The sequence below is a fragment of the Sinohyriopsis cumingii genome, chromosome 19, assembly GCF_028554795.1.
Source record: "Sinohyriopsis cumingii isolate HCF-2022 chromosome 19, ASM2855479v2, whole genome shotgun sequence".
In the NCBI taxonomy this organism is placed as follows: domain Eukaryota; kingdom Metazoa; phylum Mollusca; class Bivalvia; order Unionida; family Unionidae; genus Sinohyriopsis; species Sinohyriopsis cumingii.
In genome coordinates, this window is record NC_142979.1 from 62,598,992 (window position 1) to 62,659,939 (window position 60,948).

The 60,948-nt window shown below is 35.8% G+C and overlaps 1 protein-coding gene across 1 annotated transcript; it reads right to left on the reverse strand.

The window, feature by feature from the left end:
* Nucleotides 1-30,274: 30,274 nt before the first annotated feature.
* LOC149775824 (ATP-binding cassette sub-family C member 3-like) lies at nucleotides 30,275-60,409 on the reverse strand. Its single transcript, XM_089943522.1, has 22 exons — nucleotides 60,401-60,409; nucleotides 59,874-60,194; nucleotides 59,194-59,331; nucleotides 58,688-58,834; nucleotides 57,967-58,051; nucleotides 56,809-56,875; nucleotides 56,163-56,289; nucleotides 55,147-55,323; nucleotides 54,485-54,652; nucleotides 53,294-53,474; nucleotides 52,805-52,895; nucleotides 52,362-52,458; nucleotides 48,220-48,454; nucleotides 45,288-45,598; nucleotides 42,736-42,935; nucleotides 40,638-40,761; nucleotides 40,176-40,277; nucleotides 37,883-38,029; nucleotides 37,223-37,381; nucleotides 36,745-36,911; nucleotides 35,864-36,058; nucleotides 30,275-32,548 (listed from the first exon to the last, which is right to left on the reverse strand). Exons 1-22 carry the CDS (start codon nucleotides 60,407-60,409, stop codon nucleotides 32,437-32,439), a joined length of 3,360 nt encoding a protein of 1,119 aa, XP_089799648.1. The 3' UTR covers nucleotides 30,275-32,436.
* Nucleotides 60,410-60,948: the final 539 nt, after the last annotated feature.

The window sequence follows — 60,948 nt, forward strand, 5'->3', positions numbered from 1 at the left end:
ATCCCTGATAGCGACAATACCTTCCTAAGTAAATGTATATATTATGTTAGTTCTAACACGCGGAGTTAACTTTGCTGGTGGTTGGACTTCGTGTTGTTGGGCTACTGGTAGATAGGGTTGAATACGACCAGCAATAATGTCTCAAGTGCTTTTTGTGTTGCTTTGGTTGCTGTAACAATTGTTGGATTGGTTCGATAACAAGTTTAAATAACTGTTCTGCACCTTCTGTAAATTCCACTTGAGCCACCTGACGCAGCTGTAACCGCTGTTTGACAGAATCACGGACGGGGAAATATTTCGTAAAGTTCCAAATCACTGTCACATCACTGATGCGTATAGAGAAGCTGCACACAGTGCATACAATTGCATTTATGAATTAAATCGTCAAACGAAAATTCCTTTAGTGCTTCATAACCGGTTTGAGTATGATGTTCATTAATAATGAAAGCAGTAGCATCAATGACAACGGAACAAATAAGTGTTTCTCCAATCAATATGGAAACATATATACAATATATGATTGTTAAGTCCGAACAATTACAATGTATTGATTGAATTAACACTAGACAAATTAGCAGTTTAGCGGCAGAAAACGTCCATTGCACTAGTCGGTATTGTACCAGTTGCGCATGTTAACTCGAAAAGGTGTGTATCCCTACCAATACATGAGCGCTTGGGTCATGTTTACTGAAACTCAATTACCACATATCGAAACCTTTTATTCATCATTGTCGCGTGAAGGTAGTTTAGTATTAGTATTATTAGTATTATGAACATGCAAATTGGAAATGCATCCCTATTGTATTGCCCAAAACATGGGTGGCTATCACGATTTGCATTTGTGCACTAATGTGTTTCACTAGCTGATGTATTGGTACTGATGTGTTGCATTAGCAGATGTATTAGTGGTACTTCGTGACACTGCTATGCTAGTGTGCAAGCTCTATCCCGCACATAAGATTTACATAACCAAGATTGGAATGCATTTTAATAGGAAAAGAAATCGAGTTGAACTTGTTGATTCATATGCAGCTTTCCATGGAATGCTCACTTCGTCGTGAAATATCAATGACAAGTCATCGAAATGCGCGCTTAAACAGTCCAATCATAGACATAGATGGATATCGTCCGTCTGCTCCAAACAGTTACCGCATGCATCTTGATACATATGATCTTTCTTCTTGTCCACTTTTTCTTCTTGGCTCTTCATTAGGCATGTATCATGCTGAATGTGACTGGGATGATCGTTTTGACATCCATACCAATCTTTCCTGGCCAACCCTGTAATGGTTTCTGCCAGGTCTTTAGCACAACAGGACACTAAATAAATGTTCCTCTTGTTCTGGCCATCTGGACATGACCATCACCTCTTTGTCATTGCGTTGTGGGTGGATGGTTCTGATTCCACCATATCCTATCATTCCATATCCAGTGATTCTTCACCATTCAAAGAGGGAAAAGAGTGTTCCATAGCTTTTAATAGTCTAGAATGACTTCTCTCAAACTGTTGATTTCTATATTATTATTAAATTCGGCATCCAAGATGACGTTCAATTTCTTCTCCAGTGTCTTTGCAAACTGAAGTTCCACACAGGGTCTTGCCATCGCGACTGACTTCCATCTTAGTAACATCAAAGTGTAGAAAGTTGAAAGGATTTATTTTGATGGGGGGTTCCGTTGAAGACTGAATTCTCGACAATACCAGTGATTAAATGCTTGGGTAACTGTCCTTGGAACAGATGATCTATCATGGATCACTGCTAGCGGAAATGGTGAAGGTTTTCACTTCCACACGTAGTAACGGATACTTGGCGGTCGTTCTGCTCAAAGGATCTGATGTCGTTTCCCACTTTAGGTAACACTTCCACGCGTAGCACGTAGAGTCTGGCTTCCTCGATTATGGTTTGTAATCGGTAAACTTATCAGCATCAGGCATCAAATGGAAAGCGACACTGTTTCGATTCAGTCTTAGATGGACATACACTCCGTTCAGCAAATACATGTCTTGCAAAAACATGTCCAAATGCAAGCGATTCATAAGTTCTAAACTGTTGTCGGGTCGTGTGATGTTGCTTCTACGGTCTTTAAATCCCCCATTAGCATCCGCTAATGTGTTGAACTCGTCCTTTTCGTCAGGTTTCCATACCACACAATCATCCAGATGAGTGTTCTCGGTTTCTTGTCCGTACGTCAAGAGATTTTCCAGGTACGTTCGATAACGGTAGGTATCCATGCTGCTTCTGATCAGTTTGTTATTAAAGTACAAATCCACTTCACTGAACAGGGAATGCATGAAATTTGTGACGGAGGCTACTTTATCGGTGTCCTCTGGAATGGAATTGTCTACCGTTTCGATCATTCTGACTTTCAAGTACAAGTAACTGCTATTCAGATCGATATAATTGTCGGGCTGTCCTTTTATTTCTAACTCGAATGGCGCTGAATCCGTCAAAGAGGAGATGGGATGAAAATCTTTCCATTGGGATTCTTGCATCGTCTTAATGGTGGGTGGCATGGCAAACAGATCCAGTTGCAACTTAGTACATGCGCAAGACTCACGGGGCATCATTTTCTTTCTCTGTGATTTAATAATAAAAAATGTCGAATTCTCCGACGGTTCTTCTATTATTATTTTTTTGGTCTTTCTAGTTCTGTGGGTATGAACTCATCTGGAAGGGTGTTTTTGTCGCCTATTTCGGAATTGTACTTGCTGTGGCGACAAGGGAAGCAGGGATGCTTCTCGATTGGCTGTTATTAAAAATTACAACTGTGATGATGTGGACGATCATGGTCAACCACCGCTGTTTGTTGTGTTATCTCCGCACGGGTGCTAAATAACTGTGTAGATTATTACGAGGAGATATCTGATGATAATAGATATATTGATGTAGAATTAAGGCAGTTTAAGAAATTAATCAGACTACAACCGAATAAAATCCAGTGTGAAATAATGCGTAAAATGATTTCAGAAACTTCTGTGAACGATTTTCGGCAAGTGTGGAGACCAAATGATTTAAAAGTGACAAGTAGGAAGATCGTTCGCGATACACTTCAACAGCGATTATTTCAGTTGCATAAAGAGAAGTTTTTAGATCTACGTGTACCATTGTGTTATAGACCAGCTGATACACGACGACAGAAAATCGACGTTGATATACCAGGACAGACTGAGAAACAGAATCTCGTATTAAATGATGTTTTCGCAGTTGATGTCAGTGTTATTGAGGATGCGCTGAGCGCTGATAAATACCCGTGGACACTGGGATACGCAATGACAATTCATTCATCTCAAGGGTTAAACATCTCTGATACTCGAGTTTGGATTATCGATGATCGCGTCGAGTGGTCAAACTTAGTTTATCTCGCAGTGTCTCGAGTCAGTAGAATATCTCAACTGCGGATAATTATCATAGACACTACAGAAACCATCCATGATGTTATTGATAGCGATATAGTAAGAAAAAATTAGCTGGTTATAAACAAAGTGAGAAAAAAAACGCGACTTTGATATCGATGTTGAATTTGTCATAGCGCTAAAACAGCAGCAGAGTAATCATTGTGCAAGTTGTAATTGTATAATGTTGTGGCGATATTCAAGGAATGATCTAAGACAATTTACCGTGGATAGAAAAGATAGTAGTCTTGGTCATACGCGCAAAAATGTGATGCTGACCTGTCTTGAATGTAATCGGCGTAGAGGTGCTAGTTAAGTGATCGCGGTGGTAATTGTGTGTCTTCAGGAATTACTTGTAATTGTTCACATGTAAATCCACGTTGAGGAGCAGTTGAATCTAGTCTGTAGATTGCGGGTCTACCCGTGGATTTTACCACGCTGAAAATTGTATGTGTCGTAATACTCCAGACAGGACCAGTCGCTCTCTTTTCACCACCGTCAAGTTCACTGGGTTCATATACATATCTTAGTAACATTACCTAATAACTGGTTGTTTTGAAGAATAACGTCGTTGTTTTGGTATATGTAGTTTTGTGATTGCGCTAATAGGTTTCATGGCAGTTGTTCGAGTAATTTCATTATTTAATGCAGCTACAACACTTGGTAATCTTGCAACTTACTCGAAGATCTTTTGTCTTGAATTATTTCCTTCGCGTATTGATATCCAAATAACCGCTCAGCAAGCGTTCGATTGAAATCGTTCAACAATTGCTTGATCGCGATGAATTGCAGTGTGTCCTCGTCGTATTTTGACTTTATTTCGCTTAATCTACGATGATACTGCGCCCTGAAATTCTTTGCCAGTATCAACTTATAACAGCTGTGGCCATTGCAAGGGTCCACGTAGATAGATTCGTTCAAACGCAGAAGCTACTTCAGTTGCTGTCTTTGTTGATACCGGCTCTGTTTCTTTATATCTACTAGCAACATCAACGACAGTTAACTCATATTTGTACGTTAATCGACGTCTTTCAATTTTGATAGTATCATGTGTTAAAAATAGAATATCAATCCGATGAACTTCATTAGGAACGCTACCATCAAAATGTGCATACTGAATTGTTTTAGGCGGTGATAGTTAAATTTGCCATATTTACTGTACAGCTAACCATTTTTCAGCAGCAACACGTGTAACATTTGCTGCGTTGGTGAGCTTACTAATCGCTGCTCTACCCCTCTATCGACTCCATTATAACAATAATCGGTTGATTAATTACCAGCTCATAATGCTAGTTTACCTTTCATTGCAGATCTCACCAAGCAATTAGCTAATGATTCTTTGAAAGATTTATTTTTTATGGAATTTAGCGCATGAATCAATTTTACATCTGCGATATATAGATGACCTCGATGGGTTTATTAATAATTTATACGATGATGTGATGCTGGACAAACAGTCTAATCCAGCTAGAATATTCTCGCGCGGAAGATATAAAAACACAAATGTGGTTTATGTTACTCAGCGATATACACAAATACCAAAAGTAATTAGAGATAACTGCAATATTCTTGCTGTGTTTAATGGTGTTGATACACATAAATTTAGAAATAGATTTAGTCAGGCTCAGTCAACCACTCATGGATTTATAACAATAAACTTACATGACCCACGATCGCGTTATCGTATAGGTCTTGATAAAATTTTTGGATAGCAGCAGAGAGGGTGCGACCTCGATAAGGCGTCAACGTAGTAAAATTCACGTATTGTTTTTTCGAAAACAACGACGCGAAAAAAAAGTAACAAAATAGCTAACTCGTCAGATGGACATCCCAAAGTTAGAAGCCTAGGTTTCACGTTATCATCATTTTTGTTTCGTTTTTGTATAAGCCTTAGTTTATCAAAATAACGCTTATAAAATGAGGTCGGTTAACCCTCTCTGCTGCTTGCTCACTTGAGCATAAGTTTCATACGTCAAGGTTCACCCGTACGGAAGTCGTACGAGACACCAAATTGCAGCTCAGCAACTAATGTTTGCATAAATTTTCAATATTTTTCAAGATCTTTTGCAAGAATTAGAATCGACCGTGCTTAAGTAGCTCACTCATACATACTTAAGAGGGAACCGGTGACGATCGAACTGAGTGGATAACTTGTCAACAAACCATTTACGGTAAAACAGTTTCTAATTGATTGTTTCTATATCCAATCTACACGCGATCGTTACTACAATGTTTAGCATACGAAAGAGGTTTTTGATACAGTAAACGTGTCTTGCATTTTATCTTTTTTAAGGAAGTAAACATTTATTTTAAAATATAGTGTTTGTGCTATTTGTTTGATTATTTTCTTCCCAACACATGCGCTGTACCTTTATGTATCTAAGTATTGAATGCGATACACCATTTACTTTGCCCGTTCATGGGGAACTTTCAAATATTACCATCCCCATCTCATTAGCTTTTATCGGTTGGTCTTATTATCGCTAGTCGATAATGAACAAAGTATTGAAATAGGAAAGGAATTTTGCCAGACTAAACAATAGCAGTTTCAGACAACTACAAAATGTATAAAATTGTAAACGAATTTATCGGCTCCTTTGTACAATTTACCACCGAAATGTAAAATAAGTTATCGGCTTTTTTACAATTGACCTCTGAAGTCCAGTACGTGAAAATGAGCAAGCGGAGCCAGCATCTTTTCATAGATGCACATCTGAAGTGAGGCGAAACTATACTTTATGAGCCAAAATACACCCATAAATCATAGAACAAAAATAACGGAATTAAAAGTATTGTAACAATACCAAATATATACAAGGTCTTTTTTAACTAGCCAGCATAACCAGTATGAAAACTGTGAAATTCATTTTCTTTAAAAATCAAATCCTATGCAAAATACGAAGCTGTAGAGCGCCACGATGCGCACTTATACAACACCATTAAAGACTTACACATTATCCATCTGCTTGTCTGTCGTACATAACTGAAATACATGACACGCAAAATATGATTTCTAACTAGCATGTCTAGTCCCGTCTTATATAACAAACGTATTTCAGTGATACACATTGGAATATTCTATCAAAATACAAAGACACATCATCCGCCAGAATTTTAAGTTATGTATCTATGGGATGCCAACACAGAAGCAACATTTAGAATCATGAATAGGCAATATCCATAAAGGTTTCAAGATACGACAAATCCACATATTAGCACAGACTCATAGGACATAAAAATCAATAGGTCCGTTCTAGATATGTAGCTCACTGATAAAACACATGGGCATACTAAGGAAAGACCTATAAGCAATTTCCACTAGGTTTATCCTTTATAGCACAGGTGTATATTTGATAAACACACACCGATATACAGAGTATTAAAATAGTTATAGAAAAAAATTATTCAGTAGGCTCGTCTTATGTTATACAATTATGTGACTGATACACACTAATAATGCCTAGAAAAGAACTAATGTTAACATACATCAGTATGCCCATCTGATCAATACGTATCAAAATTCCACTTATAAAGTGCAAGTAATAAATATGCATATCATATATCAGTAGGCACATCCATGAGTAAAATACACAAACACCACAAATAAACACTCAAAGCAAAATTCATCAACACGTCTAATATTTATTATACTTGTTTCTGACTGATAGCTATACAAGAGCATTGGAAATAAAGACATGTAAACGAAATCCATCACTAGGCCCCACTAAACTAGAATCGGCTTTTGCTTTAGCTACCAAGATGGCATGCACTGAACTCATTTTATCTTGATCATTGTTCATCATGACTATGATTCTATAGAGAGTATGGCGTTGATCCATGGATAACATTTTACAATCCACACACAGCTCTGAAAACGTTAGAGCCTAATATCAATGCAATGTTGCCAGCTTGCTCCTCAAGGCATGAAATATACTTCAAACTGGAAGACTATGTGGCTAAAAAGGTTCTGATGAATGGAAAGTTAATTTTTCATCTACTCTAAAATAGAAGCAAGAGTCCCTTGAAGGGAGTGATGATCTGCTGTCTGTCCAGAAAGAATTGCAGCACACAATAAATAACTGACGCCAGCGATACCCCCAGCGCAGTTGCACACAACCTATCCCATGCTAATCATCTCAAAATCATACGTAATAAGAGTTGCGGGGTTTTATGCAACTAGGCCAGTGATAAATACGCGAACTAAATTTGGAAAACTGAGCTGGTTACATGGGAACAATGCTTGAGTGGCTTACATGCTGGAGAGAAATCAATGACGTTGACTGTTATTTTCGTGATGTCATTGTTTTAATTGTTGTATATAACACAACCATATCTTCATATTGTGTGTGTGATGTAGCTTGAAAACACATACTGCCAATCCACCTCGAAATTCAAATACGTAATGATTGAAATGCTATTACTGAAAAGTCTATGTGGAGCAAGGTGCTGTAGAGAGGTTTCACTCATTAAAGGTAAAATAAAGTGACATCATGGTTTCTGATCGGAGTCGATCTAAAATATATTACAGTCCTCACGGTCAAAGAAGAGGTGAAGCCACTGTTGAAAGATTGGCAAGTGCGGCAAAGGTCACCAATGGTGCTGCTTGAGCATGGTTTCCCAAACAAACATTGTGGAAAATATACCTACTTGTGAAAACTTGCTTGTTTGATGTGCCTGAGGTGATTTTGCACAATAACCCATGGAACTCCATTTGCTAATTTTATGTTGTTTGCTCAAATCATAATCGATTTCATTTATTTACCAAAATATTCGTCTTTAAATAAGTCAACAACCATTTTATTGGTGTTACTGAACAATAGGTGTTCTTTCTGAAAATCGTTGTTGTTAGTTTTCGTTCGTGTGTGCATTTCATGCGATATCTGAATAAACAGTAACACAAGAAAGAATGAAAACAACAAACTTTGAAAAAAATACATTAATTTATTTCCCTGGAAAAAATCGGTAAAAATTAAAAAAATATGAACTTACGGTTTTGTAGAATCAAATTCCCAAAAGACAATCCAAGAATAATCCAAGAATAAAAATTTTTCAAGTCCTATTTGCAAAATGTTCTACCGATTTCAAGTTCGAATCCCGACGAAGAATCAAAGATGGAAGACGATGACGTATGCTGCAATATGTAGTGTTGAAGTCTATAGTTCCTTGTAGAAACAAGAATTCTCACTCCGGTTTTGGAAATTTAAATAAATATCTTCTAATAACTTCTTTGATTAAAAATCTCCCATGAGCACATGTATGTTCTAGAAAAATAACAGAATTCTTTTTGAATCCAAGTAATCTGAAATAACTCCAAACAGAACAACATACAACTTCCAAGTTAACAGCCCAGCTTCTACTGAGAATAATTATCTAAACACAGAGGATATATCGTATTTTTAAAGTAAAAAAGGGGTAACGTGATCAACTTCTCGAAGGTTATAGAAACTACGTATTTGTTAAATGTCACGTACACCCAATTTGACCCTGACGAAAACCAACCATTTTACTCTAAGAAATTAAAAATATAAAAAAATTGTTTGCATGTTAAGCACGAAGACCCATCATGACCTCGACGACAACCGGTCATTTTTAAAATAAAGATAGTACTTGTTTAATATGGTTGCTACAAATTTTGAAACAAGGTCAGGATTTAGATTAATACCTGGTGATTATAAACCAATATACAAGGTCAAACTATTTTCTGAAAAAAGTACCATCTCTAGTGAATAAATTTACATTAAAATAGCATGTAATATAAATTTTTTTATAAAAACTGACAAACAACTAAATTGAAATAAATATATATTAAATCAGATACAAGTATATCAAATATACATAACAGAATATCATGGGATGTTAAAGATTCGATGTTGACATGATCATGATAAAACAGTTTGATATTGTCGTAATAAAATTCATACATGAACAGCTTGGGGACGTCGAGTATTGAGGAAACAACATAGGTCTTGTCAACTTGAGTTATGCATTTTAACTATGATCGATAATAACTCAACCATCTAATATTTCTCAGGATTCAAACGCAGGCTTAACCTGTTCACTATCACGAAAATGGTCGACTTGAAGTCTCTTTTTACATTCTCCATTGTTTTGCCAAATACTTAATTATTCCTGAACTTGAAGAAATCTTTTTCAAAGTCGTTGGCGGCTTTCGTTCTCAGATCCGTATTAATTTGAATGGTTGGTGCTATCCAAACGCTTGATGTACTTTACTTACACGTATGCCCACTCGCAATTACACCTGCAGATTTTGTACATATAATGCGTAATTGTTTATGTTCATGAGATTTGGAACAAGCTTGACGCATTCCGTAAGTGTAAGTCCTCATTCATCAGCGAGTGTACACTGATAAGGTGGTAACCAGTCACAAGGCACCGACAACGCTTCTGGTGCCAATGGGTAATCATTATGGACGTGGTGAATTTCTTCCATTTATTCTCAATCAACCGCAAAGAAATATCCATATTCGCTATTGTTGTTGTAATCATGTAAGTGATTCCGTTAGCAATATGTGCGGGATAAATCCATTCAAACCCACCAAACCCACAGTTGTTGTATCATAGACCGTCATAAGGACCATTGGTATCAAGATAATTGTTCGGGGCAAAAGTGTCATATTCACCCATGTCTATGATTGGGTTGTTTAACCGCGCATTTCGATAACTTGTCATTGATAATGCACCACGAAGTGAGCGCGCGATAAACAGATGAATATCAATATCAGATAACTATTTTGACTAAATTTTTGCGTTTGATAAATGCATTTCAACCCATTGCTAGTGATGTGAAAGTAATGTGAGAGATCGAGCGTATATACTCTCATAGCAGTGTCAGGTATAACGGTACCAATTATGCAACCCCAGGTCGGCGCAACTTAAGGTGTAGTGAACATTTACATTATTTATTTATTTATATTCAAAAATAAACTACACAACTAACTGTAATTGGTGCATTATGTCAGAGCTGTACTTTCTGTTTGGCTTACAAGAAAGGTTGAGCCTCTTGGCAACATGTGAGATAATCTTAATTCATGTCTAGATCATGTTTTGTGTTTTTTATAAATTGTCTCAAATGTGGTACACATAGCTGAAATTATGTTAATTCATATCTAGATCATATTTTATGTTGTTTTTTTTATGAATTTTCTAAAATGTGGTACACATGGCTGAAAATGTGTATGTTGGGACTAGATATATCTTACTCCTGTCTATTTCCAGCAGAGTTTTCTCTCTTAAATGAGATGGACTACCTTGTTATGTACCTGTCAAATAGACAATCTAACATTATTCTCTTTGACAGTTATGACATGCATGCTAAGGTAAGATAGAAAGTATATTTATTTCACAAGACATTAGCATATGAGGTCTATGAAAAAACAATTGGTACTTTGATACCAATAGGGAAGAACAGCCGCACAGTCTATCCATATAAACGCATATGTGTGGACGGCATTTTTAAACTGCACTAGTTTGATGTAGGAAATCAAATAGATAATTTTGGTCAAATATTGACAGTTTTTAAACAATAAAATATATGAAATCTTCAGAAAATAACACAAGTTGGCTTTTTATGGGGCTTTTGATAACTATAGCAATGACATACATAGGTTTGTATTGCCTGATGGCTTTATGCCAGTGTAGGAAGCTCTAAGACTGGCATACATGCAACCAAATAAGATCTGTAAACATAATATAGTTGATTTTGGCCAAATACTGACAATTTTACCTGCTTAAGATGATAAATTATGTATAAAAAAGCAACAATATTGGTCTTCTAAGGCATGCCATAAACCAGGATAGAGAACACTATAGGTTCAGTTGTAGATCACTTTGTATCATACAGGAAATTCTGGTATGAGTAATTTTAGGTAATTTATAAAAAAATATGGTATTCCTTCTAATTTTTGTTTTAATTGTCTTGCAATACTTGCCTATTTTTGTACACTTTCCTGGGTTGACGTTATTCATGCAGTTTATTTACATAGGTTATCTGTTATTCCCTTATCTTGAAGTAGCAGGGAATACAACAGACAAGAGCTGTTTCATTACGTGAGCATTTCCCATCGACGCTTGTATAAGCCTAATTATAACCTACTATTGACTTTCAATTAATTTTATTTATTTTTGTCCAGCTTTACTTGTGGAATTTTCATATTAGGTCAAACTTTTGTGAGTGATAACCGTATTAGTTACATATTCCTAATTCCTCCATTCACGTCCACACTGTCTGTTCTTCAAACTTTGCATCCCATCGCAAGAATCCGAATTGGCATGTGATCATATATACATGTTTACTGAAGACTGCACTCCACATCCCAGCATTGTGGAGAACATGAACTAGGTAATATAAAACAGCCGCCTTATCTCAGAAAACAAAATTACATCACAGTTGAGATTACAGCATACAGAAGCCTGAATTTTAGGTTCTCACTTGATCAAACTGTATATTTGGATAGTTTAATTGAATTGAAGTTAATACATGTTTTCATGAACTTATTTATATTACATGGACAATATACTGGATGAAATAAAAATACCACCTTAAGTATGTCATTCAGTTATCCCGTTTTCACCAGACCTAGCAGTTCAATAAATAGACTGGTTATGAAAAGAAAAGATTTTTGAGCTATTATATTAGCCCTCAACCTTGTTACAACAGTAAAGTTTACAAGATTTAAAAACTAATAAAGCATTTTTGTGAGGTTTATGTATTTTTCTGCCTAACTTAATCCCATTATTGTTAATTTCTTATGTACAAGAAATATGCATTATACCCATCTATATTATCTAAATGATTTGCCTTTTTTTTCTCCTGAAATTTCGGTGCTTGTAAGGGTTTTTATAGCACATGTGCCTTTGGACTGTCCTTGGACATGTGTGGCACTGCCTCCATATATTTGTCTCAGGCAAGGTCATCAAACGTTTACCGCTCATTTTTAAATGGTTGCTTTTGTCTCCTTTGATTCCTTTATCATAAGCTACATCTTCCTTGTAGATACACACTTTCCTCCTGTTTTAACTCCATTTGACTCGCTATACTTATTATTTATCTTGGGCATTTTTCTATATTTTATTTCACAAATTTCACTAAAAATCCAACATAACCACATATAAGTTGTGGACCACTATATTTGATAACAGATTGGCATATGACATCAATTGTATTCAATATACAATGATGGAAGCTTTCTACTTGTGTTATAAAGAGGATGGATAAATTTATCTTTGTGCGAGGATTGGGGGTTAGTGGCCTCATTTAACTGCATACAGTGTAAAGTATTCAAAGCTTTTAGCTTATAATAAGATTGGGTCATGTCCATCTGTCTCTGTTGTCAAGTTGTGCATCTACCAAACAAAAATAAAGTCTTTTTTTTTAGTTGTACTTATTGAAGTAGGAGAGGTACGTACTATTTATTACTTTGACGTTTGACCTAGCTATTACATAATATGATTTAACGTGAATTATCCCATATCGCCAATGTGAAGGTCAATAAGTGCTGATATGAATAAAATACAACTCATACTTTGGTGCAATATGTAAGAATTGTACTTTCTGCTTGGCATAAAAGAAAGTTGAGCCCCTTGGCAACATGTGAGATTATCTTAATTCATATCTAGATCATATTTTGTATATTTTTATGAATTGTTTAATGTCGTACACATGACTGAAAATGTGTCTCTTTTGCCTAGATAATTCTTACCACTGTCTAATTCCAGCAGAGTTCTCTCACTTAAATGCAATTGAGTACCTATTGTTGTTATTGTCAAACTGACAATTTAACAATTTTATATATGACAGTGTGTGATACGCTTGCTGAGGTAAGATATAAAGTAAATTTATTTCGCACAACATTAGCACTACGGTCTACGGAAAAAGAATTGGTACCGTGATATCTGTTGCGAAATACCTCCAATACATCTGATTGTGTAACACATCAGTGCAAAGATGCAAATCGTGATAGGCACCCATGTGTTGGGCAATGAAATGCAGACCAGACATTTCTACATGTTCACAATCCTTTTTAAAAATACCCTCACGCAACAATGGCGAATAAAAGGCTTCTATATGTGGTAATTTAGTTTCAGTAAAATGTCCCAATCGCTCATGTATTGGCCAGGATACACGCCTTTTCTACTAAAGAAGTATATGTAAATGGTAAAATACCGACTAGTGGTTTCACGTATTCAACCGCTAGATTGCTAATATGTCTAGCGTAAGTTGCAAAATAGTAACGAATCAAGAAATTGTAATAGTCCTAGCTTAACAATCATTTATTTTTCCATATTGATTGGAATAATCCTTATTGGTTCTGTTGACGTTGATGCTACTGCTTACATTTTTAGAACGCAGGTTATGAAGCGCTACATGAATAGTTGTTTAACTTGGCTTAATTCGGGAATTCACTTGTATGCACGATGTGCAGCTCCTCTATATGCACTAGTGATTTGACAGTGATCATGAACTTTGGAACTATCAGTTAGATCGAAAGGACCATTCGATATCCAGCATACAAATTTCATTAATATCATAACTGGTTGTAATCGTGTCGGCGGGCGAATAGAGGCGTTGTTGAATCAATTTTGCTGTATCCTCGAGCGATTGAAATCAGCTCAACTACCACGTTACAAATTTTATGATCCAGTTTGCCCGTCATATCTAATAGCAGTGTTAAAAACTGCATGGGACTTGTTCATCAACTTGTACTGGTTACATTTGTTACATCCTGGTCGAAAGAACCAACTGTTCTAACAGGAATTCAAAATCCGCATAAAAGATATGTCACCTTCGTTTTTCGTTGCACCGCTATAAGGTTTAGGATGTTTTTACCAGGTTCTGGCATAATCGTACGCTGTGGTTTTTCACTAATTCCACCACAATGAAAGTCATGCTCGTCTTGCAGTTGTTGGGTACTAAGTAAGTGCAACAGCGTCTGCATGAAACGTTTTACCCGTGTGCTTACAGTGTCAGTTATACAACCGGACAAAATTCTGTATTCAAACATCAATAAATAACTACTCTGAACCTATCATATCGCTCAACAATAACATGTCAATCTAGGTCCGCTAGTTTTGTACATGTGGGGATAGTGCCAGCTCATAAAACTTTAACACGAGTGAACACATTAACATCAACATATCCAGTAACATTAAATGTCTTGGAACCTTTGGAAATTTCCTCAATTTTCCGCTTTGTTTCAGTAATAACTTCTACGACTTTATTTCAGTGTGCCGCTTCTCTTCATTTCGTTAGATTCTATTTCATAACATGCTGAAGATTAGAGTTTGTGGATGAAATCACTATATCAGTACCAAAGTGATCTCGCTATTTGATTTACCTTTGATGATCTTCACTACTCAAGCCTTTATTTCAACTTAATATTTTAATGTTGTCAAAATAATTTCATCATTCATCCGCACTCACTTTGTTGTTTTCTTGCACAATATAAAGAATGTCTTTTCGGGTATTTTCTCGAACTATTGATTTTCTAAGATAATTCCTACATTAATTAATTTATCAGTATGTTCCGAAATTTGTGTTCGAAGACATATAAGTACTTATGTGCCTCTTGGATAAATCTTTGTGTTGCATTCGAGAAAAGAAGCTATTTAACCTTTCTCTGTAAAACTGTGTACACCCAAATCAACTGACAAAACAGCGCCAAGATTAGATATCTCAATATATTCTTCCACACGCATCTCTGTGAATTTTTACAGAGTAATTCTTTAATACAAAACATTCTTAGCTACAAAATATAATATTATAGGCATTTTACAGTATGGTCTGCATACTGTGTAGTGCCGATCAATAATCCCAGTTCATTAGCAAAACAGAAATGTGTGTTATGCCCACAATAAATTATATAGACCTAATTAAAAACTTTTCCAAGAAAACATTATCATGATAAACAATCGTGACTACCATAGTAGTGGGACATGCATGTTTTTAGGTTACTGACAAATTTTTGATATAGGTTACCGCCTTCTGTCCCAAATGACTGTTGTAGTATTTGGTCGTATATTGATCACTTCCACCGATTACTATCCGTTGGTTGCGCGTACACAATATATGTTACAAATATAGACAGAGGTCATGGACGACAGAAGACCGCAACCTTCTACTTAACCTACTGTCAGTAACCTTGGTCTCAAACACAAATTATCACACTACTGATTGGCTAGAATAACAGTATGTCACATTTCATGGTAATTCTAAATGACTACCAAAACAGCGAAGCAAGTGGAATGAGGCGTGATTATGCGACAAAATTTCTAATAGATAAACATCTACTGATTCAGATGATTTCAGAAAGAAGTAACGTAGAATGTAATCTTGATATTAGAACTCCAAATCCTACTACAGTCAATACGACTTGTAGTTAGACTAACGTAATTAGCAAGCGCAGATTGGTGTCTAGTCTCACAGAACACATGCTTTAAATAAGACTTTTTTTATACAACGTAATCTTTAGAAATATGATTTTTTTTCTATATCTAGCTCCTTCACTCCTTCATACACGCATGGTATACTCATAATGCGATTTAGATCCCCCCAATCAGGCGACCCAGAAAGTCTTTCCTGCTTGCCGTTTTCAAGGCATAAAATATAACTACTGCTTTCGTCTTCATCTAAGTTTTTAAATAATCATTTCAGGACGGCATCACACATGTATGTTTTGCAGTTAAGATTTGTGTCAGTTGGGTTTGCTGAAACATGAGCATAATCTTGGATGCATAGTACAGAGTGGATTTAGGTATCCCACAAAAACATTACAAACACGCACAGTGAACGAAAACTGTACAACGGCTCGACGTCATGCTGCATTGTGAAAAACCCGTTTACATCTCGTGATGGTAAACATGGAAAAGTAAGAAATCACTGCATGAACATTCACCGGGGCTGTTCATGCAGGTTGTACATACCTCTTTATCGACCCACCCCCCTCCTCGTTTCTTCCTGTGATCGCGCACAATCTTCGCGGGTACGAAGCACCCTTCATCGTGGCTGCTTTAAGTGATCCACGGGTGAGGGCCGTTCTGGACACTATAGGACATCCATAACATTCCAAAAAGTACATGTCGGTGACAGAAGGCACCTTTAGATTCATTGATTCGTTCCAGTTCATGATGTCGTCTCTGGAAGAATTCTGAAACAACTGCCCTGCAATCGTCCATCTGGAAACTGATTTTGGCGACCGCGCAAATCTACTCCAACAAAAAGGAATTTATCGCAACAAAAACATCCATACTTGGTCACGATTCTACGAAATCTTGTCCCCACCCATCGAGACCTTCTGTTATCTTATATCACCGACGACGAATACCAATACACGAACGAGATATGGAACGAGTTCGGCTGAAAGACCGTCGGAGATTACGACCTGTACTTGAAAACGGATGTACTCCTGCTCACGGACGTATCTGAAAATTTCAGACGAACATGATTGTACCATTACCTACGCAATCTACTCTGGTATTTATCCACGCCGGGACATGCTTTATGCGCACTGCTGAAACAATCTCTAGTTACCTTAGAATTCTTTACCAATCCGGACATGTTCATGTTCACAGAAAAAATGACACATGGTAGAATCTTCGTCATCAGCAAAAATCCACGCCATCACCAACAACAAATACAATTTTGACCCGACAAAGCCGCCCTTGTAAATCCTTTACCTCGACGCGAACAATCTCAAAGGAGGATTTAACTGGATTACCAGAGGAAATGCAACGGTGTATCGTAGATGATCCCGATTTAGAATCCGTTGAAGTCGATCCTGGATATCACACCATTTTCAATAACTTCACAACGATTATCTGTTCTATCTTGACAGTCTACTCGTAGACAGTCAATGGTAAAGTGAACAACAACAACAACTCAAAACAATGTTCGATATCGCAGACGCTAAGGTGACAAAACTCGTACCTAACCTGCGTGACAAAACAAATTATATCCTGCATCATCGAGTGTTACTGCAGGCGATCCAACACGGACTCGTTCTTAAAAGGTTCATCAGGAATTTAGGTTTAAACAATTCCTGTGGATAAAACCCTACACCGACGTCAACACGAAACAACGCACCCTCGCCAAGTCAGCGTTCTACAAAGACTTCTTCAAACTCACGACAAATAGAGTCTTCGGAAAGAAACACTGATACCGTCAAAAACGACCAAAAAACAGAACAATAACCCTGTTCGTCTGCTTTGATACCAGAAAGAAATAAAAAAAAATTGAGCCTGAACCCTCTTTTATCTGCTTTGACACCCTCAAAAACGACTAAAAAGTGTGCCTGAACCCCCCCCCACCCCGAGCCATATAAACTGAGCCAGAACACCGTTTTCACTGTATTGATACCAGAAAAAACATACTAAACAATTTTCCAAAATCATTCTTTGATACTCCAAGAAACGACCAAAAGAGTGAGCCACAACCCCTTCTAACTATGCTATAACAAAACATTAACACTTAATATAAGTTCATGTACACCGCTGGCAGATCGTGAAAAGTAATAGTTAACACGCGGTTTTTTCATCTAAAAATATTATATCATATAGAATTTAAAAGTTAATTTGTTATGTATGATTATAGGTTATTAAAACACAATTTCTAACAAGTGCACACGATTATGAGAATGACTAACAATCGCGTGAGTATTATACAAAGTACCAAAAATGTTTTCCGTTCACTACATCAGACTGAGCAATTAAGTGTATCAGCATTTTTCAGTTACTATATATATATGCTTTTCAGTGACATGCAAATGTTCAGAAAGAATTTCTGGCTTATCACTCGGAGCTAGTAGATGCAGTCTTATATCCGCTACACTATCCACAACATCGCTGGCTACGGGCACTATGGCTGGTATTGAATCATCGTTCTCCTCGTCACTTCCAATAGAAGGGACATCGATCGTTTCAATTGTCGATATCGCAGATGTGCCCAGGTCACTATCGCAATTAACATAACTAGAAAAATCAACATCCTCGTTACCAGACCTATGTAAAAGTAACACTTCAGGCATTGTAGCAAGGGGAACATCGGCATCGTCATTGTCAATGATATTAACGTTTGTTTACTTAATAAACCCCGCCTTAACGAGACAACCTGCAACACAATCTTTGAAAGCATCGCACCATGCACTATAAATCATTCTGACTGCGGACATTACATTTATTTCAAACTCAATTTCCTTGTCAAGGCTCGCAATTTTATAGGACGTCCCTACCTAGATATAAATTGAAGATGATTCCTTGGTTCAACGCTTGGAGAAGAAACGTTGTTTCTGATGGAAGGAAAGCGACATTGACGTCTGAAAATGTATCACTCAATATTTTTCGATGGGCCGAGCAGTAGTCAACAAGCAATAGAGTCGTCCAACAAGTACTAGGGAGCTGCAGTATCTCGGCTAGTAGAGCACATATTTCGTAATCTAAAGGTCGCTGGTTTCCATATGGGCCCACGCACATAACAAACATTTCATCAGTATGATCTACCCAAGCATATTTTGGAAGTGGCTCTAAAAGCAACAAACAACTCCAGAAAGTTTCAAGGAGACAACACATCCGAATATTTTTGTAACATTTTCCTACCGAATACCGATGCATATGGAACGTATCTTTCGCTCTCAATCCTAAACAAAAACCGAGATTCAAATAGATTAAATTGTTCCTTTTTAAAGCCGTACAAGTTTAAACAGCAAAGCATCCAACTAAAGGTTCCACAAACTATGATACAGCGCACATTGTCAGGGTTACATTAAAAAACATTTATTGACCCTGATATAACCTTTCTAGTGTGGAAGGATAGTGTCCGATGTTGTGGACTGAAAATAGCTTGCGCCATGTTAATAAGCTGAACGATTCAAAAGAATCAAATCCACTTTTATTCTTAACATTAACCAGAGAGACAAAGCAAAATGAAAACTTTGATTACGATTTGATTTTATTTTTGCTCATAAATAATAGTAAAACGTTGATGTTTCAAGCAAAAATAACAAATAACAAGAAGAAGAAAATCAGTGAGAGCAAAGACTTTGTAACACTTGAATCCTGACATCTGAGTCAATGCCAATATCTAGATTGATTTGTATAAAGCATCCGTTTTTCGGGATACTAACTTCTGCCTCAGCAGGATTTTGGTGTTACAGTTAATGTTTATATTTGTTATTGTGAACGAACACTCAAAGGGATAATTACAATCAACTGACAAGCATAATCAAGGAGGTTTTGCTAGTTTGTGTGCAGTAAGATCGCATTAGTAATTTATAACGCGAAAGAGGGCAATCGGGTGATGAAAGAGAGATCCGTTCTTGATTATTAATCTACAGCTGAAAACTTTATCATGACATAACGTGAAGAACGACAGGTTATTGTAAGTTGTTGCACTGTAGAAACCCCCTCTCTCTCGCTATCTCTCCTTCTCTCTCTCTCACACACACAAACACACTTTAGTCTGCAATTAATTGTCAATAAAATCTTTGCAAAGCCATACATACAAAAATACATACATACATACATATTGGTTGTGATTTGGGAAATTTAATTCGAACTATCGAAAAATAAATATATTTTATTTAATAATGTAAATTACGATGATTTCTTGGATAGACTTATGGGTTGATAAATTTTGGTTATCACACTTTGCCTTTTCATGTCTCTTACGTTTATGTATGGAACTGTTTCCCAGTAAGGTGATCTCAACATTGTTTGTGCAATGACTAAGAGGATACTTCCCCGATATGTGTCTGACTGGGCGAGTGGGTGGTAGATAAGAGATCCAGGAACAATGCTGGTAATAAATCTAAATTTAACTTTCATACAGTCACATTCCAGACAGAAACGTGCAAGCAAAAACAAATATCGTACTGAACTGTATTGGGTGTAAGATATTAAAAACAAGGACATTGTTTGGGGAAATAAAGCGAAGTTTGAATTGGAGCTGTAAGTATACAACAGTCACTGGCATGACGGAAGGGTCCACATAACTGTGGAACAATACCAACTGCAACATACATAGTAAATGTTATATACATTAACAATACATATAATTAACTAAAAAACTGAAATATAAAAGACACGCATCTCACTTTGATTAAATATTTGTTTTATAATTTTCTTAATATTCATGTTATCAACAGAAAGACTAATTAAGACGAATCATAAACTCTACATACTTTATGTTGATAAATTGTCTGAGCAGTACATTATTTCAGGCTTAGAATTTTTTTTTTTTTTCTTAAACGGTCGCATAGACCAAGATGGACAAGGGCACAAGGAATCGATCTCTCGACAGCTACGATTTGAAGAGAGGCTCATTGTGATTGAGTTAGAAGCAGGTGTCATAGAAAGGGGCATAAGATAGATAGATAAAATAATGGCTTCTTGTAACAATGGAAAAGCAAAGTTTGCAGTTCACCTCAAGGGAGAAGATACTCTTACTCAAAGGCACATGAACCGTTGAGTGCAAAAAGGCACATCTCCACCAGTCATAACACAATAAATAACATATAAGTGTATTGAGGTATACATAACAGGGATCCCGATAGAGATTCCAGTCACTGTATCAATAGACAGAATCAAAGAAAAATAGAAGTGCTTCCTTCAAAATCGAACTGAAAATTGGAAGCACACACAGAGGTATACAATTTAGACACCGGGAACGAACGTGCAAAACGAAGCTGCAAATTTTCTTTTATATGCAGGAGTGAAAACATGGTACGACGAGTGCATATTAGACCAGAACAGCATGAATTGTGTAGAAAAGCGACATTGCATAAGCAAGAATGGAGAAAATGCAATGCTCGAAGATATTGATACTGAAGATGTCGTACGAAAAATTAGTCAGTACAAACAAGAGAAACCATTTACATCTCGACCCCATAAAGAGAAACAAATAGAGTCTAAAAGTGTCGGTCCTGGGAAAGCAAAAACCAGCCATCCATCGTCTAAAGAAAGCAAACTAGAGGTAACGCTTTCCGGCGTCGAAAGACATAATATGAACAAGGTGCATCGAAAGAAACATAGGTCACCATCCTGAGAACAAAACAAAACAATCATAACGTATCACTCAGAAAATCGAGCAAATGAAAACGGAAAAATATCGGTGAAGAGGAAAATCAACATTGGAAAAAGATTGCTTAGTGTACTAAGACGTACAAAATATGCCCAGTGCGAGAAAGAATGTGATGAAGTTGGGTCAAAAGATGATTTGTTAGATTATGCATTAAAGTATGAACTGTACATGAAATAAAGATGTTGGAAGAGACAACGAGAACATTATATGGTACAAGAGGCGGAACAGGGATCGAACAAAGCAAGAAGAAAATTATAACAAGGAACACAAAATAATCGGAGACATATAAAAAAGGCAGAGGAAAAAAGCTAAAGGATGAAAGGCGGAACATATTCCCTGCCATTAATAACAAAGAATGCAAAATAGGATGGTACAATCGTGCAAAGTAGATCATACCTAAGTTTGCAGTCTTTTTCAGTTCATACTTCAGCGAACGTTAAAGAACTAAACTTCTCAATGTTTATACTTAAAGTTTATGCCTACTAGGAGCAAAATCATTTTCAAAGAAGATAAAATGTACATTTAGTAATTCATTCTAACCTTGCCTAGCCATGTGTAAATACATGCAGAATAGGCCGTTCATATAATTTGCATACAGTCATCAAGGAGACAGCAACCAATACTTTGACAACATGGCACAACTTACTCTAGGTCAAGAAGTCACGCAAATTGACCCTTGGTCGTTAAATCATTATATAAGCAATCTTCATTCACCTATATAATCCAAATGCACAAACTGACCCTACGTCATGAAATAACAGAAATTGAGCTATGGTCATTAAATCATTATATAAGCAATCTTCATTAGATATATTATCCAAATGCCCAAGTGAAATCCATGCTGGAGAAATCCGCATATGGTTTAAGTGTAAAAAATTGATTTGTTTAATTACTTTTACGATTATTACTGCTGCCCAAATATGGGAGTGGCATTGACCTGTCCTACGTAGTGCACAACATCCAATGCTAAAAATGGAGATTGTATTCCTTAGAGTTTGAGGTATTATTTATTTGCATAACCAGAGCTCCTTGAGACACAATTTCTAACACGTACACAGGATTCTGAGCATCACTAACAAATTTGCGAATAGGATAATCTGCATCAAGTGAAACACATACTGGACAACTGTATATATAATTTTTCAGTGACATGCGACTATTCATGGCGTGTCACTCTCGTCTTGTACGTAGAGACTAAAAAAGGCTACACTATCCAGAACTTCGCTAGCTCTGTGTATAATAGCTAGTACTGAGTCGTCGTCCTCCTCGTCACTTCTGACCGCTCCGGTGGCCTAGTGGATAGAGCGTCCGCCTCGGATGAGGGAGGTCGTGGGTGGTTCGATCTCCGGCCGAGTCATACCAATGACTTACAAAAATGGTACTAACAGCTGCCTCGCTTGGCGCTCAGCATCAAAAAGTTAGTGTTAGGACTGGTCGGCCTGGTGTCAGGATAATGTGACTGGGTGGGGCATCATGCCACATGTCTGCGGCATGATGCCCCAGTGCTAGACGTCACTATACACTGCCACATTGCAAACATCGTAGCGTCATGACTGAAAAATTGTTAAAGCTACGCTAAAAATCCAAAATCCCATCACATCACATCGTCACTTCCAATAGTAGAAAGACTTGTTGTATCATGGCGATCTCTAATTTCACAATCTCATCAATTGTCGATATCTTAATATGACCACAATACTAACACAATTAATGTAATCCGAAACATCAACAGTCTTGTCACGATACCCAAGTGTAAGTAACACTTCAAGCATCGATGCAAGGGGAACATCAATATTATTTATGTATATTTGATTTGCATTGTTTGTTAATTAGGTCTTTTAATTTTGTTTTATTTCAATGCATGTTATTGTAATATAACATTGCATGTTGGACTTGACCTAGTCCAAAATCGAGTTTATTTCTGCTTAACCTGAATTGATCATTCTGTGTAAATAACTAATGCATGGCTACATTGTTCTTTATGTGCATGGGTTTAAAATCAATATTATTATTAATAGAAGTAAATGTATTTATTTGGGTCTCAGTCTTGGCTTTGAAATTTCCTTAGAGTATTTTATGTAATCCAGGTTATGGATTTTATTATTTGTAAACATCAGGATCATTCTAGAATTTTGTTCTCAATTAGGTAATAATTTCGTTTTAGAAAATGCTAATTTTGACCTGATTCAAGTAGAAAACTGTATAATCTTGTAACTGAGAGGAAATGTTAAACGTGATTTAAGATCTAGCACTTTTAAGTTGTATTATATGTTGTGTCCAGCATCTCATATTTTGGCTGGAAAAAGTTATTTCTAAAACATTGAATTAAAGTGATTATTTTCTCAGGAAATACAAAAGTGCTCTGATACAATTTTTGGGTAGAGACATTTACTGGAACTTATAATGAATTCAAACCTGGACTTATATTACTCTGATTCAAAAAAAGAATGTTGGCATATCAACACTCTATAAGATACCACATAAATATCATCGCAGTCAGATTATTATGGACTTCTGCTGAATTGTATTCAGGACTTTAAATTACTAGGACGTGTGTCCGTAATTCTTACATTATTTTGGAGATTTAATTCGCAAAACTGTAAGTTATTTTTTCTCATTTTTACTTTTTATTTTAGGGAATAAACTATTTGTTGAAGAATTGTACAAAGATTGTTGCCTTTCACTCTTTTCTCTTACTTATTTTATGATAATAGATTCGTATCATTATACTTAATTATACTAACGCCTATTCCTTAATAAACTTCGCCTTAGCAAAACAGTTTGCAGCATAATATGTGGAAACATCACACCACGCACAAATAATCATAATGATTTCTTACAATACATTTACATATACTAATCACACATTGCTGTTGAATGCCAAACAATAATCAACAAGAAGCAGAACAATCCTAGCTTGCACTTTCATTTTTTTTTTGTTAAAACGTGAGACACGCTATATAGCTATTTCCACTGTCACCCACGCAAGCGTGTTTGCATGATAACTAGTAATGAATTCACATATTTGAAACAACGCAGACGTTTAAATTTATCGATAATCAAAAGTGTTACTTTTCAGACCCATCCATGTTTCCACAAGCAAGAATCGTAAATCTTTATGTACCTTTTGTACCACCGTGACATCTCTCCCATTTCATCTGCAATGTTCCAGTTGGCAGCAGTTGAACAACAACTACGTTGCAACAGCATTAAATACATTTATCAGGTCCTATGATTTCAATAGTTTGGATAGAAATTTCGTGTTTAGGTTAGTCAATGCAGTTTCACAAACCACTGATCTTCACTGCCCACTTTTGTGCTAACGATGTTATATCTTTGTTTAAATCTGTCCATCCAATTCGTATTGACATTAAAAATGTATAGTCCAGATTTTGAGGCTATTTCGTTCGCTATCTCTTGAAGGGGAACGACACGTTCATTGGAACATTTTCATTTTAACTGCTTTAAACCAAGATAGCAGACCCTCATCTACACCGGGATTAGCATATGGTCGAGTCCGCTTCCTACCTGGACCCATCTCTCTGGAAACAGTTACTCTCATCATTTGTTCGAGATAACATCAAATGCGTCCAATCGTAGAAAGTGGCAAGACAAACAATCTGATACATATGTTCTTGAACGCCCTGCTTCTGTTCCTCTTACTATTTATAGCTTAGTCTCTAAAGAGATGTTTATGTTTATCTGGCAGGTGAATTTTCATCGATTTTCACGCAAATTTGAATTCAAAATGAATACGATATATTTATTTCAATATGTACTCAGCTATACAACATAAAGATATATAATCATATATATTAATCACGTTTGTGTTACCTAGAGCCTTAGTTCAACTGTTGCTATCTGAAAGAAAAACTAATTCGTTTACCTTGCTTAGGCGCGTTTGCTCACATTCCTGCACAAAAAATGAGATTGGGTTTAAAGAAAATAGATCATTGTGAATACTGATGCAACTTTAAAACCCAGAGTAGTGAAATGGGGATTTGAGACAATGATAATGATATAAGTCAGAGAGCAGTACAGTTTTTAATAGACTACGTGAGCCGTAGATGGGAAGGTAGAGGTGGGAGAATTGTTAATCTTGACAGGCCTTTGGTGGTTATGGTAACAACAGAGCAACTAGAGAAGGGTGAACGGGATACCGTCATGACATTAAAAGGTGAATAGGTGGAAGATTAATCAGGTACTATCGTTGCTTACAGTCAGAAGACCAGTGCTAGTAGTTGATGCTTGATGTAAGATAGCTGAGAATGGGGTACGTTACCCACTGGATATATATCACTACCTAACAATTCGGAAGATTTCGTCGGAATAACATTCGAAATAGATGGAAGTGTGTGTGTGTGTGTATATATATATATATATATATATATATATATATATATATATATATATATATATATATATATATTGGAACTAAAGAATTGTTACGAGTAAAGGTTTTGGAGGACATGTTTAACGCTAAAAAGTCGGCAAAGGATGAAAATTACCAGCCACATCTGGTAACAAGATATAATCAACACGTGAAACAGAGATGCAGGTTTCTATAATAAACCACCATGAACCACGAGTCGCAGATGAACTCAATTATGCGCCCGGATGCCTTTAGGAGAAACAAACCAATGCGGGAGGTAGTGTGTTAATACAACCGAGCAGCTGTGTTTTGAACTTTTTGAAGTTTCTGAAGTAGATATTGCGATGAACCAGAGAGAATTGAGTTACAAAAGTCCAGTCCTGAAAGTTCTAATGAACACACAAGTGTTTTAGTGGCATCAGCTGAAAGATATTTCCAAATGGAGCTGATGCGTCTCAGCTCAAGATATGCAGCCTGGCATATATTCATGACATGTTGGTTCATCGTGAGAGGACTGTCCAGAGTGACACCTAGGTTTCGTACTGACTCTGTGAATTTAATGTTGGTGTTACTGATATTTATTGTTTGAGGTTAAGGATGTGAATGAGAAAGTCTTTGTGTTGTGATCAGAATGGTCTCCGTTTTGTCATCATTCATCTGTAGCTTGTTACATGTCATCCATAATTTCACATCAGAAATGCACCTCTCGACACCATGGATGGTAGCGTCAACTTCAGTTGGGTGGCTATATTTGTATATTTGGGTGTCGTCAGCGTACACTTGGTGAGACACTGAATGATGATCTATGACACGTGAGAGCGGCTGAGTGTATAGAATGAAGAGAACAGGTCCAAGAACAGACCCCTGTGGAACACCACAACATAGATTAAATGGGCTGGAGTGTGTTGTGATGTGATTTGGATTTTTAACGTAGCTTTAACAATTTTTCAGTCATATCGATACGATGTCTGCATTGTGGCAGTTTGTAGTGATGTCTAGCACTGGGGCATCATGCCACAGACATGTAGCATGATGTAGCATGATGTCCCACCCAGTCACATTATCCTGACACCAGGCCGACCAGTCCTAACACTAACCTCTTAATGCTGAGCGTCAAGCGAGGCAGCTGTTAGTACCATTTTTGTAAGTCTTTGGTATCGAACCCACGACCTCCCGCATCCGAGGGGAACGCTCTCACCACAACTTAGATCAACTGGGCTAGAGTGTATTCCATTTGCAGACACAATTTGTGTCCTGTTGACTAAGTAGGACTTGAACCACAGTAAGGCTGTATCATGAATGCCAAATACATGCTGGAGACGGTGAAGTAATATATCATGGTCTATTGTGTCAAATGATGCAGACAACTCAAGGAGGGTGAGGACTGTAATCTTTCCGATATACAAAGCAGAGGGAATCTCATTAACTGCTTTTAGAAGAGTAGTTTCAGTACTGTGGCAAGTGCGTTATGCAGATTGTACATTGCTAAAAAGACTGTTTGAATTCAGATGAGATACAAGTTGGGATAGAACAACCTTTTTATATGAATGGGAGATTAGAAACTGGGAGGTAGTTCTTTAAATCGTTATGGTCGAGTGTTGGTTTCTTCAGCAGAGGCTTTACAATGGCGGTTTTGAAAAATGATTGGAATTCTCCGATGAGAGAGAGGTATTAATAACATCAGATAATGAAGGCAATACTGGATCTAAGCACTCAAGCAGCAGTGATGTTAGAATTGGTTCAAGTTCACATGACTTTGGTGCACTCTTCATCACGATTGTACGTACTAAATCCATAGAGACAGGTTCAAATGCTGCAAAAGGTTGCCGCTAAAATTCTGTACCCCAACTACATGGTGACTACGAGTCAATTGAAATTGTGTTTTCAAGCTTACCTCTAAAGCTTTGTCCTTTGTCACGGAAGAAATTTGTTAAATGGTCCGGAAGGTCGACTAGAGAGAAGGAAGTTGGAAGTGGTATACATTTGTTCCTTGACATTAGCTTGTTAGTAATCTTCAAGAGCTCTTTGCAGCTGGAACTTTGCATGATCTTAGTACTGTAGAGGGTTGATTTTGCTGCATGGACTATGTTTGTGAGGTTCTTCTTAGCGGCTTCATAGATTTGCTTATGAATAGTGAGTCTGGTGGAAAGCCAAAGCCACTCAGCTTTAGGGCGGTCTCTTTTAGCAGTGCGAAACTGGTTCCTAACATTGCTATACCATGGAGAACACTTCTGAATTGATACACTGAACTTGGTGGCTGGGGCATGTTTGTCGAGAAATGAACGCAGGCAGTTTTCGAGCTGTTCTGCTGTAGGAGGCAAACACGTTGTTAGGTCTGCTTAGATGTCATGCATTAGTTTGGTTCTATTTATCATACGGAGGTTTCTTTTAGTAGCAAATAAAGGTGGAGGGTTAGGGACTGATACGTCAAGATGGCATATAATGCAGAGGTGATCTGATGCAAGTTCGTGGGATACCAGGGAGGACTCCATAATAGTATCATCGGGTCTATGAAGAATTCAGTCTAAAATGTGACCATGTTAATGGGTGGGTTGGTTAACTGACTGTTTGAGGTTGAAAACATTAATGGAATCTAGGAGTTTTGATGTGTTTGGGTTTCCGGGACAGTCAAAGTGAAAGTTGAAATCTCCAAGAATAATTAGGTTGCCACCTATCGAATTTCCATAATCCAGGAGATTCGGAAACTGCTGGAAAAAGAGAGATTCAGTCAGCTTGTTTTTTCTACTAGGAAGAGGGCGGTATAGGCAGAAAAAATGGACTGACCTTTGTTCTAGTGTAAGTGTGGTTTCGACTAGTTCAAACGATGTGTGGTAGAAATTGAAAGTTGTGATGTGGTTCAGATGTTTGATCATGGAGTTCTTTGTGATGATAGCAATTCCAACTCCGCGAGAGTGGCTGGGGAACGACTTGATGGAGTTACCGGTGGGTGTTAGATCCGCGGCAATTGGGCTCATCGCCTGACGTTTTTAGCCATGTTTTTGTCAGGAAAAAGACGTCGATATTCTGATTGTTGATAAAATTAAATCTTTCTGTGCGCGTTTCCGGTGGTCCTACTGATTGGGCACTGAATAATGCAATACGTAGAGGTAGCTCTTGGATAGTTGACGATTTAATAGGGATTTGAATTAGGTTATCTAAATTAACGGTCAAATTTTTAAATTGTTGAGCCGGAAAGGGCAAAAGGGAGATAACTAGAATTCTTCGTCCAGTTCTACGCCGTCCAGCTTTGAAACAACGTTTCTTTTTCACTTCTGTTTACATTTAAGTAATGATGAATGCAGTCCCAGTTCGTTTAGTCTGGAGCACAATGTAGTGTGGAGATCCAATGAGTGGTCATTTAAAACAATTAATGAGGTTTCCATCATAGCATAAACGGGTTGACAGACGAGTATCACGTGATGGCGGTTTGTTCAGAATTGTTCTCCTTTCCAAAGCAAGGAGCTGAAGAAACACATACGAAATGAACAGCCAATGCATGATGAACACAATAACGTAGACGAAGACAGGCAACAAGCGCATATGTCATGGAAAGCGGCACATAAATCAGAACAGCTGCTTCAAGCCGGTTAAGCGATAGCGGCCATCTTGTGTGTGTGTGTGTATATATATATATATATATATATATATATATATATATATATATATATATATATATATATATATAAAGAGAGAGAGAGAGAATTATAAATATACACCAGACAGAACAGAAAGTGTTATCCTTGGATTCTATAGAAAAATGCTTGATAATAGTAAGCAGAATTAATATTTTAATACAAATAACACTATCATTAAGGTGAGAGAATTTTTAATTCGTACTCTACGGTAATTCGAACCCAGATCCGCGGGTATATATATATATATATATATATATATATATATATATATATATATATATATATATATATATATATATATATATATATATACATACATACATACATATATAGTTGATAATGGGTGATGCAGATGCTGATTTGAGATTCAGTATGGCCACTATCGTAACGATCTTCAAAAATGCTGCTTCTCCAGAACAGATGGATGTAGATACATCGTGTTTTCACTTCAATGTTTCTGTAATATGTTCCCGATCATCAATATAAATGATACCAATCAAATCTCCAACATAACTAGCATTGTAGTCATGCTATCTTGCTATCATACTACTCAGAATGAATAGTCACATCAACATGGGGTTCCCACCACACCATGAAACGTCTTATAATGTTTGAAGTTGGTACTGAAACTAAAGGAATATGTCGTTGATTAGTACGCCAGTGTGGGAACCATGGCATCCATCTTGACAATCTTGTTATAGCTTTAGCGAGCAATTAGTATGCCTAATGTACATTGAGAAATGTCAACAATAAATGCTCATGGGAAACAAAACAATACAAGTATATAAATTTGCAAGAAAATTTATTTCTTAAAATATGAGGTAATTATGACACAGATTTGCATGTTAGTTATCACAAGCAAATGAAATGCATAGTATAGGTCAACAAGGAATATTACTGACTTTTTTATTTTCTTCAATATAGATTTTGACTCTTCTTTGAGAAATTACATTTTCATCAATACATAAATGCATGGATAATAGAAACGGTCATATTGTTACTACAGACAAATAATTGTTCGTTAGAACTTTAAATGTATGGTTTGCAGCACGCACAAAATCATCTAACATTAGTACAATCATGACATTACCTGCTGACTATTAATATCAACGGAGATATTTGTTGATGACAAAAGCAATGCTCTAAATTTGGTTCAAATCTTCAAAATAGCTTGTTTGCCAATAGCTTGAATAACACTGATATTTTCATGAGACAGAAACTAAATATGGTTGCAATGGAACGTAAACATGAATGGCAAGGTGTTCTCAAGACTAAACAAACCTCCAAAATATGTGGAAAGAAAAGATAAGCATTGTCAAAATTATCTGAGATTTGATGGTAAATCTTCACACTAAGTTGAGATAATAAATAAAAAAATGCGGTCAGAACAAATTTGTGAAGGCAAGTCCAAAATAATTACATATTTTGTTTTGCGCAACAAAATCATTAGATGCTATTAGCCAAATGAATATTCTGCTACCTGTAATCAAACAAACTGCGTTGATTTCTAAATGCTGAGGTTTGCAGCAGTGCAATTTATTCTATACTTCAGACAAATATTCATCTTCGTGATGCACAGCCAGGCAGGATGATTATAATCATTTTATTTTATAATTTCTGAACAAAGTTCCTATGAACTATTGAACGAAGATAACTGTACTACATTTCTGTACTTTGAAAACATCTGTGGTGGTTTAACCATTGCAAATATCTGTTTACTGGTTTCGCTGACTCTGCTCTGTAAAAGACCCAATGTGTGATAGTAAAAACTCCATTAATGTAATAAAAGAATCAGAATAAACAAAAGCAGGAATAGACGACATTTTAGTGAACTGATATTCGGTGAATGCCATGATGATTAATTCATGTTCAAAGAGCTATTACATGATGCAGGCAAATTAATATTACAATCGCATTAACAAGTGAATTAATGAACATGTAGCTCTATGTATTTTCAAAAGTTCCTTCATCTAATACTATTTTCTCCTCCTCTGTGACTAGGTATTCTTGAAAGTTTCAGTGCAGCATTCAATCATTACACAATAAATTGAACAATAAAATGCAGTAAGAAATATGAGTATATAAACGACGAATTACATAGCCCCCTCTCTTTTGAAAGTTTTTCGTTTAAAACAATGGGTCTAAAACAATCATTTATTATAATGAGGTGTTTATTACGTCAACGTTTTCTGTGTACTAGCTGCCGGACACATTTGAGAGGTGATTGGTGTAGCGCGAATATAAAATGATCGCTTAATAACACTAAGCATGGGCAGATCTGTAGAGAGCCAAGTTAACTGTTTACAGGATTTACTTTGAATGGCTCTAGCCAAAAAAGAGCCTGCGGAAAATCTTTCTTGTGTAAAATAATGATTTACTTATATTCAAAATATTGACGATTAATTAAACAGCACATTAGGTAAAATGCAGATTGTTAAAATGAGTGAGTTGTATTTATGTATGTGCACTGTGTAAAGACAATTGTGTTTATTTAGCACTTTTTTACTTTAATTGTCTCTCACTGCTTGTGGTTTAACGCTCTTTTCTTAGATATCTTCAAAACTTTCTGGAAGTTCTCTTACATTCGATTTTTACTCCTGTTTTTCTTCCGTTTATGTTTCATTGTTTACTGCCTTTACGGTCACTTTGTGTAATGCTTGAAAATAATCACATGATAAAACGTTCTGTAGCGTCAGGAATCTGCTCACATTTTAGGACAAAACTAGGCCCGGAAACAAGGTGAAGTCTAATTAAAAGTCTCAGAGTAAATAAATTTATTTGTAATGATCTAAACAAAAATTATTATAACACAATAAAGCAGAAATGAATTCTACTGCAGTTAATATCGCAAAGTCCAGAATGATCTAATGGATCTTCTTTGATTTATTATAATGTAATTATTCCCAAATATAAAGGATAACCACAAGTTATTTTTGCGACTATGCGATCAAATAATGTTGTCCTCTTTTGCCATTCTGCAAAATGCCGAAGACTTGTCCTTTAACAAGTTAAGTGGCGAATCGAATTCCCTGATCTGCCCGTTGTCCAAGACCATGATTCTAAAATAATTGAAAATGACACGTATTAAATAAATAAATGCCTTTTGCAATTCAAATACAGGTATGAGATGAATACATTATAAGTGATTACCATAATATCTCTCTGAGGCACATCTTATTCACTCAGTTAATAGTAATCAGTGCTATCTCTTGTATTAATACGAAAACACCAAAAGCAGGTTAATATAACTGACGCTCTTTTTCAATGACTTTGTATTAGGACATCAATTATTTTGGCCATTATTTTATCAGATTGTTTTAAATAACACGGACTTTGAAAATGAACCATACAAATTCCTCGTTTACCGTTTTCTCTGCCTATAAAACAGTAGCTAAGGTAGAAAAACAAAATCTCATGATGCCGGATCTGAAGGTTTAGAAAAAAAGCTGGAATAGGTTTGTTTCTGGTACCTGGATAATTTAATTATAATATAAAAAGATTTAACAAATGTATTCCTGTGCATTGTTGTTCAACATGATAGTTTCGTCACTGTGCAAAAACTATCTTCGATGAATTGCAGTTTTAAGTTTCGTTTAATCTCGTCTGCAGGAAACAATTAAATTAGACCAATTGACCCACGATTTTCCCTGCCGAACTAAAAAAAAAACGTATTACTTTACGAAAGAATTTCTTTCATGATACCATATATACTCGCATATAAGTCGGACAATTGCAAACTGCATAGACCCAGATCTGCAATAATTATTAGCAATATGTAGCAAAAGAAACACAGACTTTGATCTGCCAGAGTATTATGCAACGACAGATTAGGGACTATGTTGTTTGCAGTTGGTATCACAGAATAAGGCAAGACATAACATGGTTTTGCCTTAGAACGAGTTGATCATGTTCGTCGAACATGTATACAACGTTATCTAGAGTGGATAATAGTTTTTATAGTTAAGTGACTAAGCTAGCATGCATCTCGTCGTAGATTGCTTGCGGCGAGAGACGCAAAAAGCACGGTATGCAGGAGTATTTTACCCTTGCTAATACTCAATCTCCTGTAGATTTAAGGCAAGTTTCTGTTCTATTTGACACATCGGTCTTTTGGGATCTTGTCAAGGAGTGTATGCTCTCCATTTTGTTCTACAGTAATAGGTGTAAAAGTGTTACATTTTATTTGCAAATGTATGAAGCATGCTCAGTTTTGATGACGTAGCGTGAAATGTTTTGAACTGTTGAACTGTTACAAGTTGCTATTAAGAGTTTAATTTAGTGGCATGTTTTCATGGATTTTAATTGCATACCTGTTATTATGACCAGTTTGGTTTTATTTTAGCTGTGTGCAGGTGTATCATGCTGTCGGTCTGGCTATTTGTATGTCTGTCTGTATGGGGATGGAATCATGTGCGACCGTCACAGCTATACAAGGACGGAAGTGCTGATCTGTAAACCTGTGCGCATGGTGAATCCATGAAGGGTGTGTGTGGCCAATACAAGTGTGGGCTAACCCAAGAATTCAGGAGGTGAGGTTTGACAATGGACGTGTAAACCCGGTCGAAATTTCTTGTTTACAAGCTTTACAAGTATTTAGATGAGTCATAAATTTTTTGAATCATACGTGCTATACAAATGTCTATGAGTCATGAGTCGTGTTTGATACAGTTGTTATGCTTATTACAATTCATCCTGTATGTTTCAATTGATTATGTTGTGTTTCAACTGAGTACATGGAACATATTTTGTTTCAATTGAGTACATCGGAGTACAATTGAGTTACCTTCATTACACGAGATTATACGAATCTTACCTTCATTGCATGAGATTATATGAATATGATTTTACTGTATCATCTATCTACAATTTTTGTATATATGAATCACATTTTTGTTTCCCCATTTTTGAATGATTGTATGAATTATTATTGATTTTTTTTTTTGTCTTAAGGTTTCATAAAGTCACAAATTCACTCACATATAACAAATGTCTGTGAGAAGTAATTGAATGAGTCGTATTTCGACATAATCCTGTTCACTTAGCACTAGGTGCCAGCAATATTGAAAAGTTCTCAATATGTTGTTAAAACTTCATCTCTTTAAACCTGCCAATACATTTAATCCCGTTCGAGAGACTAAAGAAACATAAATATGAAAACCAAAATAAAAACGTGCTGTAAAATTATTTGCGGAGCATGTCAGGCACATGTCATTATATGTGTTCCGTAACATAGATGCATGACAATTAAAACTGTCTGAGAAAGAGAACAAATCTGATACTGTCCATAAAGTATATTGTAAAATGTTATTAATATTATCATACTCTCTGACTGATATCCAGGCCAAATTGGATAAAATCTGCGCAGGCAATTCTGTCATATCCTACAATATAGACATGGCATTTTCGTTTAAAAGATGGTCGCGGATCCATTTATGGTTATGTATATTCTGGCAGACTGTTGTCTGCGATTGGTGAGCGTGATTGTGAACATGATTAAGTATGTTGTGAAGGGGGCAATTGAAGAAGATTCTCGACACAGTGGAAGATCTTATATTTATCAGATCCGTTAATTCGTCATATTTTTAATATATTGAAGAAACATTTGAAGCTCAGAAAAAGTATGTGCAAGATGGGATCCGCATTGTTGATGGCTACATAAATAAGACTTGAGTTGCAATCGTCAAACAGCTACTCGCTAAATATGAAAGATCGATCAGAGACGTTTGCAAGCCGTCTCCGTGTCAACTAATGAAAAGAAAATTCATCACCTACAATTTTAGCACTTTTTCAATTTGTGATCTTTATTCACAATTGAACAATACTTTTAAGCTTAGATAAAGATGATTTCATACCCATCATGGTTTCGTACTGAAGGGACTTCCAAGTATATACTGCTAGGGACTGACCTAATAATCTTCAGAGTGGGGAATGGAATGTTCTTTGAGAGCGGAATATGCAACCAGAATGCAGGCATACAAGCCCCCTCCATCTGGAAATTCAATCTGAAGTCCCTTACATGTCCATGTTTAGAGCGATTATATGCGACGCATATCTAATGAGTGTTTCTCAAATGTACATGCCCAGTTATAATACACATCTTTCTATTCCTGGACAACATTAAAAACTGGTACATTCTCTCAAATTTAGGCAAGTCTCATCGGTCCCAGAGATAAGAAACCAGCGTATTTAGTACCAAACATATTCGTTTCTGCTATTGACAATTTTAAGATACGACCTTTATATGAACCGATCAGCTCTCAAATACAGTTCCTTCCATAGCACCACAGCACACATACCCATGTCGTTGATCCCCACGACCTGCTTCAACACACAATGCTCAAAATTAAAACTTTCAAGATACAGACTGGACTTGCCTGTCATAATCAATAATCGTGTCGAGTCTGTGGGCGATTGTAAGAACTGTGCATTCCTTGAATTCTGTTCGTATTGTTCTCTGGATTAGGCTGTCTGTTTCCATGTCAACAGCCGCCGTGGCCTCGTCAAGTATGAGAATGTTGGTCTTGTAGAGAAGAGCTCTTGCGAGGCAAATTAATTGTAGCTGTCCCAAACTATGGAGTAATAAGATATGATGCAAGTTTAATAACAGTTTCAAATGTCCCTAATGATTTCAACCATTCCTTTTAACAATCATTTTGACGATGGATAATGTTGGCCAGCTTAATGTATTTCCAAAATTAAAGGTAGTTTATTGGTACATTTAGCAGTTTACTTTATTTCTTATAGATTTAATAAATGTTTTGTCCATAAAATATATATAGAGGGCTCCAATTCAGAACTTTAACGTAATGAAGTTTCTTTAATTGTTTTCATAAGAAAATCTTGAATTATTCGAGCTCTTTGAAATGGTTAATACGAATTTCCATTTGGGACGACACGCGCTAATCGTCACATTTATATCTGCAATTTGGTTTCAAACTTTTGTTGTAATATACGAGGTAGAACTCTTATTGAAACAAAAGCTAGAGATATTATTTATTCTAGGTGTATCGATTAAATTTAGTTATAAGTTTTTGAGATAAATGAAACCTTAATACTGGATTTTGATGTCCAAGGAGAGAATACGTTTTTTTATTGCATCCCTTTGAAAGCGTTTTGGATATATATATATGTGTGCATATATATATGTGTGTATATATATATATGTGTATATGTGTATGTGTATATGTATATATATATATATATATATATATATATATATATATATATATATATATATATATATATATATATATACCTGAAGTTTTGTCCACCATCTTTACATTCGTAGTTTAATCCACCTGGTAGCTGCAGCACAAACGACTTGAGATGTACTTGCTCCAGAACATTCCACACCTGTTCATCTGTGCATTTGTTGAGTGGATCAAGATTCATCCTCAAAGTGTCCGTGAATATAAATGGTTCCTTTTTAAAATGAAATAGAAATAGTATCTTTACGTTAATCTACGCGTGATTAGCATCTAAACCTCACAATAATGCTCTATACCTCTAAGTCTGAATAAGTTTTAATTTTTAAGTTTCTTTCGCTCTCTTATAGAAGATTGTAGACTTTATTGACCAGAACATAACGTACAATAAATCTTCTAGTATTTATCGAAAGTAGCACAACCAGATTCATTGTTACTTCTGGCTTAACTTTTCCCGCAACAAATTAAATGTCAAATAATTTGCTTCAGCTAAAAATAGACCAGCGCTGAATTTAACTGAGTTATTACCTGGGGAAGAATGGTCAGTTTTTTGCGGAGATCGTGAAGCGCTATGTCAGAGATCCTGCAGCCGTCAATATAAATACATCCCCCTGATGCCTCTATGAGACGAAAGAGAGCTAGAACTAGGGATGACTTTCCTGCCCCACTTCTACCCACAATTCCTACCTGGAAGTTGGTACATGATAGTTAAATAAATTGTTCAACAAAATTAAAGCATGAAGAACAAAATAATCTTGTCATCAATACATGAACAAGACAGTTAAAGCCTATACATTTTATATACGTGATCATCATGATATTAGTAACTTCATGCAGTCTGAATATTAAATTGCTATAAGGTATTCATGTCAATATAGGCAGATTTGTTAAACATTTCAACCACAGCTTTGTTGTCTTCACAAACAAAAGTAATAACATAATAAAGAAATGTATTGGAAGAAAACAACACAGTGATATGTACGGTTAGAAAAAGGATAATGACTTATTCATGAAACTAATATAAATTAATTACAGTTTGATGTGTACTTGAATCTTCGTGTGTTGAGTACGTACAAGATATTGAAGCTATATTTGATGCAATGCCTGTAAAATAACAATAGTATATGAAATGGTTTAATAAATGGGAAATAGATGACCTCACTTGATGAGGCAAATTATTTCAGAGACCTTTTCTCCACTTGTTATGACGCATGTTATCCCTTTTAGGGCTGTGTACAGACCACCTCTGTATCGTGCACTGTAGTTCTCAAATCTGATTTCTCCTTTCGCTGGCCAGTGTTTAGGAGGAATACATGTATGGGACGTATCGTCCCTCTGAAACGTTTAAGTGACGACATTGGCATTCATCAATAATGAACAAAATTATAGATATTAACGAAGGTAATTTCGAATGTAAATGTTGGCTTGTTTTAGATATAACTAAATATAACTATGAAAATAATACGTTGACGTTTACACCTAACCATATATTAAGGAGTTTTAATGACTGGTATGAAGGACGATTTATTTGCAAAGCTAACATCTGGAAAGTGATCCTTAATATGCCGTTATCATGTTCTTATCCAAACTTATAATCATCTTCTAGTTTCATTGGAGGCAGGTATTCCTCTTAACAAAAAGTCAATGTACATGTGAGTCAAGATAATAATAATAATAATAATAATAATAATGCGGACTTCGTACAGCGCCTATTCTTTAGTTCTAAGCGTTTTACAGCATTCGACAACACCTACAACATAAAAACATTGATAATGATATACAAAAAAAACAATCACAATGAAATTATAAAACATAAAACACGCTGAAATATTTAAGGTAGGAAACATTATAAGGTCCTTAAGTTTGCTCTTGTAATCGAAATAGGTGTGTTGTAAGCGTGCTCTTGAATGCGATCACTGTTTTTATGTCTAAGTTCAGTGGGTAAATCGTTCCACGTTGCTGGACCCTGGTATGCAAAAGAACGTTGTTCATATGACTTCGTTTTCATAGTGGGAATAATGGGTATACGATTGTCAGAAGAGGAGAGTAAGTATCTTGCTGGTGCGTACACATGGGCGAGGTCGGATAGGTATGTTGGACTGGAGCCTATCAGTGAAACGTAGTACAGAGAACAAATTTAGTTTGATTCTGGATCGAATGGATAGCCAGATTAGGGTACAGAGCAGGGGAAGGTGTGCTATGATCGTGGGACTCTAAGGATGATATGAGCATCTGTGTTTTAAATTGTTTGAAGTTTCTGGAGTATATATTGAGATTAACCAGACATAATAAAGTTACATTAGTCCAGTCTTGAAAGGACTAAGGAACATACAAGTGTTTTAGTGGCATCAACTGAAAGATTTGCGGACGGAGCGGATGCTTCTCAGCTCGAGATATGCAGCCTTGCATATGATCATGGCATGTTGGTGCAATGTGAGTACTGTAACACCTAGGTTTCGTACTGACTCTGAATTTAATGTTGGTGCTGCTGATATTGTTTGAGGTAAAGGATGTGAATGAGAATGTCATTGTGTTGTAATCAGAATGTTTTGTCATCATTCATTTGCAGCTTGTTACATGTCATCCATGATTTCACATCAGAATGAACCTCTCTACGCCTTGGATGGTAGCATCAACTTCATTCTGGTTGCTAGATTTGTATATTGGGGTGTCATCAGCGTACACTTGGCGAGACACTGGATGATAATACATGACACTTGAGAGCGGCAGAGTGTATAGAATGAAGTAAACAAGTCCTAGAACAGACCCTTGTGGAACACCACAACAGATCAACTGGGCTGGATTGTATTCCATTTGCGGACACAATTTTTGTCCTGTTGACCATGTAGGACTTGAACCACAGTAAGGCTGTATCATGAATGCCAAAGAAATCAAAGAGGGTGCGGATTGTAATCTTTCCACTATCCAAAGCAGAGAGAAGGTCATTTACTACTTTCAGAAGAGTGGTTTCAGTACTGTGTCAAGGGCGATATGCAGACTGTACATTGCTAAAAAGACTGTTTGAATTCAGATGAGATACAAACTGGGATAGAACACCTTTTTCTAAGATTTTTGACAAAATAGGGAGATTAGAAACTGGGCGGTAGTTCTTTAAATCGTTATGGTCGAGTGTTGGTTTCTTCAGCAGAGGCTTTACAATGGCAGTTTTGAAAAACTGATAGAACACTAGTTTGTCTTTCCATTTAAATATTCTTTCTTAATGTGAAAATAGAGAGTCATCACTGTAAACTTACTCATACGAGCATTCAAATATTGTGGCATGACAATACACCATTACAGAGCATTAAAAGGCAAACGAAAAACTGAGCAAGAAAGACCCCATGGTGATGGACTATAGAATCTTTCATTTCTGTGCAGGAGCTACATGAACAACATCCGCACTATGGGTTAACAGACACCATTAGTTGTCACTTTTACTCATTGTCCTAAAAGCCATTGATTACTAGGCTTTATGAGTTACCTCACGTTCAAGTTGGGTATATTCTTTGATTCTTTCCACGGACACTATATTGGTCTCAAGCTCACCAGCCCTTCGCACCATGTAATTAAGAGCCGTTGTGAACTGTAATAAGAAATTTATATTCATTCAAATCGAAACTAATAAAACTTAATAAACTATTTGGAACTTGAGAACAAATCGTACAGAGGCCATTTCTCTCTAAGAAAATGGGAACAAATTTAGTAAAATCAAAACGGTAATATAGGCCTTTCAAACGTGCGAAAAACGCCATATGTTGAGTGTTTGCCCACAGCTCCACAACAAAATATACATCCATACACCAAAGTTGAAAATTGTGTACTTATGCACTGGAAAATCTTTACTAGTATTTTGTATTTTATATGACGGAATGTAACAGTTAAATCGATATAAATTATGATTTTAATCATATCTAAATCTATTGGGTGTGGCTGACGTCCTTACCTGAAGGGCATATGAAATTGAAAGACCAACTAGTCCTCCAGTGCTGGAATTTGACAGAACAGCAAAAATGGAAGCCGCCAGAGCAACAAGGCTTCCGAGGAACTCGAGTCGAATCCCTCGCCATCTAAAGAACAAACGTTAAGATATAGCAAATATCTGAAATAAATAAATCTCACACAGCTTTCAAGAAAATACAATTTCTGTTAGATATTTTAAAACATACTATTAAAAGAATACGTTTTTTTGGTTTCCATATGGCAAAAGAAGTTGCTGACATATTATGTAAATTCCTTTTCTCACCGAAATGACTCAAATATTGATCAACGATATGTGCATTACATTTGCAAATTCTGAATATTGAACACATACACATCAGAAGAAATATGCACTTTATTGATGGGATGATGCAAGCCAAAGGTTAACAAGAACCGAAAGGCAGGTACATGACATATGAACACATATGTCTAGAACGTAAATTCAAAACCTATTGTGATCAACATAATCCAGTATTTAAAAAATTCGAAATAAGAAGCAAAACAGAGGCAATCTTCCACATTCTTCTCGTGGCAAAAGAGAGCATGTATGTCTATTAAAGTTTTTAAAACTTGTACATAACCTATGATATACTATTTCAATTGTGGGTGAATTTTCATACTCCTACATTTCAGCGGCATAAGTTAATACAAGCATGATCATAGTATTTCAAACTTCTATCATAGCAAAAATCTCATTGTTTTTAATAATGCTCAATTTCTGTAGAGATTTGTTTGAACTGCGAGTTCTTGGTTTTCTGTCGTCCGAAATCAGTTTCGAGTTGATATATAATCCCATGTATTTGTATCTAGATATGGTTTGGATTGGTTTACCCTTTTGATACTACTTTTCGTTATTCCTCAAATATCATTGGTTTCTGAATAAATTAATTTTCATCTTATCTAAATTTAGACATATTTAACTATTTTCACAAAATATTTCAACAATGCGAATCTGCCTTTGTTAAGACCCGACTATGTCTTTAGAGTTTGCAACATCATCAACATAAAAAAGCTATAATGACAGAAATTTCATGTGTAGTAAAGATACTATTTAGACTCTTTTATTCGAGTTCTGATACTAAATCATTCATAAATGGAATGAAAACAAAAGGACTTAATACGCATCGCAGTCTGGTACCAAACTGACAAGTGAAACATTCTGACTATTGTCTGTACTCATGACTGTACATTTTTGAACATCGAGTCTCGAGCGTTTAAACATCTTTCCAGCCATACCTTTGTTGACAACGGAAGTCCGTAATTTTATATCATCAATATAGTATATAGTCAAAAGCCTTATGAGAGTCTGCAGAAAGACAATAAAACCTAAGTTGTATTTTATTCAGATATTTCTGAACCATTGTGTGAAGCAGAACTTATCTAATATTGAATAGTCTTTGCGGATTCAATCCTGAGCATCTTCAATTGTTATTAGCTTTGCATCTCTACATGAGGAGCTGGCTTCATATACTGGTATATTATTTTCTTATCCTCTTCGTAACATGAGCGTTAAATGTATTGATAATTCGGCGTTAAATATCATTGCAATATTATTATATAACTATAGTATTATGGGCCTATGTCCAACATTACCAATAAACTATTGCCATTTTAAATTCGAAATGGATTAAATGAGTAAAAGAAAATTGTAAATCTGCAACAAAACAGGGATGTCTTGATACAGGATCTGATCTAAGGAAAATATGGTTCTTTCTCAAGCAGGAAGAAGATTGTTCCCTCTGCGTGATCTCTTTAAAGCTGCATATAAAGAAGGCTTTGCCATGACATTATGTTGGTTGTTCGCTGTTTCATTAGTTCTGGTATGAGTCCTGAGTGAGTTATATTGATCATAGTCTGGTTGTAAAAGGCTCGCGTTGTTGACTCGGTCCAGTACAATCAGACTTGTACTAATAGTTATAAACCAATAACAAGGACAAACAAACGAAAGACAAAACCATTTGATAGCCATTATAGCACAACGACAATTAAATAATATAACTATATGGCTCTTAAGGCAATACAAAATTGTTATGGCTGGTCCGCACACTAGAAGTATGACACACCTTTGAACTACCTGTCCAGCGAAGTAGAACACTTGGTGATGGTCCACCTTATTCCTCGACTGTTCTATGAAAGTATCCGTCATTCCATATGCCCGTATGGAGCTTCGGCCTGTAAGGGTCTCACTTAAATGCGAGCAGATCGGAGACCACGTTGTGAATTCAAGTCGCATTAGCTGGCGGGATGTTGGAATATAAAATCTCTGGAAAGCATAATTTGCTTGATATCATTGTTCCAGTTGTAGAAAAACGAGACAAAACATAAAATGAACAAAAGTACATGGAAGGGTCTGGCGTATTACTGCTCAAAAATAATTTCTAGTAATCAAAAATATAAGCGTGCGTTTCTTCTTTTTAACTACTGAGTACTGAGAAACCCAAACACAGAAAATGAAGTAACAAAATTATTTTCTTATATGTCTGAGCTAACATCATCACAGGATATATGTAGGTGCAGGAAACAATTCGTTGGGTTTGCCACTTATCTTGGATCTCATATCGTGAATAGAAAGTCACTAAACTTTTATTACTGTAAAGATAAATACCATGTCAAGGTTGGTTAAATCTATAACTGTTAAGAAAAAGAAGATAAACGAGCATATACAAGTGACATAATTATAGGTATTAACCGGATATATCCGAATTCTAGATTCGATCAAATTCCATTCTAAACTGGTTGTGTTATCATGCTCAAAAGACAGCACACCTAAAAGCCTGATTCAAAACCTTTACTGTAAAATCAGTGTCAGAATGGGGAATGTCAACTTGTTCATTGAAATGGAACTAAATACGAAATCAGAACAAAATTCACTTCAACATGTCACTGATCATTAGCTCAATGAAACAAACAAAATGCAAGCAATTACCATTGCTTTCATCATTAGATCAATTTGGTCAGGTTTTTCAAACTCTTTCACAAAAGTTTACAAATTGGTGCAAATATCTGCATCCCATTTTTTAGAGTCAGTTAAATCTTGCAAGAAGTTTTTTGGTGAAAACCATATACCAATCCCATCGTTCATGCGAGATGTGTCGTGGTACCAATATATTCAGGACAGCGTCTACAGTGACATAATGGCTGGCATTTGAACAACATTTTACCAGCTACATATTGTTATTATAGTTTTCTTTTAGCGAAAACAGTACTTTGATAAGACAACCTGTTCAGGACAACAAGCAGCATAAATCTTTGCAGTATCATCATCAAGGCAACATTTTGATGATAACATCTGCGTCATTTTAATACAACAATAAATGTATACTGCAAGTATGATTTTGTTAAAATCGGAATTTTCAAAGTTTAAGGTGTCATACTGGTATTAATCTAATTTAGGACCAACTACATATAGTGAGGAGTGTTCGAGTGAAACACCCAAGTGGATGTGACCATACGAGAAGGGAAATAGTTATAATTAGATTTTCAAGATCGCTACCATCGATAGGGACCATTTTTATTTTTCATTAAGAAGTATCGATATCAAGATTTTCAAGATGGCCACCATGACTGACATACTGGTGTCACATAGGTGCATTTTTTATTAGGACCAGCTAGGCCTTATAAGAAGTCTTTCAGTGAAAATTCTATGTCGATATGACGGCCATATTGGATGCAAGATATGGCCATACTTTCAGGAGGAATAGAGATAACATTTTTTCAAGATGGCCGTCTGGGCGGTCATACTGGAAGAAAGATCTTTTATTAAAACAGCACATGTCGATGACCACCCATTAAGTGAGTGTGGTGACAAGATTTTAACATAGCCACCATGGATATGAGATATGCATAATTTTCATTTAATACTAGTGGATTCCGTTGAAAACACGTATATATGAATCTGTCATTCAGGTAACAAACGTTAAAAAAAACTGTCATGGCGGCCGCATTAGTTTTCAGATTGGCATTATTTATATGGCAGGAAGAATACTGATAATGGTATTTTCACGAACAGCACCTATTTCATTTCGGACCAACTAGACCTTGGGTTGAATATGTGTGTACTGTTTGGTGGGAATCCGCAGGGTAGTTCAGGAGAAGTAGTGATAAAGAGGTGCAAAAAGATGGCAGAACAACAGACGCTCTTCCGGTGTATGACAATTAGAAAAGAGACACCGGCATATTAGGAAACATCATTTTGCACTTATCATATGATATAAAATTTAAAGGAATGTAAAACATCCCTCCTGAAATAAAGTACAGATATGCATTACGTTACTATATTTTCCTAGATGCTGACGGTCGCGTATTATCTGATTATCAATAAAATACCTAAGTTATTGAACACCACATACTTTGTAAATGTTAAAATCTTTGACGAATTTTAATCTCAACACGGAAATTCTGTATTGTACTAAAACGAATATACACATGTATGCAAACAGTGGCGTCATATGACCGGGTGACACTCTCAGAGGGGAGTGACACCAAAATGACTGTCTATAAAATGTTTGAATTTTTGTGCAGGAAAGAGGTCCATGGGGGTGACACCATGAGTTACCGAACTGGTTGACATCAACCCTAGTGACACCACTGTATGCAGATTGTAAATTTATCTTACCTGTATCAAATAATAAAGAATTCCCAGAGGGACGAAGGTAACCAGAAATATAGGCGTACTGTAGGATATCACTGCAATTGTGCTGATCAGCATGAAAAATGCTTTTAGCCAACTCTGCGATATTTCTGGCAAGGTATTGTCGATGAACTCCATATCCCGAGAAAAGCGGTTTAGTATCCTACCACTAGGAGTTATGTCGAAGAACCATATTGGACAGCTTAAGATTCCTGCCAGCATTTTCTCGTGAAGAAGGTTGGAGGCTCGGACAGATTTTGCGGCGAACATGACAAAGAAGCAAAGGATACTCAAAGCTGAATTAAGATGGATTTCATATTAAATCTGCTTTCCAATATAAATTGTGAACGATAAATTCCAAAAATAGCATCAAAGAGGTATATGTGCATGCATTAGTGTTTAAAGGTACATCAGCAAAATAATTGCTATAGCGTGCTAATTAAAGTAAATGTCTAAGCAAACGTAAAATCGTTAGACAATAAACCCTTCCAAATGTAATGTACAAAATAAGAAATAACCAGTTTATATGTGAAATGTCTGCCATATATCGTTGTTGTTGTTGTTGTTTTGTGGTTTAATGCCATTTTTCAGCACACGATAGGCTATGCATGGGGCCAGTATTAATAGTGTAGGAAGAACCCAGGAAGACCCCGAGAAGAACCACCGACCCACGAGAAGCTACTGGTAAGCTTTCTCACATACCCAAAATTGATCGAATCCTAGACTCGAACCCACGCAGAGAAATTTCATTAGTTTTCTTTTTAAAAAATATCTAATCAAATAGATGAAACAGTCATGAGATTAAATTATGACTCGTGCAATGCAAAAGCAAAATATCAGAAAATATTTTCAATAGATCAACTGAAACAGATTAGATTTCTTGTTTTAGTAGAGAAAACTGTAAATATCTTATCATACAAATCGGTTTTTTTCCACTCTGACTTTGAGTAGGTTTGAGAATACGTTTCCAGGAAGTTAAAAACTAGATTATATTGGAAGCGATATTCATATTTGAGTGAGGGAGAGAGGGGGAATCCATTTTTCAATTATATTCACGTTACAGATCGAACGGATACCTTACTGCTTCGAAAATATTATCACTAAGCTTTGTTAGAAAATATAAGACAACATTTAAAAAGTAATGTCAGATAGCATTTAGTAATAAGATATAGAATACTAAAATAAGAAAACTACACACTTGACATTTACAGCTATTTGGCTTTTATTTCTACGCTTTTCTGTTATCACTACCCTTCACCAATATCACATATATAAGTGACTGCCCCCCAGACTGTAAGACCCTCTACCAGTGGATGGATCAAACTTGAAAAATATTTGTTAACATCTGCACGTTACCCTTGACACCGCTATGTTTGTGGTCTCTGTCTCAAACTATGTAGCAGGAGTTGCACAAAGTTATTCAAGCATAAAAGTGTGTGTGTGTGTGTGTGTGTGTGTGTGTGTGTGTTGGACATTTTAATGTGGCTTTAACAATTTCCCAGTCATATCGCTAAAATATTTGCAGGGTAGCAGTTTATAGTGATGTCTTGCACTGGGCATTATGCCGCAAACATGTGGCATGATGTCCCACCCAGTCACATTATCCTGACACCAGACCGACCAGTCCTAATACTAACCTCTTAATGCTGAGCGCATAGCGAGGCAGCTGTTAGTACCATTTTTATAAGTTTTTTTATATGACTCGGCCGGGGTTCGAACCCGCGACCTCACGCATCGGAAGCGGATGGTCTAAGCACTAGGTCACCAGAGCGGTCTCATGTACACAAGCACGCAGGCCCCTGCAGACACACATCTGAATTGAGAGGATAACAGTCCCCTGTTTCAGTACCCTCCTTGTCTTCGCAAAGCGTGGGGATAACTAAAGAATAATATACATTATTATTTTCATGACGCTGAGATGCATAATAGTGCATATTTGAGATGCATAAAATTGCATTTTTCATTCGAGTTAGCCTTTATTGTGTGGTATTAACTAGCTACGGTTTGCCTATAAAGATAACCATTTTCTTATACTCTGGTTTTTGGGGTATTCTAGTAGTTTCCATCAAACCTTTCTTCAAGTAAAATACTTATTGTAAACTACAGTCAGTGATTTATATTAAGAACTATCTTTATTTACCTTTAGATCGAGAATTCTGGATGATTAATATTTTCTGAAACATATTTTGCTTGTTAATGTAAGAGTTATAGCAGGTTTCTTATTCACGATGGGATGAAAAAACAGTAAGGACTCTTTTTGATAAACAGCATATAACAATGAAGGATGAGTGATCGTCGCTTCAAAGACTATATATTTAAAATTAAAAAGAAGTTCTAGAAATTAATATACATCAGAAGGAAGCTCTCTATGGTATGTATGTATGTATGTATGTATGTATGTATGTATGTATGTATGTATGTATGTATGTATGTATGTATGTATGTATGTGTGTGTGTGTGTGTGTGTCTGTGTGTGTTTGTGTGTGTGTGTGTATATCGTTAATCGATATATCAACAGAAATCTAGCTGCCTAGTACCGAGTGAACGTTATGTTCTGAATATATAAAAATAAGACTTGCTAAAGTCTGTAGGAAGACAAACCCTTCCAAATAAAAGTAAAAATGTAGTTATAAAAGAGAAAAGAAAGCAAAAATCCTAAATTCCTTTGAAATGTATACAAAATTAAAAATATGAGCAAAGCCTGTCAAAAACTAAATCTTCAGGGTCCAATTATTGTTCTTCTTATACACACCGCCTTAATATATTCTCCATGGTAGTCTACTAGTAAATTAAACAATGTCCACAAAAGCCTTATACACACCGCCTTAATATATTCTCCATGGTAGTCTACTACGTAAAGAAAACAATGTCCACAAAAGCCTTGTACACAGACAGGATGGTAACCTTGAACACCTACCTTGGACTACCCCTAGAGCTCCATAGATTCCAAGATACATATTATTCCTGCGTTGATAATCGTGGGTGTGTGTCGCATTTGAATGCTTTTGCAGAAACGTATCATCTGTCCAGAATCGAAGACAAACATTTGCACCCACGACGAGTGTGTTGTAAAGTACATAAAGAAGTAAAGCCAACACTGCGGATATCTTTCCCATTGCTCCAAAATAGTGAAAATAAACTGGATACTTCACCTGAAAAATATTATTCTTAGTAGTATTATTAGCACTGATTGTTGTTGCTGTTATTATTATTATTATTATTATTATTGGCCGAGAATATTGGTAATAAAGTTTAGCAAATACAACAAAACAACAAAAAATCTAGCAAAAATAAGATAAGGCACCTTGTTCCATGGTAAAGGTTGGTCAAAATATGTTCGAATATTTTTCATGACCTATCCAGAACTTGGCCATTACGAGGAATTAATGATATTTATAACTTACAGCCTTTCAATGCTGCAATACAAAATTACGCTACGAAATATTTCAACAATAAATACAAAACTCTGTCACATCTGCTAAAGATAATGGCCCCTTGAAAAGCCAACAAGTTCATTTCTGGTCGTCTGTTTATAAGCTTTTCTTGTTTGCCTTTTCAAAACAATTAATGCACAGAGGGAATTATCTACAATTGCTTGTTCTCTTTGCAGATTTCATTTCAAAAGAAAATTAATAATACTTAACTTATTCTTTGACAGCAGGAAAACTAGATGATGAAACAGTTATGTGTACCCCAAGATTTCACTGTAAATGCATTTTCTTTTGCAATTGAAATGCACTTTAGTTGCGTTTGAAATGCATGTCAAGTGCATTTCTTATTAATGTCTTTAGCGTTTGCGTTTGAGGCTAAACTACCATAATGTATCGTTTATTAATTATGATCTCGTCATTTACCATTTGAGTATTTATGCGGGATCTACGTTTTACCGAATATCATCTCATCGTGTATTCTATACCATCTCTTCATTTTCAGCACCATTTTTTATGTCATATATTTTAATATCTTTAGTCGTTTGTGAATGCAGAGAATGCAAAGGCAATGGGGGAAACCATTTCTCCTATCGCTAATAAAACTGATGATAAATGTGTAAATTTACGACTTTTGTGTGCGTTCAAATTATTTCAGCTACACAAAATTAAACAAGATTTAGTGATGCTTTATGTGTGTCTACTTATTTGCGATAAACATCGTCGTTTGGTTCGTAGTGGGAGAGGGACAGTACACATAGAAAACAGGCAGGGTTATAAATTTTGTTATATATATTCAAATCACAAAATAACGTGGTTTGTGCATGAGTAGTTTAACAATTTCATGTATTATAAAAAGAGATACACGTGTCAAGCGAATTTATGTGTCTCCTAGCATACAACATTGATTGCCTTAAGAATGACCAGACTGAAGAATATGGGGAAAACTAAATCGTGCAAAAATAAAACAAAATGGTCGTAATTGCCCAAAACAGGTATTCCGCAGAACCCAATCTCACCAGCAATCATATGTTCATGTATTCGTCCTGTCCTAACGTTCCCGCAAAGCCTGAGTGCAAAAGTTTAACATTGATGCTGCCGCCGCTGTCAATTTTTTAAAAGTTGGTTTTGGTGTTTAATGGCAGAGCAAACATAAGTGGGTTATTTAAGGTGAGGACATTGTGGCAAGTGCTTTGTCCAAGGACATACCAAGGTAAATGACCGAGGCTGATCCGATGGTAGAACCCTAACCCTCTCAATTTCGGTTTCGTATTCTTTACGCTAACCACTGAGACACGGCGGCCGTTGCCTTCGTTAGTCACCTATTACGACACGGGAGAGAAGGTATTGAGCCTATTCTACATTACAAACCGCAGGGGGAGCTGCTGTCGAAGCCAGAAACGTGATTAAGTGGCCTGATATAAACGTGTACTCTTGTATGAGAGAGAGAGAGAGAGAGAGAGAGAGAGAGAGAGAGAGAGATGTTTGGGAATTTGTACGCACTTGATTCCAATTGAACTGAATCTCCACTATTTTTCTCTCAAATATGAGAAAGAATATAATTTTCCAATATTCACTCTCAAGTGGACATATCGTTTCAAGAAAAGTACGGACGGTAATTACTTTTGTCTTAATTCTGAATGACAAAATCAAGGAAATTAATTAAGCTTTCAGTATCCAGAAGGAAAGAGAGAGCGCCTTTGAAAAATAAGAGAAATGGTTCGAAATAATGAAGCACATACGGTTTTTCTTTGACCGAAATTCCCCGAGAGCTTAACACTACCTGTTCACTTATGATTGCAAGAATATATGTATGTATGTATGCAATGTTTTCATCAAAACCTGGACAACCAAACATATAGCCAGACAATTAACGGCGGAAGTTTCAAGTTCAGAACCCAACATGCAACTTAACTGAAATTATGGTTAAAAAATAAAAAAATAAAACGAAGAAATGGAGCGTTAAGTTTAAACTCAGAGAATGAATCCCTCTCCCTCTCTCTCTCTCGCGCACACACACACACACACACACACACACACACACACACACGTACACAAGCGCACATGTACACACATGCATTCACTACTGAAAACAGTTTTGAATTCGCAAACCGAATGCTGTGTCTACATAGATTTACAATTGTCGTGTGGTAAATATGCGCGCACTTTATATTTACTAAGTTTGACGGTCCAGATTTCAACGGTCACGACATTTCTATACAAGAAAAAATTCGAGTTGAAAAAAAAAAAACGACTATTGTTGTCTACTTTTATTTCTTATTTAATATGTATCAACACGACTCTTCCAACTATATATCTTAAAGGATATGAAGAGTGATATTTAAAAAAATAATCAACTATTTCTTAATGAATAATAAAGTACTTGTGGAAATTTGGTAATTGTAGTAATGCATACTACACAATTAAACAAAAAAACGCGATGTCATATTATCACAATATTAGCTCTATCACGTCATAAGAAAACGCTTTGCATTAAAACCGTCTAACACGTCATAAGAAAACGCTTTTGTTTTCAAACTCGAAACAGGTTTTCTGCATAAGTAATAACAGTCGTTTTAGACCGCTCCGGTTGCCAATGTGGTTAGAGTGTATATCACGTCATTAAAAAAAATCGCCTTGCGTTAAAACCATCTATCACGTCATAAGAAAACGCTTTGCATTAAAACCATCTATCACGTCATAAGAAAACGCTTTGCATTAAAACCATCTATCACGTCATAAGAAAACGCTTTGCATTAAAACCATCTATCACGTCATAAGAAAACGTTTTTGTTTTCAAACTCGAAACAGTTTTCTGCATAAGCAATAACAGTCGTTATAAGCCGCTCCGGTTGCCACAGTGGTTAGAATCTCCACCTCAAATGCAGGAGGTCGCGGGTTCGAACCCCGGCCGAGTCATACTAAAGACATACAAATGGTACTAGCAGCTGCTTTGCTTGGAGCTCAGCATTAAGAGGTTAGTGCTAGGAGTGGTCGGCCTGGTGTCGGGATAATGTGACTGGGTGGGATATGATGCTATATGTCAGTGGCATGATGCTTCAGTGCTAGACATCGCAGTGATATGGCTGAAAAATTGTTAGAGCATCGTTAAAAATTCCAATCACATACACAGCCGTTTTATCTGCGATAAATGAAGGAAAGAAATTATAAAATGTTTTCAGTGTTTTTATTAGTTTTGTTAAAAGAATAACTGTTTATATTTTTATCATCATCGTTTGTGGCTTATGTTTTATCATTTATGGCTGACATTTTAGCTGTTATGGTTTATCACCTATTATGTATGGTCTATTGTTTGTTGTTTGGGGTTTAGTTCTATTTCTTATCATTTAGCAAGCAATGTATCTCCTCTGCAATATTTTACATATAGGGTTATCGTTGGTTCTGTGCTGGTTTAGGGTTCGTGTACTATTTATTTTCCGTTCACACACGTTTCATGGCCTGTATGTATCATATGATACACTTTCTCACAAAACATTACTCTGTTATATTGTTTGCATAAGGCTTATGAAAGACTTCTATTCTCTATGTTAATACATCACGTTTTCTACGACTGGAATCAGCAACGGCGATTGCAGAAAAATGTAAAACATCTCCGGCGTTTAATAGCTACCTCTCCCGTCTGTGTTGTTTCCTTTTCGGTCAGTTTTACTCTTGATAGAGTTCCATTCTCTATGTAGGTAAGCGATCTTTTAATCTGCCTAGCTCGTCTGAAGAAGACAAAGCAGTGCATGACAAAAAATGTAATTACACATTTCACATTATTAGAACTCATTCTTTGAATAAATTGCGGGCGCAGATATCAATATATATGATGAAATGAGAAATGCACACACACGTATTTGTATGGGTGTGTGTGTTTGGGGTGTTAGGATTAGACAGATCTATGTTGACGTTAACTGATTATCTTTCATATGAGGAAAAAAAGGAATTGAAACTAATGCCTTTTGTTTATTTTTCAAATATTTCGTTCTTTTTACGCCCAATGAATGCATAATATAATCAAACTTAATCACAAAGGAAACGAAGTTACAACAATACTACTACTGCTATTACCTCCGCTGGAAACGAGCCTGTCTGACATGGTCTGGTTCTTCTGCAATTATGGAGCGGACTCGTTCTAAAATCTTCATTTTCATCTCCTTAACTTGTGAAAAAAATAAATCTTATCATATATAATATATTCAACATTTTTAAATAACGTCGTTTTTTAATATTTTGCAAAGAAACAAGATACTCCTATAGATTACCAAAAGCGAAAGAGAAAGTAAGATTCTAGGCCAGATTTTGTATAGAATAACGTTAATCTTGACCACATTGTTTGATGGTCCGTTAAGAAGACCATCAATATCTAGAACACAGTCTGTATCTAGCTTTGTTTTAAAAAATATTACATTAAGCACGAAAAGAGCTCAGGTATTGAATTCTGTTACAGACTGACATTTCATAGATGATACAAATTTCTCTTTTCTTTCTCAAAATACTAGTACTATGATCATAGCCACGCTAATTGTAATCAAAGATGTATGTTTGATCGGCATTTACTTTCTGGATCGTCATCATCATCTTCCTCTGTCAGGAATGTTTTAAGGAAACGTGCAAATTCTCCGCCACTGATCAGCAAATCCTCGGGGGACCCAACTTCAGTAATCTTCCCTTTTACCATCACAATTATGATGTCCACCATTGGTAGCAAATGAACTCCGTGGGTCACGATGAGACGCGTCTAGAGGTACAGTGTACGAAATAAGTTCTTTATATTAATCTTCTAATTTTGTAAGAGAATGTCGCCTGAAACCGTCTTTTAGATATTCTTCTGTTTTAAACATGGATCTATCAGTTCGATATTATATACTTATTACCCGTCTGTTTTAAACATGATGTCTCGGTTAAATATCATACTTAATTACAAACTATATAAAATAATAGAAACTATTGACTTTATTAATGATGATAAAAACCAGCAAATAAGCATTATGATTAAAATAAGACATCCGCTGTAATACGTGAAGATCTGTCGACGACCTCTTAGGGGTAACGGTCTGGTGACCTTTGAATTGATCAATGGAAATGCAGCTTTCGCAAAATCTGAAAGTGAATGAAATCGTTCGGTACACATTCATGCTTTCATCCACACTTCTCAGTCTCCAAACCCCAAAATATAAGATTTCATCTGATTGGCTGATAAAATTAGCGATTTTGATACTAAAATAGGTTTCCAGAACATGACGCCTAAGCGGTCGCTGTCCGATCTTCATGTATAACAGTGTAGATATCATTTTGATCAGATTTAGCAAGTTAGTAGACATGAAACACCCGTATCTTTTTAATTAATGGCGGAAAAAAGTAAAGACTTATCTGATGTAAATTTCACAAAAGGAATACATTAAATATGAGCAGTGGGCTCTGATAAAGCTATAATCATTTCGGTTCACAATCCTGATCAGAAAGTGAATGGAAGTAAGCTATAATAGTTTTAAGACACACACACATGCATACACACAAACACATACATGCACAAATATATATAAAATCTTGTTCACATCAACACAGAAAAGAGATACCTATTTATAAGAAAACGGTTTTAAAAAGGGCTTCTTTCTTACATCAGTGTACGCACTGATTTAGCATGAACAAATACCACAAAGTGACGTACATAGATACACAAAACATCAGCACAGCGCATGATACAATATCGTATGATTTGTGTTAATTTAGAAGAAGTATGCAACAAACCTTGTTTTTCAAAAGACCAGTGTTTCCGATGATTTCTTTGAAGATACGTTTCCCAACGTTGGCATCAACCGCACTAAGTGGATCATCGAAGAGAAAAATGTCAGCGTCGTTGTACACAGCTCGGGCCAAACTAACTCTCTGCTTTTGGCCACCACTCATGTTGATTCCCTTCAGTCATAGAAAGCAAATGAAGAAATGTTTGCTTTTCTGGCAAGTGGGATATTAATTTTCTAGTGATATAGTTGAAACGTTTCCCAAAAGTGTATGTCCTTATGCAATGTTAGTTTCATGAGCGATTGTTAAGGAAAAATATCCGCATCTTTAAATATGGTTCTTATTTTGGTCCTACCTAACTTAAAAATCAAAGTCAATATTTGGATCTTTTTTTCGTATGGAAACGTTTGAATCTGATTGATTGCTTCCTGTTTTAGTGTTAGTTTCCTATAATTTCCTATGAAGAAATATCTTACATTATTGCAAACTTCATTTATCCGGTATCAGTTTATGCTACCGTTTAGAGTAATTGAAATGTTCATAAATATGTCACTGAAGATCACTTATATTCCATGCAAAGCCTGGGTTTATTTAATATCAGAGACTGTAAGCATAGTCGCTTTATTAATTATATGTATGCTCTTTAATTAGTTAAACGGTTTTCTTACCCTCTCTCCTATCTCAGTCTTGTCTTTTCCAGGTAATAGTGCAAGGTCACGGGTTAAAGTACAAGCATCCAGCACGAGTCGATATTTAGTTGTATCCAAGGTTTTACTGAAAAGAATGTTGTCCCTCAGGGTGGCGTTTTGGATCCAAGCTTGTTGTGGCACATAGGCTACTGGCCCCTTTGAAGGAAAGGAAATAAGGATGTAGGATATAATTAAATCTGGCGAAGTAAGTTTTTTTAAGGATTTATATTTAAAATTGTTCTTAACAGGAGTGATAACCAGGCAAGAAATATGTTGTGCTACAATGGATGCCATTTAAAAAATGTTTGCTGCACATACGACAATTTGTATTCGAATACTTTTAATTATTGTATATTTTGGGGATAAATCCTTAAAGGATACCAGAAATGACATTTTCCTTGATAATTTTAATCATATGAATGACTTTGAAAAGATTCTTTAAACCTATCAAATGATGAATAATTTGTATTGTTTGAAACCTGATATGCTCAGTTATAATGAATTCAGCTTATATATTTAGTGTGCGTTACTGAATTTCAGTAAGTCCAGATGAAAGTTTAAAATTATTTACCTCCGAGAAAAGTAGGAATCTATGTTTATTATCGTAGTGAATTGTCTTTTGTGCAAAGAGAAAGGATTGGTGGAGAAAAGAAAACCAAACTTTAAATCGATTTCTAAATTCAGAATCAGTATACATGGTATCTTTTATCATTTCTCAGAGGAAAGTTCTATATTAAAATATCTAAGTTTTATTTTACCTCATTTTCATCGTCCTATCAAATTTACGCTGGTTGCTGAAATTTTTCACTTTGTAAATCCAACAGATCTTTCTATTCCAAATACGTAAACTCTGAATTTCAACGAGATCATCTACCTTGACGATGTGGATGTTTAAACATACCATTGACAATCTGAGATAATGGTTGCAGTATATAGGAAAGAAATAAAGTAAAGAAAAGAGATAAAACGAAGGAAAAAACGTTTGGTTTACCTACCTTGATTCTGACCTGACCAGCTACTTTTTCCATATCTCCAAGGAGAGCTGAAATAAGCGAAGATTTACCAGCCCCCACGTGTCCTACAAGGGCTACTAGTTTGCCTTTCGGGATTTTAATGTTGATACTGAAATATTTAATACAACTCAACTTTATTTAAATATCACTAACATTTTGAGATTACACATTTTTAAATCCGAACTGAATGTTTTCGCGACATAGGTTCGACTATTTCCGGTAACATCCAACAGTTGGTAGAGGGGATAAATACCGTCAAATGTGAAATAGATCCAGATTTTGTCAAGTATATTTTTATGCGAGTAAATACAAGTGTCTTTCTTGAATTTAAATATCAGACAATACCTTTAAATTGACTGGAAGTATAAACTGAAGCTATCTCCATGCACTGTGGTAAAGTATTTCTAAAAGTGAGTTCTTCTCATCAATTATATGATTAATTGCTTAAACATTAATTTGAATACAAAACGAGAGAATATGTCTTGATATATTATATTTATGGTGCACTAATCCAAATAGTGAAATTTAGTCTTTGAGCACTTTATTATATTTGCTGTTAAACACTCCTCGTATAGTGAAAATGGTTCATTTCATTCAGATCTAGTTTTGTAAAATTAATTTTACTTACTTCGCAAGTTGAGGATCCGATTTCTTGTCCCATCGGAAAGTCCCATCATTGACACTAATCGCATATTCTGTAAGACAGAAGGGTTGATCAAAACACATTGATAAATAGAAAATCAACCTATCTTTACAAAGAAAACATTTTTTATCAAGGAAATCAAGAAGAAAACAAAATGTTGACCAACGACCTTAAAACACATATTAATTTCTCTTATTCGTACAGTCAGGCTCATTTTAAAGTTGAAAACTTCATAATCGTGTATCTGCAGCAAAAGATTCATAAGAGCAAAGACAGTTGGTTTATAGGTATCAACTTAAGTTAGATCAGTAAGCATGGACACATTATTGGTAAAAAAGACTTATATGAAAAGAAATATGTGCTTCAGAAGTGTGTTTGAAATTCGTATACAATTGAACATGCTTTTTTTGTTGTTGTTCTCGGGTTTAACGCCATTTTTCAGCACAAGATAGGCTATACATGGCGGCCAGTATAACTGGTGGAGGAAGAACCCTGGAAAACCCAGGAAGAACCACCGACCCACGAGAAGCTACTGGCCTTTCTCACGTACCCACGCTAGCCGAGCCTTGGACTCGAACCCACGCAGGCAGAGGTGAGATGGCAGTGATCTGGAACGGTGAGCGCTTTAGACCACTCGGCCACTCGGGGCCCCAATTTAACATGCAAATGCACAGATTAATTGTTGATTAAAAACATACTATTTATCCATAAGATTAGGCATTCAAATTCATTTACTAGAAGCATCTGATTCCTGTTCAATTTTCAGTTCTCAACATTTTATCAACATGTTTGACGACCTGAGTTTACTAGTGCAAAATTGCGGCACATATTCTGCAAGAGTTCATCATCCAGTGTAAACACGTATTAGCGCTAAGGTATGCATATTACCTTAGCAACGTAAACAATGCTGAAATGACTGATTCTTGTTCGTAAAACATAATACTGTTCCACGTATACCTAGGGCAAGGTTTACCGAGAAGCATAAGCAGTAGGATGGAACTTTAGAGGAAATCTTAGGATGATACTGTCCTTTTGGAATTCTTCATGTGATTCAATGTCGGGTCAGATACTACTTGAACCATATACTGTCCATTTTATTTGAAGAGTTCTTCGAGAAATTGTTCAATGCAGCAGTATATTTACCTTCATCATGCTCACTTATGATACCTACTGGATCTAGTTCGTCTGAGAGTAGTAATTTTTCAGTTCTGTTAACAGATATATGGGCCTGCAAGAAAAAAACATACATTAATATTAATAAGGAAATATTAATTTATTCCATCAATATGTTCTAAGATATAAAATAATATTGAACAAAATATTGAAATCGTCAGCTGTGCCCGCTGCAGCGTCAATATATATCGATACGAGTCCGATGTAGGCATCACTAATAACTGAAAAGCGTAGATAGATGGGGAAGATTGATTTACACTTAAAAGTATTAAATTCTGATGATAATAATAATAATAATAATAATAATAACAATAATACATAGACAATCTATCAGAAACATTATTGAGCACAACTTTAAGTATCTAATGAACTCTAGAGATTTATATATATATATATATATATATATATATATATATATATATATATATATATATATATATATATATATATATATATATATATATATGCCTCAGGGAAGTCCTTTATCCACTCATTGTGTTAAAGCTCATGATGTATATACTATAGGCGTTTCATGGCGTAATACAGTTAATCATACCTTGTTAAATTGATGTGATAAACACAAATAAATTGGTGATCTTTCTTGCGTAGAGATACATGATTCACAAGTCAATCGAAACCTAAAGTTATTGTATTAGATAGATATTGATATATGTATGGATTTTCATTTTACCTGAATCAAGGCAGTTACCAATTTAGGTATGGCACTAATGGGAGTACTTAGCATGTTGAAGTAAGACAGCGAGATGAATGCCTTTTGTGCTGTCAGGTGGCTGGACTGTGACGCACAGATATACGTGACAAAGGTAGCCAGCATCGCCTAAAACATGATAAAGAAATAACATTGAAGCATAATACATAATATAACAACAAAATAGGTAATTTAGCTGAGAATTATAACACTTATGGATGTTCTTTTTCAACAATAACAGCTAGCATGCCAGCCAGAAGATAATAAAAGCTTATTATTGTGTCAGAACTTTATCATTCAAAAGACAGCGTCAAGGCAAAGATAAACAAGCCTATAAGAATAACGTTAATATAACTAAAGTGAGTTTAATCAACCGAAAAACCTAAATGTAAAACTTTAAAATTCAAGTTCACTTGATATATTTCTTACACGAAAGAGACCAATCTAGATGCAAACAAGTCGTGTATAATTTGCAATCTTTCTCTCACCAGACAAGGAGCAGCGGTCCAGAAGAAAAGGCTAACAGCGTTGAAATAAGCAAATTTCCTTAGATTGATCAGCTCCTGTTTTCTTGTTTCTAGCACCTTCTGACTGAAAAATGATTCCCAGCTGTGTAACTTCAATGTCTGGAAGATACAGTTTGATAGTATGACAAAAACGAATGCTACCATTAAATGGGTAAAAAAGCTGGAGAATAAAGAATTATCTTTTTTAGCACAGTTATTGTGTCTGACAACCATACCGGGTAACCCATAGTCTGCGTTACTCTAAACGTACTATATGGGTTTTCTTCCCCTATTAAATACTACTTACATTTAATGCAAAGGAATTTGACAAAATTGATAACTGCATAGGTGTCAGTATGACTATGCCAGATGTTTCCTCTAATATGTCATTTTCGTGAGCTTTACAACGACCCAATTTGAACGAGTACAAAGAATATGTAGTTTGAAAGGGCAACTTTCGTTTTATTCCATATAAAATGGTTTAATCCACGCTAATAAACAAGTATCTTATTTAATTCTTCTCTTTAAAGTCTTTACCATCATATAATAGTTCGCAGATGGGTATTCATATCACATCTTCAAATGAACAATTCTCTCTTTTCTGAATTACTACTGAAAGTTGATTTCACATGTGAGCTTTGATGAGGAATTATTTTCAGTACCTTTATTCCATTTAAGATTTCGTTCATAAGCTTTATTCTTGAGTCCTTGTATGCCATTTGACGGGATTGAAACTGGCTTTGCTTTCTGGCCAAAATACCATTGAGAGGGATAACAAGAACAAGGACGCCTAAACCTGAGAATACAGAAGGTCCAAGAGTGCTGTAAAGCAGGCCAATTGCCAAAATAATTAACATTGGCGAACTCCATAGCTTGTGAAGATCACTTGTGATTACTTGAATCCGTTCGCAGTCTACCGATATGAAGTTCACAATCGCTCCAACTGTCGTCTCTTTTAACGCTTCATTGCTCATAACCAATGCCTAAAATGCAGAAAATATGGAATCAACTCTGAATGAAGATGTTCCTTTCTCGAGTCTTAAACTAAATGTCTCAATTGCACGAATAATTGCTGTACTATAACAGTATCTGCGTAATATAGGGTATACCCTGCTGTGATAGTGAAGTATATATTTAATAAATTATAATAAGTGCTATTAGCTCCACTAATTGTTCATAGTTAATGTACCTTTCCCATTATCACGTATTTTAATTGTTTTTATTACGACCGACATCAGAATAACTAAATGCAATATCACTGGCTTATATTGTATACTTTAATGGAGCTTCAATTTCTTCACAAGCATTTATCTTCTTGTAAATTGCTGCGATAATTGCAGATTTCATTCTCATTCCACATGTCGTACTGATGTGAATACTCTGTTGGTAGAATACAGACTGGGCACAGGCCACAACGAAAATCAAACCAGCATAAACAAAACCTTTCCACTGAGACTCATTGTCTTTTTTTTCAACAAATGCTATCAAAGCACTGCAAAAGGATAAAACATTCAAATGTATTAATATTTTTTACCGTCGCTTAAACATATTAGGATATAATATTCCGTTTAAAAAGTTTGTATATTGGGCACTTGCATGCCTGAAACCGTTCTCTTCATCCTCAAAATTCGTATTTCATATACTTAAAATGCGATGGAAACATTTAATCTCCAACACTGACATATATTCCCTGAAATGATATATCTGCAAGCTGTGTTTCTTGTCTATATTAATTCA

What these genes read in the sequence shown, in the direction of transcription:
- LOC149775824 (XM_089943522.1), bottom strand. An exon ending in TGGTAACTGCCTTGATTCAG is followed by an intron (nt 58,052 to 58,687) that starts GTAAAATGAAAA and finishes TTTTTCTTGCAG; the next exon opens with GCCCATATATCTGTTAACAG. An exon ending in CTGGTCTTTTGAAAAACAAG is followed by an intron (nt 53,475 to 54,484) that starts GTTTGTTGCATA and finishes CTGTACCTCTAG; the next exon opens with ACGCGTCTCATCGTGACCCA.